The following is a 72,089-nucleotide window of genomic DNA, read 5'->3' as shown; positions in this document are numbered from 1 at the left end:
GCCAGGCCCCTAATCTGCCATGGGCCCCTATACCGCCTCCTCATGCTGCTGCCAAGTCCAGAGTCTCTCATGGGTCCCTGTACGGCCTCCCATTGCTGCTGCCTCCATCGCCACACTCTGCCATGTGCCACTTTCAGGTCTCCTCACACTGCTGGTGTGTTCCATTTTTTGTCATAGGGTGCTGGCAGATTACGGGCCTCCCATAGCTGCTGCCAGGCCCCTAATCTGCCATGGGCCCCTATACCGCCTCCTCATGCTGCTGCCAGGTCCAGAGTCTCTCATGGGTCCCTGTACGGCCTCCCATTGCTGCTGTCTCCATCGCCACACTCTGCCATGTGCCACTTTCAGGTCTCCTCACACTGCTGGTGGGTTCCATTTTTTGTCATAGGGTGCTGGCAGATTACGGGCCTCCCATAGCTGCTGCCAGGCCCGTAATCTGCCATGGGCCCCCGTACCGACTCCTCATGCTGCTGCCAGGCCCGTAATCTGTCATGGGCCACTGTTGTCGCTTGTTGGCATATTCCGCTCGTTCAGATGCTCCTTCTCCTGCTACTCCTCTTCACGGATTCCGTCAGCAGTCTTTCTTGGAATCCGTTTCCAAGAGACAACAGTTTGCGAGCACGCACCCGACGGTGCAGAAGCTGAACGTCCTCCTGTCCAAGTTGCTGCTGCCAGGCTCGTAATCTGTCATGCGCCCCTGTACCGCCTCCTCATGCTGCTGCCAGGTCCAGAGTGTGTCATGGGCCCCCGTACCGACTCCTCATGCTGCTGCCAGGCCCGTAATCTGTCATGGGCCCCTGTACCGCCTCCCCATGCTGCTGCCAGGTCCAGAGTGTGTCATGGGTCCCTGTACGGCCTCCCATTGCTGCTGCCAGGCCCGTAATCTGCCATGGGCCCCTGTACCGACTCCTCATGCTGCTGCCAGGCCCGTAATCTGTCATGGGCCCCTGTACCGCCTCCTCATGCTGCTGCCAGGTCCAGAGTGTGTCATGGGTCCCTGTACGGCCTCCCATTGCTGCTGTCTCTATCGCCACACTCTGCCATGTGCCACTTTCAGGTCTCCTCACACTGCTGGTGGTTTCCATTTTTGTCATAGGGTGCTGTATGGCCTCCCATTGCTGCTGCCTCCACCGCCACACTGTGGCTCCACACTCTGGTTTTGGCCCCGTGACTGCCCAAATGAGTGAAGTGTGCGGTGATTCTAAGATCGACGGCACTCATCTGCATGTCATACTGACTGACAGTATTATTTCTCTTCCCCAGCAGACTCCAAGGGCATTTAAATTAAAGGTACAGTGTTCTGCACTAATATTAAGTCTCTCTGAAGCCTAGAAACACCCTTTTTTAAGTTAAATTCACAGCGAATTTATTCGACTCGAATCGAATATTGTCCACGAATTCGCCGAATCAGTCGAATCGAATTTTTCATTTCTTCGCTCATCTCTAGTAATGACCTACATGGCTATTGAGAATTATTTGGCCATGAGAGGAAAGTCAGCCGCTTACTGAATCTCATTGCACTGAACCACTTGTAACCTATTAGTAGCTCTCTTTGGGGTCAATTCACTAAAGGTTTCCGTAGGCGATAACACTGTCACGGGACTCATTTGCATAAATTATTGAATGCTTTAACAAAATGTCCATTTCACAAAAAATAAATAAATAACAATTCTGCAGTATTTAATGTAAAATTAAAAATGTGTCGGTAAATACCACAAAACAAAAAAACCATGCAGTAAGCTGTTAAGTCCAATTGACGAACAGAACAGAAAGTAAATAAAGATGTGATATTTATCGCCAGGGTATGGATATTAAGGGGAACCCCTCACCAAAATTTAAAGAAACACAGCGTGGGGTCCCCCCTAGATCCATACCAGACCCAAAATTCTTTAGGATTGTGAGGGGACCCGCACGCCATTTTTTTTTTCATTTTGGTGTGGGGTTCCCCCAAAATCCATACCAGACCTAAAGGTCATTTTTTTTTAAATTTTTGTGTGGGTTTTTCCTTAAAATCCATCCCATACCCAAAGGACCTGGTATGGTTGGGGGGGGAGACCCACACTGTTGTTTTCATCATTTGTAATTGCTGCCATGTTTTGTTTACATCAAGCTGACAGCTTATGAGTCATCCATTGTTAAGGACCCTGCGGCTGGCTTCTTTAACAATCAGCTACTGTGGGATAAATTACCACATGAAAATCAACCTCCATAACAATATTTTACCGCAAAATTCTTAGTGAATAGCACATTTTAAAATAATTTACCACATGTGTTATTTTACCCCATTTTTTGAGTCGTTAACTCTTAGTGAATTGACCCCTTTATCACCTATTGCTTACCTGGAAACTGCTGCTTGCCAGAGACCACTTTGCTGCCTGCATTAACCTATTCCCTGGCAAATCCACAAATATATCACAGACAGTTTACTGTCTATTCAGTTAATCTCTTCTTCTCCTTGCACCTACTGCTTATTAAATATTTATAATTCTCTACAGGAATAATGGTGCAAGAGTGTACGTGGACGCTGTGTGTACCCAGAGCTGTAAAATTAGAGATCATAGGTTGGGAGCTCATTGGTGTAATGACTGAACCACACCTTGGGTAACAAGGTGCCCTAAAATGTCCCTGATTCTCATTAAAAAAGTAAAATGGGATTACTGTACAATAAAAGTGTATGCTCAGCCAAAATGTTTTCCTTAGTTTTGGATAATAATAAGAACTCTTGTCTGCTTGTAATACATCAATCCACACTGCACATACATCATATGACCTGTAGGAATGGGTACTTGGCTAAATGGTGACTTTATGCAAATCCAAACTTAGACAAAAGTCAGCACTCTATCTTCCAGGGTGACTGTTTCGTGAGGTCCAATATTAGTAGTAACACCAAAAGTTTCACAGATTAACGGACCCTTTTTCAGGGTGACAAGATAAAGTCTCTGTCTTGTCATGTTTGCCACTGCTCAAGATAAAGAGACTCCCAATCTCTAAGCACAACTTCTCCTGTAGGTGCTATCTCAGCTTGTGTGCTGAGAACAAAGGACGTCCGATTAGCTGCACTCCAAACACTCCACTTTATTTACTTGGTGTCATTCTGGACTCCATCCTATCCTTCCAGCCCCAAGTCCAATCTTTAACAAACTCATGCAGACTCCACCTCTGCAACATCGCCAAAATACACACGTTCCTAACCCCAGAAACCACTAAACAGCTCATCCACTCCCTCATCATATCACGACTTGACTACTGCAACTCCCTCCTCACTGGCCTGCCTCGCCGCTGGCTATCCCCGCTTCAGTCGATCCTGAATACGGCTTCCAGACTCATTCACCTTTCCAACCGCTATGTTTCCGCCACCCTCCTCTGCCAATCCCTCCACTGGCTACCCGATTGCGCAACGGATCAAATTCAAAATCCTAACACTGACGTACAAAGCTGTCCACCATACTGCCCCAAACTACATCACTGACCTAATATCCAAGTACCGCCCAGCACACACACTCCGCTCCTCACAAGACCTCCTTCTCTCTAGTTCCCTGGTCTCCTCCTCCCATGCCCGCCTCCAGGACTTCTCCAGGGTGTCACCCATCCTCTGGAACTCCCTGCCCCAACCCATCAGATTATCACCTACTCTCCTCTCCTTTAGGCGCACCCTGAAAACCCACCTCTTCAGGGAAGCCTACCCCACCCCCTGCTAACTTGCCGACCTCCTCCACTCTTCCTACCACTCCGTCCCCCACAGCTTTCTCCTCCTGTGCCATCCCCTCCCTCCTAGATTGTAAGCTCGAAAGAGCAGGGCCCTCGATCCCCTCATGTTTTGCATTGTATTGTTCTTGTTCTGTCACATGTTCTGTCCCCCTTTGTAATGTACATCGCTGAGCGAACTATTGGCGCTTTATAAATACTGTATAATAATAATAATAATTGAACCAAGATAAAACCAATACAGACAGTGGAAATACAGTGAGGAACTGGCAGCTAAGTGCGTTTCACGCTAAAGACAGTGCTTGTTCATTACCCAGTGGACCCATGTACAAAGTGTTGCTTTTAAGCACCAGCAACAGCTGTTTCTCCTAATCAACACTGGGTCCACCTCCTGCTACACCAAACCGATTTAAAGGTAAAGACAGTTCTGCAACTAACAACAATTTTAACATCTCCAAAGTGCAATGCATAAAATTCAATGCACCAACCACAGGATATGTGCAAGAATTCCCGCATCACACAATGGAGATGGCAAAAATAAACATAAACATGAAAATAAAGCTGTAAAGGATGTATGGCAAGAAGAAAGAAAAAATAACATACCATGAAGAAAACACCACATCGTGTATAAATGTATGTATACTGTATCCATCCCAAATAAGAAGATATACAAATTCTAAAAATAGATATGCCCCATCCTCACCATCCCAGATATAATAAAGACCAAGAAGGCCAATAAGGGAATGGAACGGGCATAAACACCGAAAATAATCAACCCGACAAGGGGGAAAGAAGAAAAGAAAAATGTGGAAAAGGTGGGGATCGCTACTCATTGAGGAAACAGATGTCAAAACAATAGATAACATTTTGAACTTGTCCAAAAGGACTTTGTCCTGTGATGATATATCTTTGCTGTCTAGGAGTCTTCATTTTTGCCCTACACATCATTTCAATCTTTTTTGAAGCTTCTTGATACTATTTTAGATTTGAATAGGTTTGCCCGCTCTTTGACCCTGCATAAACACTTTTTTGGTTAGAGCGTAAATAGAGATGATATTGAAAGGAATTTTGTAAAAGAGGTCCAAACAAATAACTTTTTGGACCAATGTAATATCTGTGATTTGGCTGATATAGCTATGGAATCTCATCTTGAGGAGAAGGATGAACAAGGATCTTTGATCCTTGTTCATATCTTTTTAAGATAGAGGTCAAATTTTTATCCCATTCATGCTAGGGGCAAGGAAATGGATCGCTTTCAAAAAATGGTTGAGCAGGAGTTAACCAGATTGACCATGCATACCACATCTGGTGTCGCTGCCCCGGTGAACAATGTTAGCCCCATTGAGAGACATTCTCTTAGGATGTTTAGTGAGGATGATTCTATTGTTATTAAAAATTTGGATAAAGGGGGCTTGGTTGTTGTCCAGGACGCCAACACATACAAATGTGAGGCTCTTAAACAGCTGTCAGATAAGAGTACTTACCTTAAACTGAGAAGGGATTCTGAATATAAATGTGCCTAGGCAAGAAGAGTGGGAATTTGGCCCCCTCTCTCCCTGCCCGCAACCTACTAGGACATGTCACACGTCCCAGGAAACAATATTTGTAACTGCTAACTTTTATTAAAAAAAAAAAGACCAAAGGTTTTTATATTAAGTTGGATTCATGCATTGAAGAACAGTTGCAGTAAGAACTTTGAGCGGCAGTTTAGTAAATATTGAAAATCAGGTCTCATTTATTAATATTTAATATCAGAGCTGTCAGAGTCTTCACTTTGTTGTTTAACCCAGAGCTAGAGAATGGTTAAGGGGCACCAATGACCATTTTTCACAGACATTTTAGATAATAAGATCAAATGTTCAGTTCTCAAATCTGCAACTCTTCCCTATGATGCATGTGCTAATTTGGCCTTGTCGTGTGTTTGATTGTATTTTGAGTAAGATATGAGGGCAAGTGTCAAGAGTTATTAAAGAGGTAGAAGAAGCAGAATTTTTGGAGTGTTAAAGAATGAGAGAAAAATGACCCAACAGGTCCACTGTGCTCTGAGGCCCCAGTCCAAATGTCCTGGTAGATCCCTAGATTGGTGTCCATCCACTAAGAGTTTTCCAAGAGTTGATACTGGCCTTAAAAATCTCACAGACTGTTATGAAGCAGAATATTTGATCAATACACAATGCCTTATCCAGGGCTACAATCCCAAACCATCAAATTGATTTTTGGTTCAGCAGCCACTTGTGTGGATCACTTTCCTGGTGTCTATATAGCGTCTATCACTCACCTTTGTAAAAAAAAAAAGAAGAATGAAACAAATATGTGCGTGAGCAGTCAAGCATGAGTGTGTTTGACAGGCAAAGCCTTGTTTAGGAACTCAGGTTCCTTATAATGTATTGCTTTAATTTAAATGCTCTTTACAGTGACTGCTCTGGGGAATTATTCAGAAGAAAGCTTAATCTTAAAAGCTGCTCAGTGAAAATGTGCAGCAGACGAGGCCCAGAGGAGATCCGTTAACCCCTTTCTGCAAATTCTGAGCTACTTTATTACTATAATAAAGGCAAGAAATTAGCTCTTCTATTTTAAGCCCATTATAGTTAGGTGGCCATAAGCAGTAGATGATCTTCAAACAAAGAACCCTGCTTTACAGCATTCGTGGCATGGAATGTGCTAAGCATGGTTAGAAAAATGCATCCATCCTTGCATTGCTAATCTGCCAGTTCTTAGTAAAGAACTACAGCCATGATTACCTTTTGGTGACCAGAAGTGCTACTAGTTTTTTTTCAGATCTTATTTGCCAAGAAATTAAACATTTTGATTCATACAAACTTCTACAAATTCAAATTTATTACAGGATATATCCATGCAACACGGGTCACAAAATATTAAAGTAGATGCAAACCTAATCACTAAAATCTCAAATAAGCTTTATGATGTTAATGTAATGTCAAAAATGATTTTTGATCTTTAAAATATGCAGTTTTTATGGAAAGAACACTTTGTGATCCTGCCATGAAAGTCCTTGTCTATTTCTTCCTGTTCAGGGTGATAACTGTATCCTGCCTTGTCACCCTGCCACAGGTACCTTTAGTTGACACTACAAGCAGTTTACTTAGCATATATTTTGCAGTCAAACCGGTCCAAAACAATGACACACAGTCAGGGGCGGACTGACAACTCATGGGGCCCCCGGGCAATAGGGGATCATGGGGCCCCTGTGTCCTCACCCACACTCAAACCACACCCAAAAAAGCCTATGAAAGGTACCAGGGTCATCTCATGGGGCCCTCTACTGATCCTGGGCCCTCGGGCAATGCCTGAGTTCCCAAATGGTCAGTCCGCCCCTGCACAAAGCTAATCTTGAGTGAGTGCATGTAGACAGTAAATGGTTCACAGAAGCTGGAAGAGGAGTCCAATAGCAATGAAAAAAGATGAGACAAAAACACATAGCAATTGTTTATGATACAGTCTTCAGTAAACTAAATTTCACATCATGGTGTAGATCTAATTTAGGGTTTTTAAAACAAAGTATACAGCAAAAGCTCTATACAGTTTGCCTCTCTCTGAGGGATTTTGCATTTCCATAAAAGTCTATGAAAATGCAAAACCTGCTTAAAACAGGTCAAATTGTCAAAAGAATGTCAACTAGAGGTCAAGTGCACTTATCAATGAATTCTACATGATCTCAGAAGCATCTCAAACTGATGCTATTGACAAAAGTCCAGAGGTCATTGACACAGACCCTAAATAAAACCTCCTACAGAGCCAAATCAAACCAGTTGGAGGAAGGGTAGAGTGGACCTAGTGAAAGAGATTCTGACATTTCTGATACATTCACCTACGTTTGTAAATTTGAGCTGAACACTATAAACAGTAGACTTCCTTCAGCAAACAAGTAAACTTATGAAAAGGAGACTATAGCTTCATATGCTGGCTGCATATGAAAACACATAATGTTTGAATCCCATATTTCATATTTACTAATTGTGACCCATCTACAAAGAACTTAGAGCGCTGCTCAAAGCACTACAAAGGCTCCCCCTGCAGTCGAAAGCACAGATGGGTGCTGGCATTCAAACAAGCTCATCCATGCCAGCAGAAGCTAATAGGAAGACAGAAGGTGGAACTATGTGCTTTGGCTGCCATGGGTGGGAGAAAACATGTCAGAAGGGTGTAGTCAGGAGGAGCTTAAGCTGAAGCTGTATCTTTACTTTTCTGTATAGTATCTGGGTTCCAGTGTGCAGCACATCCACCTTCTGTCTTCTAAGCTCCATATTTACTAACTAAAAGTCAAGATGGTGGTCAGTCATGTACTACCAGGGCAAGTCCCCTAATTGTCAGCAACACAGAAGTTTCATTTTTGAAGACCTCCTTTTTATGACTTTTGACCCTTTTGCTTTTACAGTGGTCCCAATATTGGGGTCCTTTTTGTTGCTGTTACAAAAAAATGGAAATGTTATTCTAAGCAATATAAAAGAAAAAGCACTATAAATATAACAACTTACTGTTTACACACAATTCATCTGTAATATGAGATGTCATTTCTCAGTATCATTATCTCTCATGAGAATTCCAATTAGTTGTCATCCAGTAAATCAACATCATAACAGAAGATGCACTATAGATTAATTAGCGTAGCTCCAGGGAAAACAGACTCTTAAGTTCTTCCATTAAACAATAAATGCTAGTGATTCTGTAATAACAATCATTCATTTTATATTGCATATAAATTGTGTACACAGAAAGTTTCAGGTAAACTGCACTAGTAAGAAATACATTCTTTGCTAGAAAAAAAGAGCCCAAAAACAAATAATCTGTTTTTTTTTTTTTATACAAAAATATTATTGTATAGAAAAGGTTTAGGGAGGAAAAGATTGTGCATAGCTTGGGTATGTACTATAATATAAATAAACGGTCATACATAATGTGGAATTACATACAGCATGCTGTGAAACATAATATATTCTTGTTTCCAGCCATATACAATTAGAAAGAAGAGGAATTAGTGTGTATCCTAAGTGAACAGTTATTTATCTGTTCTGTTTTTTGTTATTGGATGCATTGTTTGGATAAAGAAAATAGGACTGGACTTGCACTTTGCATTATTAAAATGCTATAGCCTGCAGCGCTGATCAGAGTATTCTGATGCCAGAGAAGCCTATCTGCTGTCACAATACAATGACATAGATGGAGGATTCCCACATCCACCTTGAATGTGTGAATGGGAGGATTGGGTCAGTTTTTTTCATTCAACCTGCTGGTTGAACGAAAAAAAATGGACTCATCTATGGTCAACTTTAGGATCCTTTTTTACTTTTTCTAAGCTAAATATAAGAAAGGCATTTTATATTTAGAAATATATATACAGTCATGCTCAAAAGTTTGCACACCCTTGGAGAATATGTGCAGTATGTATGATTTTTAAAGAAAACATGAGCGAGCAGGAAAAACACATTTCTTTTCTTTCTTATGGGATTCATATTCAACTGTAGGTCATAACAGTATGGCACAATCAAGAAACAAAACATGGTAACAAGTAAACAAATGAAATGACCCCTGTTCAAAAGTCTGCATATCCTTCGTTCTTAATACTGTGTATTGTCCTCTTTAGCATCAATGACAGCATGTAGTCTTTTGTAATAGTTGTCTATGAAGCCCTGAGTTCCTCCTGGTGTTACAGCTGCCCCAACACATCAGTGAGCCACCACTAAGCTTTACAGTGGGAATGGTATTCTTGTCTCTGTAGGCCTTGTTGACCCCTCTCTAAACATAGCGCTTATGGTTGTGACCATAGAGCTCTATTTTGGTTTCATCACTCCTGATTACAGTGTACTAGAAGCTATGAGGCATGTCAAGGTGTTGTCAGGCATATTGTAATCAGCTTTTTTGTGGTATTGGCGCAGTAAAGGCTAAAGGCAACTCGACCATGCAGCTCATTTTTGTTCAAGTATTGTCATATAGTGCTCCATGAAAAAAACATACTATCTTTTTCCACAGCAGCCTGTATTTGTCCTGAAGTTATCTGTGGGTTTTTTTTATAACATGAACAATTCTTATGACAGTTGTGTCTGTAATCTTTCTTGGACTACTTGACCTTGGCTTGGTATCAAGAGATCCCCAAATTTTCCACTATCTAATAAGTGATTGAACAGTACTAACTGGCATATTCAAAGCTTTTGATATCTTTTTATACTCTTTTCCATCATTATAAAGTTCCATTACCTTGTTGCGCAGGTCTTTTAACAGTTCTTTTCTGCTCCCCATGGCTCAGTATCTATCCTGTTCAATGCATCCACATGAGATCTAACAAACTCATTGACTATTTATATACAGACACCAACTGCAGTTTAAAAAGCCACAGATGTGGGAAATTAACCTATGTCACCCTGCCACACGTGCCCTTAGCTAAGTATGTAAACTTTTGATCAGGGCCATGTGGGTGATTTCTGTTATCACTATGATTTAAGAGCTAAACAACTATGTGATAATAAATGGCTATATATGATCACTATCCTTAAATAAAGACAGTTTTTTGGCATTATTTTCAATATCAACGCCAAAATTTCACAATTTCTGCCAGGGCATGCAAACTTTTCAGCACAAATGTGTATATATATATATATATATATATATATATATATATATATATATCCTAACTATTAACTATAACATTTGTTCTGATCCATAATGTGTAAACAAAAAATTGTCTAAAGTGGTAAAAAAAAGTTATGAATTGAGCGTCTATTAAGTGGATTTTATGGTTGGTAAATGTTAAATATCACGGGAGAGTACAATCATTGGGTGGACATTGTGGAACAAACTACCACATCACTGCTACATATCATATTCAGATTGACTTCCATTTCTAAATCTCCAACGTCACAATCTGGTTGTCCATCATAAAGATTGTTACCTTGTAAGTGTGCCTCTATTTCTGTCCCCAGAATGACTTTTGTCTTACCCTACTTAAATGTCACCTGCCTTGACCTTGCTATTTCCTCTTACTACATATCGCAACTATGATTGCACTTGGCAGTGAACTCCAGCTAGTTTATTGACTATTTGTTTGTAACATCTGGGTCAGTATTGCTGTTTCAACTTGCTTTTGATCTGTCCACTGGTGTACTATACTGAAGGTTATAGATATATGAAGTAAGAGGAAATCTTCAATCTCTCAGCAAATCAATAGGTGAAACACCAACTGGAGCTTAGTCCAAATAGGAAATATTCTTTATTAACACAATATTGTTCTAGGGCTTAATTCCCCTTTGTCAAGTTTACTATAGGTGTCTCTCATGCTGCATTAATAAATGGATATTTCCAATTTGCACTGAGCTGCATTTGGTGTTCATATTACCGTTAATCAATGGCAATAGGGCCACCCTGTCCAAGTTCTATAATTTACAAGTTCCTCAAGCTGCAAGTCAGATTTTCAAAATTTACTTCAGATTATCAAAGCTCTCCCACAGCAGTGCTTCCAGTTTGCTGATCAGAGCCAGTGCCAGTGTTTCCAGTTTGGATCAAACCAGTGCCAGTGTTTCCAGTTTTCTGATCATAACCAGTGCCAATGATTCCAGTTTGCTAATCACAGCCAGTGCCAGTGCTTCCAATTTGATGATCACAGCCAATGTCAATGTATTCAGGTATTTATCACAGCCAGCAGCAGGGTTTCCAGTCTTCAGAACAAAGCAAGTGCCAGTGTTTCTAATTTGCTCGCTAGTACCAGCACTAGTGTTTCCAGTTTGGTGATCACAGCCAGTGCCAGTGTTGATCATCACAGCTAGCATCAGTGTTTTACTTTTGTGCTTGTTTTTGCTTTGCTGCCCCAATGACCAAACAGTACCATAGCAAGCAGGCATATAAAATTCTTAATATGACTGATGAGAGCAGTGGAGAGAATCACAGTTAGATTCAGTCTAGAAAACTGCGATTCAGTGTATGAAGAGTTCTCTGAAAAAAGTCAAGTGATCTGTGTCACCAAGCATGAACATCAAAATGAAATGCACAAGGCAAGCACCAGCAGTGTGGTACACCCCATCAAAGAGCATTAGGCAAGCACTAGCAGTGGGGTGCTACATCATCAGTCAAAAGGAACTAGGGCACCACAATCCCAGAAATCCCATACTAGTGTCTCAGAGGCACCTTTAAATTATTTAAGGTTCCCCTCTAGCACATTAGTGCTTATTATTCCCCCTTTTTACTGCCCAACCAGATAAGAGGGTGAAAATTGAGAATTTTACACCCATACAATTATTTAATTTTTTTCCACCAAAGAACTATTTACTTTAATTGTGGAACAATGTAACCTTTTCACTTGACAGTTCATTGCCAGTAATCCATATTCTAGTTATGCCAGACTATTTCAGTGTAAATATATCACTGTATCAGAATGTAATACAATTATCAGTCTAATGTTATACAGTACATCATGAAAAATGAACTGGAATCATATTGTTCCAGACACCCACATGCCTATCTATTCTTCATTCACACTATATCAAATTATTATACAGGATGATAATCGAGATTTTGCATTTTATTGACAATTCTCTGTGCCCTTCCAGAAGTGACAACACATGCACTACATGGCCAAAAAGTATTGGGACACTCCTCCAAATCATTGGATTCAGATGTTCCAAGCACCTCCATTGCCACAGGTGTATAAAATCAAGCACCTAGGCATGCAGACTGCTTCTACAAAGATTTGTGAAATAATGGGTTGCACTCAGGAGCTCAGTGAATTCAAGCTTGGTACCATGATAGATTGCCACCTGTGCAATAAGTCCATCCGTGAAATGTCCTTACTACTAAATATTCCATGGTCAACTGTTAGTGGCATTATAACAAAGTGGGAACAACAGCAACTCAGCAACAAAGTGGTAGGCCATGTAAAATGACAGTGCGCATAAGTCATCAACTGTCAGCAGAGTCAATAGCTAAAGACCTACAAACTTCATGTGGCCTTCAGATTAGCACAACAACAGTGTGTAGAGAGCTTCATGGAATGGATTTCCATGGCCGAGCAGCTGCATCCAAGCTTTACATCACCAAGTGCAATGAAAAGTGTCGGATGCAGTGGTGCAAAGCACTCCATCACTGGACTCTAGAGCAGTGGAGATGTGTTCTCTGCAGTGATGATTTATGCTTCTCTGTCTGGCAATCTGATGGATGTGTCTGAGTTGGGTAGGTTGCAAGGAGAATGGTACTTGCCTGACTGCATTGTGCCAAGTGTAAAGTTTGGTGGAGGGGAGATTATGATGTGGGGTTGTTTTTCAGGGGTTGCTGTTGGCTCCTTAGTTCCAGTGAAAGGAACTCTTAAGATGTCAGCATATCAAGAAATTTTGGACAATTTCATTCTTCCAACTTTGTAGGAACCTGGGAGTCCTGACTTCAACCCGATAGAACAAATGGGATGAATTAGAGTGGAGACTGCGAGCCAGATCTTCTCAACCGACATCAGTGCCTGACCTCACAAATGCGCTTCTGGAAGAATGGACAAACATTCCCATTGACACACTCCTAAACCTTGTGGACAGCCTTCCCAGAAGAGTTGAAGCTGTTATAGCTACAAAGGGTGGGCCAACTCAGTATATTGAACCCTACAGACTAAGTCTGGGATGCCATTAAAGTTCATGTGTGTGTAAAGGCAGGCGCCCCAAAACTTTTGGCAGTATAGTGTATGATAGGTTCCACAAAATTAGGTAACTCATTACTTTCTTTTCAAAAATGTTTTTAAAAATGTATAAACCCCAGAAGGTCTGTATAAATTAGTTCATTATCCAATTCTTAGACAGACCTAATATACAGGAGAAAGCCCCTGAGAGGCTAATGATGATAGGTATGGGGTAAAGTTGTGCACACTGGTTACAGGGAGATTTCTGCACTTGTGAAGGGAGTTCTTGTCAGTTGGAGTCTCCTGGATGCCTATTTTATATAAGTAGCAATGGAAGACAATGATGTGATTTACTAAAACTGGTGTATACAGAATCTGATGCAGCTGTGCATAGCAACCAATCAGCTTCTAGGTTTTATTTTCAAAGCTTAATTGCTGAAGTTAGAAGCTGATTGGTTACTATGCATAGCTGTACCAGATTCTGTGTGCACCAGTTTTAGTAAATCTCCTTCCTTATGTCACCCATATTTCATCAGGAATGCCACTTAGATGTGGATAAATAATATTCCAGAGTACTACTTTTCACACATCTTTTTCTCAAACAATCCTTTGGGGCAACAGTGGAGCTGCTCATCACATAATTCAACTTCTAGTGTTACTTGTACTTATGTACTTTTCCAATATCAAATCCTACATTCCTCTTTGCTTAGAGTTACTCTTACCTGTATGTTTTTTTGGAACTATTACGGTAGATAAAGAACAAAAAAGGCTCACTATACCTCTTAGCAAATACTTTTGGGTGTCCTTTTTCCAAAGTTTGGCTATTTTGTGGGTGTTTTTTTTACTGACCAGGCATTTTTGGGTCTCTGAAAATGTGATAGACATGCAATAATCAGATACCTAATTTATGCCTTTGAAAGCTTGAAGGTGCTTCTTGGATTTGGGGCCCTTCCCCTGCACTCAGGAAGAGTATAAGAATGTGTTTTGGGGGTGCCAATGCTGTGTGTAAGAAATATGTTATTAAAATCATAATTTTGTGAAAAAAAAGTTTATTTACTTTCTTCATTTTCCAACAAAATGTGGAATAAAATAAAATTACTTACCATGGTTCTTACAAAATACCTTGAGGTGTCTACTTTTCAAAAAGGAGAATATTTTCTAGGTGTTTTTCTCTACTGGAATTTTAGGACCTCAATAAAAGAAACAGGTAATCAGAATGTCAGGGTTTCAAAATTTAAATATAGATACCATAGTTTGTAGAATCACGTAGAATAAACACTATACACCTATTTGCTTTGTTTTTTGAGCAAAGAAATGTAGCAGACTACATTTTGGCCTAAAATTGTGAAGAAAGATTATTTTTCTGATATATTTTATAAAAGATTGTATTCTGGATCGGCCATGATTGTGTGTTAATAAACCTATTTTGAGCAATGAATAGCACTGGCTTTTCTTGTGCCACATAAAACAATAAACATTATCTAACATTTTCCATCCTTCTAGATTACTATACTAAGAAACACTGGCCTTTTATGTGTCATTCTGCAAATGCCATTGACTCAGCTGAAAGGTGGGCTTGCCTATAGTCAACATATGATAATAATGGGTAACATATCAATTCAGTTCATTTCATTTCTAATATAGATTGCTTCTTTGTTTTGATGTGTATAGCATGAAATATTACCACAATGCATTCATTGGTTGTAAAATGACAGTGACATTTATTAAATGACATACTATAATTATGTACCATATACACACAAAGAAGCCTTGTTTCAGCTGTGTCGATAATATTTATTTTAACAACGGATGCACACCATGACAAATCCAAGATAACAATCAGAGGCAATCACAGAACAGTAATCAGGACAGGTGACTCACCAATCAACAAAATAGAACACAACAGGATTTAAAGCATCTTTGAAAAAAAAATCAATGCGGTACAAGATTATAATTGTACCAAAAAAAAACATGCTAAAGCCTCATATCATGGAGCTTTTTACATTTGGCGTTGTTATTTTGGATATGAGAATTTCCGAGCAAAAAAAAAAAAAAAGTCAACACCTAATGGCTTCTACCTGTAAATTGTATGTGTTGTGAGGGTTTAGCACAAAATGATGAGGCTCAGAAAGGTCAGTCCGTTCACCAGCCCACTTTTATTCATTAGGAAAAAAAATGGTTTAATAAAGGTCCTTCCTCGCGGGGTTGCATCCAGCACATACTCAAAATGAGCAATGTGGCTCTCTGGCCTGATCTGTACACAGACTGTTGAAGCTCACACATAGACCCTCTATTAAAGTGCAAAGCTGGGAGCAGAGAAGATACAAAATTCTCTGTATGAAAACTGCAATGTTTCAAGTCACCAAAGAATCTCTTTTTAAAGCAAGTTAAAGATACAAAGAGCCTATTTGGCATCTTGAAATGTTTTAATACAGAGAATTTTGCAAGTTGTTTTTATACTTCCGTCTGTGCACTTTAATAAAGAGCTTTACTAGTCAAATCATTGCAAAAGAAGTCCTCTGTTGGGGTGACTTTTTGTGAAATGGAAATTAGATCTGCCTAATTTGAACCATTAGGGTGTTAATTCCCTACATGAAACAATTTTAAAATAAAAGTAGACTGGAAAGCATCCACATCAGTAAGGGCTCGTTCACACTTGACTGTTTTACCAACGCTTGCCAAACGCCCCTATAGCGTTTGGCAAGCGTTGGTCCGGCGTTTGCGGAGCGTTTTTAACGCTCGGCAAACGCCTCATGCACGGTTTAGCGGCGGTTGCTAGGCTTTTGCCGAGCTTTAAAAACGCCCCACAAACGCCTATAATGAAGTTTGAATGGTGTTACCGCTCCGCAAACGCCCCGCAACCGTGTCGTAACCGCACCGCAAACGCCGGCCGGGCGTTTGTGGAGCGGCACTATAGACTAGAATAGGAGGCTTCAACGCCTCCTGACTCGACCAGAGGCGTCCGTTTTGCCACGACGTGACGCTAACGCTCTCGTTAGAACAGCACCATGTGCTGCAATGTGCAGAATTGTCAGAGGTGTTTGGGAAGTGGTAAAAACGCTTCCCAAATGCCTCTCTGCCGCCTGCACACAACGCTAGTGTGAACGTAGCCTAACTCCATGTCATCAGCACCTTCTGGTTTATCAGAAAAAAAAAATGCCTGTCCATTGCATCCTGGAGTGGTTGCCATGAAGCCCATCCTCATTCTGTATAGTATTAAGAAATTCCTGTTAGCCAGCTGGTTTGGGAATGTGAAAATCTTTGCTCATAATTCTGCACATAGAATCACAGCTAGGCATTCCTGTGTGCAGAAGTGTGCATGTTCATTTATATGCTTCAATGTGACTGGCGCCAGATGGCCTTTTTAACCACTTGCCCTCCCGAGGATTTACCCCCCTTCATGACCAGACCATTTTTTGTGTTACGGCGCTGCGTTACTTTAACTGACAGTTGCGCGGGCATGCAATGCTGCACCCAAATTAAAGTTATGTACTTTTTTTCCCATGAATTGAGCTTTCTTTCAGTGGTATTCGATCGCCTGTGCATTTTTTATTTTTTGCGCTATAAGCAAAAAAAGACCAACAATTTTGAGAAAAACAATATTTTGGACTTCTTGCTATTAAACGTGTCCAGTAAAAAAATTTTAAAAATCAAATTTCATCATAAATTTAGGCCAAAATGTATATGTCTTTGCTAGAAAAAAATCCTAATATGTGTAAATTAATTGGTTTAGATGAAAGTTATAGCGTTTACAAACGGTGGTATAGATAATAGGATTTTTTTTTCTACAAGTAATGGCAGCGATCGGTGACTTTTAGTAGGACTGTGGGACTGCGGCAGACATTCTGACACTGGGGAGGAGCTAACTTGGTGTCACTGACACACCAGTGACACCAATACAGTGATCAGTGCTAAAAAAATAGCACTGACACTGTACTAATGGCACTGGCCAGGAAGGGGTTAATGTGAGAGGGTTATCTGTGTGGTGGGAGTGTTTAACTAGCGGGCGGGGTGTTCTTCACTGTAAGCACACTGCTCAGGATGGCTGTACTGTGCACAGCCATCCCGAGCAGTGTGCTTGAGCTGACAGGGAGGAAGATTGTTTGTAAACAAAAAAATCTTCTTCTTTCCTGTCGGAGATGCTCAGTAATCACCGGGCACTGGCAGGGGATTACCGTCCGGGACCCGGTGATTGACATCCATGGCTCACATGCACCCCCTACCCGGAAATGCAATATGACTCATATATACGTGATTCTGAGCACAGGTGCTGCCCTGTAGTAGTATATCTGCTATAGGGCGGTCCTTAAGCGGTTAAGGGATACACTAATGCAGGCCATAGACGGGCTGTTTATCGGCCGATAAACGAAAAATCGGTCGGTGCCGTTGCCGATGCTGCCGCCAATATTTTCCAGCATGACCGACAAAAATAAATGAGAAGATCCGCAAAAAACGGCTGATGGGCTGGTCCCACTAATGGTGTGAATATCGGCCGATTTTTCATGCGGACGAAAATTCGGCCGATAAACGACCCGTCTATGGCCTGCATTACTCAGTGTCAGTGTTGACTGTCCTTTTCCTTGTTCTTGACCTTTGCCCTGTATATGATTCCTGTTACTGACCTGGCTTTCCCCTGGCTTGATTACAGTTCCTTCTCTGTACTGCTCCCTACTTGGTCATGACTTCAGCTTCATCCATTCACCTTGTTTTAGCTTGAGATTTTGTACTGCCCTTTTTCTGCTGACGCTGGTTTTTCCTGTGACTCCACTACTGTCTCTGATTCTGTTTTACACAATCACCTAGTGTCAGCTATGGACTCCTCTAGAACCAGCTACACTGTACTTCTTGTGGTATCACTCAGGGTGTTGCTGATCCCTCGAAAGACACTTCTGGCTGTATGCTCTGCTGGATCTTTCTGGTTGGCATCTCTAGTCCAAGGTTCTACAATTGAAATCTTTTTCTGGTGTTCCTCTTGTCCCTTGAGACCATCTGTTCCACTTCCAGGGGAGCTTGGGCAGGATATACATGGGAGGTCACCCTTGTCATTTCAGTCTCCTATCAGGTACATGACAGATGGTCCCTAGAGCCAAAACTTCAAGATCATTCAGATTAATAGGAGTAGGTTAGAAATATTTGAAATATAATGTGAAAATGAATATGACTTTACATTCTGACCATAGATACACTTTAATGATGTCACAGTCCCACCATATCAATGCAGATGTATCAGGGCAGAAATGTGAACAAGAATTAAATTCAAACAGTAGATACAATTTTCCTGATCTGGCACTCTACGGTCAGATTGGGGAATGTTTGTACATATAGGTCCACCCATGACCCTGGCTGATCTTTTCCCACATTATCCACCAGGCAGGGGTGGACTGACCATTTGGAAATTTGGGCACTGCCCGAGGGCCTGGGCTCAGTAGGGGGCCCCATGAGATTCCCCTGGTACCTTTTTCATAGGCTTTTTTGAGTTTGGGCAAGGACACAGGGGCCCCAATTGCCCGGGGGCCCCATGAGTTGTCAGTCCTCCCCTGCCGCCAGGTTATCTGTTTGTACACTTATCCAGCTGGTCGTTGGGAGCCTCTCTACAGCTATAACTACCGGTCTCCGAGCCTGACCCCTGAACATGACATCACTATGAACGTCACTATGAAGATCAATGTACTACTGTTTCTCTGCCTTCTGCTGACATGCCCTCTTGTACAACTCTTCACTATGAAGCTCAGTGTACTGCTGTCTCTCTGCCTCCTGCTGACACACCCCCTGCAGCCTTCACTCCAGATCTCATTTGATTAATTATTGAAAAAAAAAAAGTATTTATAGTGTTTTTGTTATATATACTGCATATATAATATATATATATATATATATATATATATATATATATGTATATGGCATTCAAGTCAAACCAGAACTTTTGAGTTTATATAATAAAAGAACAAATTTCAAGGAGTGGAAACTGCATTTATTTTTCAACATACTCCCCTGCTACATTTATACTTTTATCCCAGTGTCTAATGCCCAGAAAGCTTCGGTGTAGAAAGATTTGTCAGTACACCTGAACCATACTAGGACAGCCTGCTTCACTTTATCATCACTGTTGAAATGGCCACAGAAAGATTAATCTCTTATGGTTATGCGGTTATGCATCAATTGTCCAAGATCAGGCGTTCCACATGCTAATGGTTCACAGGAATGACTGCTGTGGGCTGAGAACTACCATGACCGTGATCGTCACTGGCGGACGTACAGCCGTATTTGAAATGCGTACCGTGCTTGAAGTGTACCGTGCTTGAAGTCTTCTGTAGATATCCGCGGATTTTATGCCTTTGTTCACAACAAACTTCATCACCACACACTGCTCCATGCACGCACTAACATTGTTGTCTGCCATTTTGATTAACGTTCTCTGGACAGGCCTGTGACATGTGCGCCACCTATCAGTTATTGGGCACACTTGCTACTACTGCTGTTAGTACCCCCAAGCTAGCATCACTTTTTATACCTGTAAAAAGAAAGTCCTAATTTGACTTAAATGCCCATCATATGTATATACAAATTTTTGCCTTGCATTTCACATATGCTTTTATAAGATATTTAGGTGGGCAGGTTCTGGATACATGACTACCCTGGTCTATTGTTTGTAGGTAGTGCTATACTGTATTTTTAACATTATCATTCTGTACCAATCCTAACTCTCTATTACGTTCTTTATCATTAGGTTTGATTATCTTCAGTGTATCGTTACTGTAGTGATGATTGAAAACCTGCATATTTAGCCAATAATGAATAAAATGAAGGAGCAATGCTCTGTATACAGCAGAACACAAGATTACAACGAGCAGCTTAAATATATTGCGTGATCAATAATCATGACAAGTTTACCCAAGAATGAGAAATGGGAAGAGCCATTTGCTTATTTCTTGGTAAATAGGTCTACAATTGTCTGACAAAATGAAATAAATCGATGCCCTTGAACAAGTATTTATAAACAATAACATTATTTTGCTTCACACAGAAAATGGCCTTGCATTCATAACTTGTATTAGAGGAGAAGCAACAAACAATATAATAATATAATGTTTTTATCTAAAAACAATAAAAATTATTCACGTATGACTTGTTTCTGTCAAGATCGTTGCTTAGTCAAATTTTATTTGTGGAGCAAAGCAATAATTATCTAGTATGACCCTACATAAGTTGTAATTTTATTATGCTGAATGACAGAACATCTGATTTGTTCACTCCATTTTGGGGCAAGTGGATGATTAATATCAATGGGACATGTGTAGATGGTTATATAGTTTAGATGGCGAATACCTTGGGACTTTTTTTATGCTTGTATTCTTTACTAGACTGGTGCTCCTATAGGATATTCAGGTCTGATCCCTTTTTATCACTTTGAAGTTGATGTCAAGTTCTTTTTGAAGTTATCCATAAAATATGAGTACTCTCTGCTGTTGTGGTGGTGATTTCTTGCAATTTTTGACAAAGATTTATATTTGCACATCTCTTGCTGTTGGTAAGTTTAGATTTTTATTATCTTTCATATATACACTTATTTATTCATACACTATATTGTCTAAAGTATTAGGACAAGTATCCAAATCATTGGATTCAGGTGTTCCAATCACTTCCATGGCTACAGGTGTATAAAATCAAGCACCTAGGCATGCAGACTGCTTCTACAAACATTTGTGAAAGAATAGGTCGGTCTCAAGAGCTCATTGATTTCAAGCGTGGTACCGTGATAGGTTGTCACCTGTGCAATAAATCCATCTGTGAAATTTCCTTGCTACTACATATTCCATGGTCAAATGTTAGTGGTATTATAACAAAGAGGAAGCAACTGGGAACAATAGTAAGTCAGCCACGAAGTGGTAGGCCACACAAAATGACAGAGTGGGGTCAGTCATGGTGTGCAGAAGTCGCCAGCTGTCTGCAGAGTCAATAGCTAAAGACTTCCAAACTTCATGTGGCCTTCAAATTAGCACAACAGTGCGTAGAGAGCTTCATGGAATGGGTTTCCATGGCCGAGCAGCTACATCCAAGCCTTACATCACCAAGTACAATGCAAAGCGTCGGATACAGGGGTGTAAAGCATAGCGCACTGGACTAGAGCAGCGGAGACGTGTTCTCTGGAGTGATGCATCACAGTTCTCATTCTGGCAACCTGATGGATGTGTCTGGGTTTGGTGGTTGCCAGGAGAACGGTACTTGCCTGACTGCATTGTGCTAAATGTAAAGTTTGATGGAGGGGTGATTATGGTGTTGGGTTGCTTTTCAGGGGTTGGGCTTGGCCCCTTAGTTAAAGTGAAGGGAACTCTTAATGCGTCAGCATACCAAGACATTTTGGACAATTTCATGCTCTCAACTTTGTGGGAACCTGGAGCCCTGACCTCAACCCAATAGGATACCTTTGGGATGAATTAGAGCGGAGACTGCGAGCCAGGCCTTCCTCATCCGACTTCAGTGCCTGACCTCACAAATGCGCTTCTGGAAGAATGGTCAAACATTCCCATAGACATCGTCCTAAACCTTGTGGACAGCCTTCCCAGAAGAGGTGAAGCTGTTATAGCTGCAAAGGGTGGGCCAACTCCACACTGAACCCTACGGACTAAGACTGGGATGCTATTAAATTTCATGTGCATGTAAAGGCAGGCATCCCAGTACTTTTGTAAATATAGTGTATTTAATTTCATATAAACAAATTAAATATAAATATTTCTATACCCCCTCTTGCATGTCGTATTGCCTGTCGTATTTGGAGCTCCCATGATGAAATAATCTACCTTCAATACTGTTGCATTTTTTGTACATTATTTTGAATTAGTTTTTTGTATTGTATCCTATTCAAAATAAAATCTTTTTAATTATATTGTTTATTAGTTACACAAGCAAACGTGTTAATAACGAAGTGGATCCTGAAGAAGTCTTTTTTGGGGTGAAACATATTGATCTACGTGCACTTATAGATATACATATTTTTTGCTTTTTTGTGTTGTTTGTACCCTTTAAATCCCACATTTTTCCCTGTTCTTTCCTCCCTCCTCTAATGTGGAGGTGAGGTTTCTCACGGTAATTACTACTTTGAACATTCTGAAAACCTGATAGGGTATGATGAACCCCTTGTTGATGGCAGAGATAGCACTACTGCACCTTTAAAATATCCTTATGCTCCAGAAATAATTCATACACATCTATTACTTAAACTGGTTGTAAACCCTTACATGTACCCAATGAAGTGATTGGCCCCAGGTAATACACAGGGATGAAACAAATCCCACCACATAAGTTGTACCTGTTTATCTGAAGCCATATCTTCTCTACCATTGAATGGCCCCCACACTCGCCTGTCCAATCGAACACCTCGATTGGTGTTCGATTGGACAGGCGAGTGTCTCTTGAGCTGTGGCGATATCCAATAGAACACCTCTTCTATTGGAATTGTGTCCCTGCAATTTTACTGTGTGCCATGTGGCCCTAGTGGAAACTACCAATGGCTGTGCTAAAACACACTGAGTAGGCATGGTCAACTGTGGTCATCATGGTCCATTCTCTTATCACTATCAGGAAATTGATTGTGAGCATTGATGTGTGGCCAATTCATTAGGATAAACAAAAAAAAAATGGATTTTCTGAAAAAACAAACCAAGAGAATAATGTATGATATACAGTATACTCACCACTTTATTGGGTACACCTGTTCAATTGCTTGGTAAAACAAATTGATAATCAGCCAATCACATGGCAGCAACTCAGTGCATTTAGGCATGTAGACGTGGTGAAGATGACTTTCTGAAGTTCAAAGTTCATCAGAATGGGGAAGACAGGGGATTTAAGTGATTTTGAACAGGCCAGACGGGCTGGTCCGAGTATTTCAAAAACTGGTATACTGGGATTTTCACGCACAACTATCTCCAGGGTTTACAGAGAATGGTCTGGAAAAGAGAAAACATCCAGTGAACGGCAGTTGTGTGGACGAAAATGCCTTGTTGATGTCAGAGGTCAGAAGAGAATGGGCAGACTGGTTCAAGATGATAAAAAGGCATCAGTAACTCATATCAATATGGATCAAAATATATGAGGAATGTTTCCAACACCTTTTTGAATCTGTGCCATGAAGGATTATGGCAATTCTGAAGGCAAAAGGGGGTCCAACCTGGTGCTAGCAAGGTGGACCTAATAAAGTGACTGTGTACAGTGCTTTAGTCAACAAAATTTTATCCAGTTATAGTTTATATCCACTTCAACTATAAGTTTAATTATATTGCCAAAACTTTTTTTTTTAATAAAGAGTAGAGAATGGTTAGGACTTCTGTTTGTTAGTTTTTGTTTTGTGTTTTTTTTGTTCATGTCCCATTGGGGAGAATTCCCAGAGAAACATAAGGAAGTGAAATGAAATTTGACCAGAAAGAACAATCTCCCAATCTGAAAATGCTCCTAAATCAGTTTTCTCATTGAGAAATTTACCCTGACATCCTCTTTTGTTAACAACTGGAAAACTTTGGATTTCCCTTCACTTTCTGTCCTGTTGACAATGGTCACCAGGAAGAATAGAGTGATGAATCTTCCCAGTGGGGGACACAGTCCAGTCAAATCTCACAGCAGTTCAAACCCTTCCCTACTCTGTCTAAAAAAAGGAAAGTTTTATTTATTGATACATTTTAAGTATACTATGTAGATGTAACATTTTGGCATTTTGCTGGCAGATTAGAGACCACCCAGAGAGGGGTAAAACAGCATTGTACTTTATGCCTAGCAGACTCATAGACGGGGGCAGTTTCTGCCTTTCAATTGCCTCCATTAACATGGGAAAAGGTGCAGTATACGCCTGTACTGTATTGTGTGCTTTATATCATACAAAGAATTAGGCCAGTGGTCTATAAACTGTGACCCTTTATTTGTCTTTATTCCCTCCACTGACATTAAAAATGGGGCATAATTTCCAGCACTGAGAAAAACAGTGGGACACTACTCTTCCCACTGACACCAACGATAGGGAACTACTCCCCTTGCGGACATTAATGATGGGGCATTCTTACCAATGCCAGGATATTTTCTAATCACACCAGCCACAGTCTGACCCCTCTAAAGTCTGAAGGATAGTAAAATGGCCCTTTGTTTAGACAGGTCCTGAAGAAGCTTGTGTCAACCTTGCGAATGAAACGTGTTGACACCCGCCTGCAGCGTCATCCAATCCAGATGCCTTGACTACTCCTTTGGCAGCTGCCGTCAGATAGGGGGCGGCGTGACTGCGTGAGCACCAACATTTTGTCTGAGGGGAGCTGGCGTCTGAAGGAGTAAGAGCAGGACTGCGTGATGGGACTGCTTGGCTCCAAGACCCTGTGAGGATAATGGTGGAGGCAGAGAGAATCAGCATTGAATCTGTAAGATCACTTCATCCTCATTATATATTATTCTGTGGTATGCCGGTGACTCAAGCCTCCTAGTACTCTTGTTTGGAGCCATGCATGCTTATTTCATGCTATTTTAATATGTGACTGTTACTACACCTGTGGAACTTTCTGTTTGACACGGTCAAACACGGCCATCCCTACATGGTCTATATTGAGGCAGATGAAATACTGAAGTCCACATATGAACCACTCTCATGCTCTATTTGTCTATATGCATGTGGTTCTCTACTCACACATGTATATGCAGTCATGATTAAAACATCCATTTGATGGACACAGATTCTCCTTAAGGAATTAGTTACTTATCCAGGTATGCTTGCTGGGACTTTCAGTAGCAAATGCAGAGCATTTTATTCCAACTATTTGACTCCCACACTGACAACAGCCTGCATTTATGCTATCTCTGAACCTGCTGCCTAGCCTGTTTTAGCTTTTTGCTCTGCCTTTGCACTTGCTGTTATGCTTTGCTTGATCTCTATAATTACATGCTACCAGCAAGGCATGGGTGTTTAATATTAGCAATGGTGATGAGATGCTACTGTGGATTCCTTTCTTTGTTTTAATTGGTTTACTTCTGATAACTCCATTTATCGGAGGCTAGGGAACTCATGGTGATCTGCAATATGACAGATATTGCTAAACTGAGCAGTTCTTAGTCTGGACTAATTTGTTTTTATCACTGACAACATTGTCACTACCTCTTATGGAATGCGGTGGAGGTTAGCGTAAGCTAGTTCGCATTGTCTTTTTACTGCATATTGTCCAAATAAAGTAATACTTTTAAGTCAAATTACTTGGATCTACTATAGTATCTCTTCTCTCAGGTCATTTCCCTGTTTAATTATAGTCATATAGAAAAATAAAAAAGTGACGGCAGAAACAGACCGAGTGGTCCATCGAGTCTGCCCGTTTTTTTAGGTACTTGATCCAATGGACTTGATTTTATGCATCATTTTTGGTGCTGCTGTATTGAGCGACACCTTTTTTTATTTATTTATATTTTTTGCTATAGAAACTATCCCACGCACTTGACCTTTGGCAGCCACCTTTTGAAGATGTTCTATACACATATACTGGTGCCCCCTTATGAAGAAGATTATCTACAGTATCTGTAGGCTCAAAGTGGTAGGCTATGGCTAGCAGGTGGACCAGAAATCCAGAGACTTCTGGACAATAGGTTTACAGGAACTGTAATAAACTAGACTAGGTTAAAAACAGCTGGGCATAAATGGAGCTTAAGGAGACAGAAGAACACAGAAGCAAAGTCTATAAAACATTATAAATAAAGTGCAGCGTGATTCAGCCCGGGACAAAGACTGTCCGTGACAAATGTCAAAAATCCTTGAGCGTCCTGGGCAATCCATGACTGTTGGCAACTATGGTCGTAGGCCCCACCCTATGCGTTTCATCAAAGATGATGTCGCTGGGGGACGGGTAAAATCTATGATTGGAAAACGGGTTATGGAAAGAGGTATCCTTAAAAAAAATTGGTCAGACCTATCAGGATCAGTACACCAACACCCCCTAATGAAGTAGTGTGCTTATCTGAACCCCTCTACAGCTTGTCTAATAGCATTAAGGAAATGAATTTGCATGTACCTGAGAACTTGTTAAAGGACCAGAGTAGGCAGCAGAAATAGGGACAGCTGATGGGGCACATTCAGGAACAACAGATAGATGAGCATAAAAAGTAAATGGTGGAGAAGAAGCCAAGAACCTGCTCCAGTAAACCACATCCATCTGCTCAAAGCCTGTCTGAGCCACAGAAAGCTAACTGCAATGTGGGAGGTTGTACAACCACCTGGATGAATGAACATACTGCAGGGAAATAATTGACAGACAGGTCATCTAAAAAAAAGTGGATTGTACTCTTTTAAATTGATCTTATAGTGGTTGTAAGCCTGAGACATGAAATACAGACAAAACATATCTCTCTGTGGTATGTATCAGTGTCATTTCTGTCTTCTGCTTCATTCCTCTCTTATCTGCATGAGTCACTTCTGAGAGGTTTTCCTGATACCAAGAGAAAAATGGTGACAAAGGAAGGATCTCCAGCTGATTGACAGCCTCAGCTCTGTTCCTATGTCCTGTGTGGAGGGGGGTGTCTGTTCTCCCCAATCAGCTCTCAGAACTCTCCTCACTGAGCTCTGCAGTATATGACATCAGATCTCTACCCCCTGACTCTGGAAGCTGAGAAAAGCCATGGAAATTCTGCAATTTAAACAAATGTAGAGAAGAGACAACTGCAGATAAACAGGTATAACATATGTAGGAGGATTTGTTTCATTTCTGTCTTTCACCTGAGATCAGTCACTTCACTGGGTATATGTAAGGGTTTACAGCCACTTTAAAATCATTCAATTAGATCCTCCTGCCTATATAAAAAAAAGTTAGTAGGGGGCGTGGTCTGCCGTAGTCCGGAATGGCCGCTTAAGCCAGGAGCTCCCGCCGGCCGAAGACTTCTCCTCACACTGCACCGAGGATCGGGTGAGGCAGGGGCACATAAACATGGGGAAAACGGACCGGAACACACCCGGTTCCCGTTCCCGTTCCCCACGTGTCCTTACTCAGCCGCAATCGCGGCATATACAGGAGCTGTTCCGCTCCCAGCAGAGGGACAGGTCCCATACAGCTTCCCCCTCTCCCCCCCCTCCTCCCTCCTCAACGGCAGCCTGTGCTCAAAGTAGTGACACTGAGAATGTCACAGATGCAGTCCCGCAGCATGATCTCTCCTCTGACTCCCAGGCAGTGTCTCTCAGAGATCTTCAGGCGGTGGCTGCAGACATTAAAGTCACACTCACCACCGCCCTCAGTGACCTGCGAAATGACCTGCTTTCCTTGGGCACAAGGCTGGAGGGAGTGGAACTTGCTAACCGCACTAATGCAGATGCCATAACAGAAATACAGCAGACGACAGTCTCACACGCATCACATATCCGTGAATTCTACAGACAAATAGAGGATTTGGATAACCGTGGACGCAGACATAACATTCGACTCCGTGGTTTGCCAGAATCTGTGGAACCAAACGACATCTCTACAACGGTTGTGGCGATCTTTAATGACCTACTAGGTCGCCCGCCGGCCACACCTATAGAGTTGGAACGAGCACACAGAGCACTCCGTCCCAGGGGTAGAGATTCTGATCCCCCAAGAGATGTAATATGTTGCCTAGTCAGCTTCCCAATTAAAGAGGACATCCTCAGGCGCGCCAGGGACAGAAGGCGCCTCTTATATCAGGGGTCAGAAATACATTTATTTCAGGATCTCTCCAATCTTACTCTGCAACAAAGACGGGAACTTCGCCCCCTATTGGATGCACTCCGTTCCCATAACATATCATATAGGTGGCGTTTCCCATTTTGTCTTTCCGCACAGGTGCAGGGGCGCACAGCCTACCTGCGAGTTCCGGAGGATCTGCCTAATTTCTGTACTTCCCTAGATATCCCACTAATCGACCTCCCCGATTGGTACAGCAATATGCGTCTCCCAGGTGTTCCGGAATCCGGACCGACGCCAAGTGATATGGAATGGCAGGGCCCTGGCTCTCGACGACGCCGATTGGTTCCCGCAACCTTGCCGAGACTTCCAGCCGATGGCTCTACCAGCATAACCAGCCCGACGGCCTCTCCTGCTCATCGCAGGCCTCGTCATGAAGCTTAGAGACCCTTCTCTAAACTCTGTCCTGATTTCCTTAATTTACTGTACACTACCGCTGGTTTCACTGCTCAGGATCCGTTCAGCCACTCTTCGGACTTTGTCTGCAAAATCCTTGTCCCATTTCGCCTTACCTATGGAGCTTTCTGATCTATCACCCTGGGATCTTCCCTCCACCTGATCTGGACTGGACTCAATGGTACTCTTGCACACAGGCAGCCCTATGCATCTGGGGCCACTGAGATCTCATCCCTACGATTCTTGACCCTTAACGATTGTTTGGCACAGAATATTCCAATAAGTTCCTCCCTTCTACCCGCCCATTTTCTGCACCACCACTGTCGCTCCGCAACGGGAATATTGGGTCTACAACCAATTTAGTGCCCAACCTCCTCCATGACACCTCTGATAGGTCTATTGCCATCTAGAGACACCGGGTGGACTCCGGAGGGCTCCGATCCTCTTACATCTCCTGCACAGCTGACTCCGAGCCTATCCTGGGGACCTCCGAGGATCTCGGGTTCGCCACTGAAGGACTTTATGTCCCCCCACACGCATCGTATTCAACTCGCCTTGCACCGTTTCCAGAAGACCGAGTTAGGAGAGGATGAAGAGAGTTCCTCAGCATCAGTTATCCTTTTTCACGTACGATGAGCGGGTTGCTGAGTTTGGATTGGGAGGGGTGGGGGGGGGGGAACCTTTGCTTATAATTTTTTTTTTTTTTTTTTTTACCATCACATTGTTACTGTGCACCTGTGAACGAGCATCACCTCAATAAGCTCTCCGGATGGAGACTCCTAGCAGAAATCGATCTCTCCCATCCCCCTCTGTATCCTTTTTCACCCTCTGCATACTAATGAGTACCACTGATGAGGCTCCAATGTAGGTACTCTGCCTGTGCCTTCTTCTTCCCTCCCCAGGCATTTCCTCCTATCTGATATGAGGTGCTGCTCGAGTCCAGGGGTACCTTGAGAGTCCAGGCCGGGGGGGGTCGTTCTGTCATTTTAGTTGTTTTCAATTTAGTATATTGTGTTTTTTTGATATGCGATATTTGAGCTGTATGTTTTTTTGCACTTGTCATGCCTTACTGTTCCTCTGCCAATAATTTATGACTTCATGTGTCGTGAGACACTGCCTGTTCTCTCCCTGAGGAGAGGGCGGTCTGACCGTTCTATGAAGCCATACCTTTGAGAACGACACTCCTAGTAGTTCCTCCACGGTATACTCGTGACACCATATTTCCGCTCTAGAATTCCTACGTCGTACTCTATTCATATGTGTATCTCCCAACCATTGATATGGCTTGTTGCCTGTCTCACTTCCCTCACTTCCCTCCTAGCGCAGGCTACCGTTCTGTTCTTGACCCCAATTTCTCGCTAAATCCTGAGCCATACGCCCTACCAGGTGAGGGTTGATACATCTCCCTCGCCGGCTGGGTGTAGTCCCTCTCTGTGCATGCCCTATCCTCGCCCTACCTCTCCATTCCCTGCACTTTTTAAGGTCTTCCGTACGGCGGGCCTCTTTTTTATTTTGGATTTCGACCCACTGCGTTCCCCACACAGTAAGCTCGTAGAGCTTTTACTGACTCTTGCCGGCTGTTTTTACTCCCTCCTTTCTCTTTTCTGTTACCCCTTAACCCCCCCCCCATCTTCTCTTCCTTTCTCTTCTCCCCTCTTCTTATATATCTAGGTGGATTTGCTGGTCTACGCCTCCCGCTGGTAGTTCTGTTTTTTTTTTTCTTACCTGTATCTACTCTCCTCCTTTCCCCTTTCTTATTTTTTCTTTTATTTTATTTTTCTTTCATTTATCTCTTTAATTTTTTTTTTTTTCTCCCCCCCCCCCTCAATCCTATTCCCATCCTTTTAGTACCCCGTGTTCCTTCTTTTTAGGTTGCTTTCACATACCTCTTTGGACATGTCTTCTCCCAAATCGTTGTCAGGACACTTATCACTAAAACTTCTATCTCTTAATGTGAAGGGTTTGAACACACCTGAAAAACGCTCCATTCTGCTCTCCTACTTATATAAACAAAGAGCGGATATCGTTTTCCTTCAGGAAACGCATTTTCGACAGGATGTCATTCCCAAGCTCTTTAACTCACGTTATCCGACAGTCTATCATGCCCCTAACCCTCATGCCAAATCAAAAGGTGTCGCCATCTTGATTGAGAAACATCTCCCTTTAACTGTCACGGAGTCGCTCCCTGACTCAGAAGGTAGGTTCCTGTTTCTAAAAGGCAATTTTGCCAACAGACCCATTACACTGGCAAATTTATATGCGCCCAATACCAAGCAGGTTCCCTTCTTCCGCTCAATCACCACCTCTCTTTCTTCTTTTCAGTCGGGTGCACTGATCTTGGGGGGAGACCTTAATGTCCCTTTATGCCCCTTACTGGATTCCTCCTCGGGCAGTTCATTTTTACCATACAAATCCCTAAGACAGATCCTGGACACACAACTCCAGGATTTACAACTTCACGATTCTTGGCGAATCCTACACCCGAATGTTAAAGATTATACGTTCTTTTCTCCTCCACACAATAAGTACTCCAGAATTGACTACATTTTTCTCTCGCAAGTGGATCTGCCATTTCTTCATGACACCTCCATTGAACCAATGGTCCTATCGGATCACCATCCCATAACCATGACGTTGCGTTTTCCTGAAAAACACTCCCGCTCTAAGATTTGGAGATTGGACGCATCTCTTCTTTCTGACCCAACAAACGAAGCCGAGATCCGCTCCCAATTGGTAGATTACTTCGCGACCAACCAGACTTCAGATACCTCCTCCTTGACGCAATGGGAGGCACATAAATGCGTAATTCGCGGGGTTCTCATAGCTATGGCTACGAAGCGTAAAAGGGAGAGACAAACACATCTGCGACGACTTATGGAGCGCATCCAGTTTTTGGAAAGAGTTCACAAACACAGTCAAGCGGCTTCTACCTTGACTGAACTCACAAACACCCGCACGCAGCTTTTGACCGAACTGGGCAAGGTGGCTAAACGTAGATATGTCTTATCTCAAAAATTATTTTATGAGTTTGCAAACAAAAGCGGGAGATTCCTCGCCAGATCCCTTCAAGCGAAAAAGTCGAGCTTAACAATCCACAAAATCAGGGGTCCAGACGGTTCTTTTGCCACCACTAATGCTGACATTGCTTCTCATTTTGAGCAGTATTATAAGGCATTATATAACCTCCCTCCGGAACGTCCCCCACCTGAAACCAACAAACTCAGAGCCACGGTGATCTCGGACTTTCTTCATCTTTATAGCCCTTCTGCGCTTTCTGAGACGTCCGCCCTGGAACTGGAGCAAAATATCACGGCAGAGGAACTGTCGCGGGCCGTCAAACAAATGAAGTCTGGTAAAAGCCCGGGCCCTGATGGCCTGTCTGCAGTATATTACAAGGAGTTTTAAATGTCTTGTCCAACCCCTTCCTTTCGGCTTTCAACACTTTCTCTTCACTCCCTGTGCCGTGTCATCGCCTTCTAGAAGCGCAGATCACTGTCATACCCAAAGGAGATAAGGATGCAACTTTGGTTTCCAATTATAGGCCCATCTCCCTTCTGAATGTAGACGTGAAACTTTATGCTAAAATTCTGGCCAACCGTCTCCTCCCCTTACTCCCTTCTTTGATTAACCTCGATCAAGTGGGTTTCATCCCTGGCAGGGAAGCGAGAGACAATACTATCAAGGCCCTCAACCTCATCCATTGGCTTCGCACATCAAAGAATCCTGGGTTCCTTCTCTCTTTGGACGCTGAGAAGGCCTTTGACAGAGTGTCCTGGAATTATTTGAGGGCAACCCTTCAGGCGATTGGTTTGAGAGAACACATGCTTAATTTCATCATGACCTTGTATTCTGGACCCACGGCACAGGTTCGGGTGAATGGCCATTTATCAAACCATTTCTCTCTCGGCAATGGCATGCGCCAGGGCTGCCCCCTTTCTCCTCTCCTCTTTGTACTATCATTAGAGCCACTGCTGCGTAAACTCCGTTCCAACCCAGATATTAAGGGCGTCTCCGCACCGGCTCAAGAGTATAAACTCGCCGCCTATGCGGATGACATTTTGCTGTTTCTAACGGAACCTCGGACCACCTTGCCCAATTTGCTTAAAGATTTCTCACTTTTTCAATACATGTCGAATCTTAGAATCAACCATTCAAAGTCATACGCCCTCAATGTCACCCTCCCTTCTGATGTAGTATCATTTTGCCGATCCCAGTTCCCGTTTAGATGGGAATGTGAGACCCTCACTTACCTGGGCATTCAGCTTACGTGCGACCTCTCTGACCTTTACGTCAAAAACTTTATCCCAGCACTTAAATCCATTCAGGATGATCTCACTAAATGGCATCGCCCATGCTTTTCCTGGTTCGGCAAAGCTGCTATACTGAAAATGAACATTCTCCCCCGCCTCCTCTATTTATTTCAAACCTTACCCATCCAATTGCCACCCGCCTTTTTCGCTTCATGTAGAAGAATGTGCTCCTTCTTCCTTTGGAACCACAAGCGCCCGCGCATATCTTTCTGCCAATTGGTTCTCCCCAAATCCAGGGGTGGGATTGGGCTCCCAGACCTCAGGCAATATCATTGGGCCTGCCATCTTTGCAGAATTATAGATTGGAATATTCATTCGACTACCAAAGACTGGGTGCATCTCGAAAACTCCTTCTCCCCTTCTCCTATAGCTTCGATCCCGTGGCTCATGACGAAACATACCCCCCAGGCCCTTCTCACTCATCCACTGATTGGTCCTACCTTGAGCATCTTCCGCTTGACATGCAAGTCGGCCTCCATCTCGGATGCCCCCAACCCTTTAACCTCCCTTTGCTTAAACCCGGACTTCCCTCCGGGTATGCACAAGGCCTTCCTGTTGGAACATTGGCCGCATGGCCAGGTGAAAGCGGAACACTTTTTTCATAAAGGCCAATTGAAATCCTACTCCTCTTTGGCGAGCACCATGAAAGATCGTACCTTCCCCTTTTGGGCCTACCTTCAAATCAGGCATTTTCTCACATCCTCTGCTCACCGCCACAAATGGACTCGTCCTCTCACCCCCTTTGAATCAATTTGTTCTAAGGCTGAACCCCAGCGGCATCTAATCTCATCCATGTACCTCCTTCTCACCGGTGATGGGAATCCTAATTCGCTTGCCGAGCTTGGAGGAGAGACCTTTTTTTTTTTTTTAATTTAAGTATTTATTAAATTTTTCATGTTAATACAAAAACCCAAAAAGGGAAATAATTATCATACAAATAGACATTTATAACATTTCTACCTTTCCCTTACTAAAAACTCTTTTCTTTCCCGTCCCACTACCCCCCTTTCCCGCCCCTCTTCCCCCCTCCTCCCCCTCTGCAGACTCTAGCCCATTCTAATCTCTTGAGGCTTATTCATTTTTTGTTAACATCCTAGTTCATATTTTCCTATATTTCTCTTTCAATCCTGCTCTTTCCCATTTTTCCCATCTCCTGAAATAGACTCTCATCCTATCTTCCTGCATATGATATGATCTTTCCATTTTACCTATCTGGTTTACTCTGTTAATCCAGTCTACCTCCTTCGGTACCTCAGCTTTCCGCCAAAACTTGGGTATCAACCCTTTCGCCGCATTCAAGAAGTACCAAATACCTGAATCTTTATATTTATTTACAGATGTCTCCACATTGTGTAGGAGGCACGTCGTTGGGTCTAACCCTATGTCACTTTCAGTTATTTCTTCAATCAAATTGACTATTGTCTTCCAAAAAGCCTGGATTTTCGGACATTCCCACCATATGTGAAACACCGTGCCTATCTCTCCACATCCTCTCCAACACATATTTGAATTTTCCCCATTCATCTTGTGCTCTACACTCGGTGTAATGTGCCATCGTGTCACACACTTATAACACTGTTCAACAGGTAAAAAGTTTTGGGCATAAAATTAGCTAATCTTACATAATTTTGGGGTGCTGAAAACGAAAATGACCCTAAAAAATGTTGGCTCTAGTTTCCATGATATATTCACCCATCTAATGACGTAAGCCATTCAAAATTATGATGCAACTTCAGCTGCATATTGCGCAATTGATACTGGTGACCAATAGAAAATTGCATGTATACTGAGATGATGCAATATTAGCCTTTAATTGCATCACTTCACTGCATAAAAGCTGCAGTATCTGTAGCTGATTGTAGTTCGACAGCGTCTTTACATTTCGTTTTATGCTTATATAGGCTACTCAGTAATGCCTCGAACTTGTGTGAATAAAGCAGATAATTTCTGCTATATCTGCGGTGAAATAACTTTTATCTCACAAAAAAGGAGGATAACAGGAATGATTAAGAAAGCCTACAACTTGTATTTTGGCTGCAAGATAGGAGACCAGGACAAGAGCCGGGCACCACATATATGCTCCAATTCTTGTGGGACGGCACTGGAGCAATGGTTGAATGGAAAAAAGGCATCTATGCCTTTCGCTGTGCCAATGATTTGGAGAGAGCCAACAGATCATGTTAGTAATTGTTACTTTTGTATGGTGCCTCCAATTGTAAAAGGGCTAAATAAGAAGAAAAAGTTATCTGTGCACTATCCAAATATTCCATCGGCAATACGTCCAGTTCCTCATGGAGAGGGGCTACCAATTCCTAAAGCACCAGAATCCTTCGTGGTTGAGTCAAGTGAGGAAGAACCTGAAGCGTGTAGTCACGTGCAGTTGTAAGAGATAGCCCTTTCCTCGAATACAAGAGAAAAGCCAAGAGAAGCAAAACCGACACAAACTGAAGACAAAACTAGTGAGAATCCGAAGTATTAAAATGATTCAACTTAGCTTATGGCTATAATTTTTCTTGGTAATCCTATGCAATATATTATGCCATTTAGGCTTTGTTATGTAGTCAATATCACTTGCTTTATATTTGTGGAAAGAGATCTATCTATATAATTATTGTGCATTATGTAGTTGTGAGGGACCGCCGAGCGGCACCACTAGCACTCCACTGGTCAGGCGTGCCCAGAGCGCGGAGTCTAAGCCCCAGGGTACTTGTTCACCAGGGCCCCTGATGGTGGGGATGGATTTGTAGTACCCCGAGACCAGGTCGCCTCTACTGGGCACACCTGTCAGTGGTAGGGGTGTTCGCCAGGGGCTCCAACCAGGGAGAGCCAGATGTGAGGAGATCGGGCGACCCCGATGGGATGGATGGATGGCTGAGCAAGTGCGTAGTCAGACAGGCCGAGTCGGTAAGGTAGAGGACGGTAAGGTACAAGGGAGCAGGCAGAGAATCGTCGGGTCACACGCCAGGTCAGCAACAGGAGGTCAGATCTAATGAGGGGCATCCAGGGAGAGAGGTCAGGCAAGCAAGGGTCTGGGCAGGAGAAATCAGCAGGTCAATAAACAATCCGGGTCAAAAACTTACTAGGCACAGGTACAGGATCACAGGAAGCAGGTAAGACCAGAAGGCAAAGAAATGACAGCTCAGGGACCTTTAAATATCCCGCCCTGCGCTGCCATTGGTGCCCAGCGGGCGGCCGCGGCTTCTACTGCGCATGCGCGAACTCGAACACCGCGGCCGGCCCGGACCTAGTGCCCGTGTACAGGGCGGAGCAGTGCGCCTGCGCCGGGACCATCGCGGCAGGGATCGAGGAGATCCCTGACAGTAGTCATTACGCCTATAGTAGAAAACTTTCCGTTTACAGAAAAACTAGAGCCAATTGACAAATTTCATTGTTATATTTGAACTCAGAATGTGAAATTCATTAAGAAATGGATCCTTTTGTTTCCAAAACTGGCAAAAAATAAAAATTTGTTGAACAGTGTAATTAACTTCAACCTCTCTCATACTAACATTATCGTGTATCAATCTAAGCATCTTTCTCTGTCTATCTTCATCAAACCCAACTCCCATATCTCTTTCCCATTTTGTCATTAAAATTAACTTTGTGTTTGTGTCTAATTCTGTGAGTATTCTATACACTTTTGAAATACCGTGCTTCCCATCCCTTCGTGTCTCTAACAACCTTTCAAACATATTCCACTCCTGTTTTATTCTCAAGGGTTTCGGTAGATTTCCAATAAAACTTTTCAATTGATGATATTTCCACTCATCTATTCTAATAAAAATGTCTCCCTTCTTCTCTATTAACTCTTTAAGTGATCTCAATTCCCCCTCCACCAAAACATCTCTCACTTGGGTATCCTCCTTTCTAAACCATCTCCCTGATATCTTATTCTTTCCCGGAGGAAAGTACTCAGTATTTGTGAGAGGCATTAATATTGAATTAAATTCCCATTTCATATTTTTGTGTAAATTGTCCCATACCCTAAAAACATTTAAAGTGTAGATACTTGTGCTTTCTTTAATTCCCCTGAACTGTGGTGGAACCCATATCATCTGACTCAATCTAATGCCACTAAGATCATTTTCAATTGTTACCCAACTTTTACCCTTATGGTTAAATGTCCAGTCATATATTCTTGCTAAAACCACTGCTTTATAGTATCTCTTGACATCTGGTAGACCCAATCCCCCTTTCTCTTTAGACCTACTCAATGTTTCATATGCTATTCTAGGTTTTTTATTCTTCCATATGTATCTTGTTAACATTTTTTTCATTATCTTAAAGAAGGCTTCTGGAATTTTAATTGGTACCATTTGAAATCTATACAGTATTTTAGGCATAATTACCATTTTGACTAAGTTTATACGTCCTATCCAGGATGGATTTCCTTCTTCTAGTCTTTTTAAATCTTCCCTGATCTCATTTATCAAAGAGATATAGTTTAATCTATACAAATGCTTAGATGAGGCAGTGAGTTTTATTCCTAGGTATTTTATCTCTTTTTCTCTCCATATAAAGGGGAATTCTTTTTGTAGTATTTCTTTTTCATTCTTTGATATATTAATATTCAGGATCTCTGTTTTCGTTGGATTAATTTTTAAATTTGATAGTTCACCGTACTCCTTCAGAATCTTCATTATATTTGGGAGAGTTATTCGGGGATTCCCCACGTAGAACAATAAGTCGTCCGCAAAGGCCGCTACTCTATGTTCTATGGATTCTATCTGAATTCCCTTTACCGATTTACTATTTCTTATTGTTGACAACAGAGGTTCTAGTGACAATACATATAGCAGAGGGGACAGCGGACAGCCCTGTCTTGTACCATTAGACATTCCAATGGGTTCTGATCTCTCCCCATTTACCGTGATGATTGCAGTAGGCTCCCTATATAATTTACTTATCCACTCTCGCATTCTATCACCTATCCCCAGCACTTTTAAGTTGTCCATCATAAAGCCCCAGTCCACTCTATCAAATGCCTTCTCCGCATCAATTGACAAGAGCACTACCGGGGCTTTCCCTCTTCTACTTTTCTGAATAAGCATCAGGGTTCTCAAGCCGTTATCTCTACCTTCTCTCCCCGGTACAAAGCCCACCTGGTCTCCGTGGATCCATTCAGGCATCAGATCTCTCAACCTGTTTGCTAACACCTTTGCATACAGTTTAGTGTCTGTGTTCAATAATGAGATAGGTCTATAGCTGGAGCACTGAGATGGGTCTTTTCCCTCCTTGTGAATAAGTACTACATGGGCCTGTAGGGATTCTCTCCTCACTTCCATCCCGCCTCCCAGAGCATTCATATATTTCTCCAGCTTGGGTAACAGTACTTCACTAAATTTCTTATAGTACTTAACTGTATAGCCATCCGGGCCTGGACTTTTTCCCCCTCCTGTGCTTCTTAATGCTATTTTAATTTCTTCCTGGGAAATTTCTGCGTCTAGGGAGTTCAACTGTGCTTCACTTAGTTTTGGTAATCCCGCATTTTTTAAGTATGTCATCTTTTTTTCATTAATTCCCTCTTGGGCTTCTTTTAGAGGGCCTTGGGGGCTAATATTATATAACTTTTTGTAATACTCCGTAAACACTTTAATAATCTCTTTATTTCAGTGGACCAACTCTCCCTTTGAACTTTTTATCTTTTCTATATAGTTCCTATTTTTCTTTTTATTCAAAGCTCTCATTAGATATCTTCCTGGTCTATCTCCCCATCTATATCTCTCGTTCAAAACCCTGTTGTATACTCTTCTCTTCTCCTCATCCATCAACCTCTCTAGCTCATCTTTTTTATCCATTAACTTCTGTCTCGTATCTTTTGTTATTTTCTTCTTATGGATCTGCTCCAAGTCCAATATTTCTTTTAAGAGTCCACTGACCCTCTCTTTTCTTTCCTTTTTCTTCCTTGCTCCTGCCGCAATCAAGATTCCTCTTATGAATACCTTGTGACTTTCCCAGACTGTAGCTATCGATACTTCCTCTGTTTCGTTCTCCTTAAAGTATACCTTAATCTCTTTCTCGATTTTCTGAACTACACCCTCATCCAGAAGAAGAACTTCATTTAACCTCCACCCTAATCCTCCAGTCCACCTTCTTCCCCATCCCAACTTCATCACGACTGGGGCATGATCCGAGAACGTCCTTGTCTCTATGTCAATTTTTACCAGATGATCTATAAGTTGATGGTCTATTAAGATGTAATCTAATCTCGAGTATATCTCGTGTGCATTAGAGAAGAAGGTATAGTCTCTGTCTTTCATATGCGTTATTCTCCAGGTATCCACTAGTTGGTATTCATGCATCACTTTTTTCAGAGCTCTCAGAGACCTACTCCCCTCTCTTTGCACGGAAGAGGTATTATCCTTTTGTGGGTCCATACAGAAATTTAGGTCTCCAGCTACTATCAAGCGCCCTTTTTTAAATTCCATTAATTTTTTCAACAGACCCTTCATATACATCTCTGAGTTTTTATTGGGGCAGTATATATTGGCTAAAGTACACTCGATCCCCTGAAGTCTACCTTTTAAGAATAAAAACCTCCCCTCCGGGTCGGTTCTTCTATCCTCCAGTTCAAATCTCATATTCTTTGCCAAACCTATTGCAAACCCTTTTGCTCTTTTAATTGGAGAATCTGCATAGTACCATGTTGGATAGTATTTGGATTTCAATTTCACGTTTGCCTCTATCTCAAAATGCGTCTCCTGTAAAAATACCACTGACGTAGCCCTATGATGTAACTCATTAAACAACCTGAATCTCTTCCCTGGACAACTCAGCCCGTTCACATTATAGGTTATAAACTGTATTTCTTCCATCATTCCCAATTAACTCCATCTCTCTTCCAGATTGCCTCTTCCTCTTTATCCCTTCTGTCATGCAGAGTATTGACCCAATACCTCCTCCCCTCCCTCCCTCCCACCCAACTTTCGTCCCCCCCCCCCCCCCCCACCACCCCTCTCACCCTCTCTTCTTTTTCCCCTACCCGTTTTTAGGCCTATAAACTGCCTACAAATCATTTGTGGGTCTATTTCCACCATTGATTTAAAATTTGGGGCATCAGCTCCGCCTATGTACGGCTCACCTCTCCTCCAACCCCCCCGATTCCCTCTCTCTATCGTCTAGACTCGACAAGAGTCTTTATTCTTTACCTGCCTCCCTTAACCGGAGCCTCCCAGCGGGTCTCAACATCCGGAGGGGGAAGACCAGGGGCGAGAGGGGGAAGTAAGAGAGAGAAAAAAAAATATATAAAATCATTTTCTACTTAATTCTCCCTCTCCTCCCTCCCCAACCCCGAGGCCTCCCTCACCCCGACCCGCTGCCAGTCCTCTTTTCTTATAACATTTATGTTTCCTTTGTCTTCTTTTTCTTCTTCCCACCCAGCTATCTCCATTCTTTGCAAGTCCAGTCTATCACAGAAATCTCTTAATTCATCCGGAAATCTCAGATACGCTGTGGCCCCATTTTTCCAGCCAATTAGAAATGCTGAGGTACCCCATCTATACTGCACATTCTGTTTTCTCATTTGCTCCAACAGGGGTTTCAGGGATCTCTTTCTCCTTAGGGTCTCTACTGTTAAGTCTGCATAGATTTGGATAGTCAAGTCTCCAAACTTAATTAATGATCTTCCCTTGATCTTCTTCCAAATCTCGTCTTTGACCCCAAAATTTTGGAACTGGACAATTATGTCCCTCGGTCTTTCCTTCTCAGTAGCCCGTTTGAACTTTCCTACCCTAAACACTCCATCCAAACCGATCCCGTCAGATTCCGATTTATCTCTTATGGAGTTTAGGATTTTTTTTAACTAGTTCATATAGTATTTCCCCTTTAGCAGTCTCTGGGATTCCTCGTATTCTAAGATTACACTTTCTTTCTTTATTTTCTTGAACTTCCATCCTAAAGATCATTTTTTTCTGGTTATTTTCTAATTGGCTTATTTTTTCCCTTAAATTATCTATATTCTGGGCCTGGATTTTAACTTTCTCCTCAGTTTCTTCCATTCTTGATAGAAGGTGTCCTAAATCATTTCGAATAGCTATCATTTCATGTTTTATCGTTTTTTCCAGATTTTTAAACATTTCTGCCATCTCCTTCTTATTTGGTATTTGTAGTTCACCTTCAGATTCTTTTTTTCCCGAGCCCTCCACTATTTGTTGGCTACCGCTGCTATTCATGCCCCATGATAATCTAGGGCTATTTCCTGAACTAATGTCCATTTCCCCCTTTGCACCTTGGGCCCTTTCTGGCGTAGTATTTCCATATGATGTAAATTTCTTTATTGTTCCTGTTTGTGCCCCTTTGGGCCCTGCTCCCTTGGGACCTTTGTTCTTCATATCCTCTATATATCTTGATAGCCTTGCAATTTTTCCTATATCCTTTACTCTCCTAGGACACCTGGGCCTCCTTTCTTCTTCTCTTCTAACCCCTGGGAATCCTCCCCTCTTTCACCCCTTGGTCGCCTATGTCACTCAGGGGTTCACCACGCAATAAGCTCCCAACAGCTTTCACTCACCCTTCCCTTCTCAGGACGGTGATTCCAGGCTTGTGTGGAGGGCCTTCACTGCTGCTCAGTCCTGGGGGGGATTCCTCGGGGTATCCGATACTTTATTTCTTTCTTTCCACCTCCTTTCTCTCTCCTTGGGGATCTTCTCAGGGAAGAAGAATGGATCTCCTGATATTTATGGGTCTCCCTGACCCAGGATCAAACAGCCGGCCAGAGGGTACAGGCAGCTATAAGCCGGCAGCACCTTGTCATATCAGAGCGCCAACCAGCCTCCTCTTTCCCTCCAAGGTCCTCCTCAGCTGGGCCCTTTCTCCTACCAGCTTTACTCCTCCACTGGCCGCACGGATTTCCAGTCCTGTAGCGCAGGGGGAGCCGACATGTCACTGCCGCTCTGACAGGGAACCGGCCGGCGTCTTTGCCTCCCAGTAATGCCTTGCGGCGAGCAGCGTGCTCACACCACCCTGCTTCGTCTCCCCGGCAACCCGACAGCTGCACTGGAGTCTCCGCAGCGAGTTCACCTTCCGGAGGTCCGTGCCCGCTCTCCTCTCCCTTCCATGCGCCAGTCTCTCCCCGCTTGGAGCCCTCCTCAGGCAGGTAGGGCTTCACTCCATGAGGGTCTCGGGAGGGTCAGTTTTGGAGGTTATCGGAGAGCACTCACATCGTGCTCTCCGTCGCCGCCATGTTTAGGCTCCACCCCCAGCGCTTCGGAGTAGCTAGTGAGAAGCTGGTGGTGGTGTGGAGGAGAGACCTTGATATAGATTTTTCTTCCTCAGATTGGGAACAAATTTTTACATACTCCCATAAATGTTTGCTGAACGTATCGACCCAAGAAAACGGATACAAGCTAGCTTCCCGTTGGTACATTACCCCTTCCAGAACTCATCGTTTTAACCCTTCTCTACCCAATAACTGTTGGAGATGTGGAGCACCTGATGGGTCCCTTCTCCATATTTGGTGGTCCTGTCCTATCGTCCTGCCCTTCTGGCAGGAAGTCCACCGTATAACCTCGTCAGTGTCCACTTTACCTCTCGATTTCTCCCCGGCCCAATTTCTCCTCCACCATACACCGCTCCCCAAACGTCTATACTTCCAATTGTTAGCTATGCATATGATTAATGCTGCTAGACTCTGTCTTCCTGTGCTTTGGAGATCTACTCAACCCCCCTCAATAAAAGATTGGTTCACTCGTCTGGGAAGAATTGCAGAGATGGAGGAGCTGATTGCTTCCTCCCAAGATAACCCGACTAAATTCTCCCATATTTGGTCGTGTTGGATTCATTTCCGAACGACCCCCGAATACCAATCCCTCATGGGTCTTTCTACCTGACTCTGAGCCAGATCTGTGGCTTTATATTACACTCTGTATTGTATTGACTCCTCGACCCTTGCTAGGCTGTCGCTAACACTTTTCTATTATATCCCTTTCACAGATCAGGAAGTGAGACACTCCTTTTCCCTGGCGCCCGATTGTCTGATTTATGTCTCTATCCCCTTGGGGATGAGCACACCAGCTCTGTCCTTGGAGCTTCCACCCATATGACATGTCTATCCATACCCCCCCCCCCCCTTAGTCTCCTTCCCCTTTGACCCTTACCCCCCTTCTTTTTTTTTTTTCTTCCTTCTTTGGCTTTCCAGCTCCTTATCATTTTTTTTTTTTTTTTTCTCCCGACTCCTTCCTCATTGTGCCCTGTACCTGCCATTTCTGTCTTTGGTGTTTTTCACATCTTCTCCACTTCATTTTTTCTTTCTACACATAAGTTTATTCCTCTGTCCATAGGCAACCTAATCTCACACCCAGACTACACTTGCACATGTGCCTCTCGCATTCCACGGAGTTATTTTCCTATGCGTTGGCTACCTTTGAGTGATACCTTTGTTGCTCCTCATGGATAGCACCGAGCTTTCTATATTTTCGTAACCTCTTCCTTGCACCAGAAGCCCAGCACCTTTAGCTCTTTCCCCTTCCCCCCTACTATGCTACTCTACGATATAAGATATATGGGGGTGCAAATAAATGATCCTGCTCGCTTGGTGATATTTTGTACGCTGTGTGGTGCTTATGATTGGTGTTTGCCTTCTTTCTTTTTTTTTTTTTTTGCTGTGTTCTCGTGTTTTTTTTTTTCCAAGTTCAACTTCATTATTGTTACAGGTGACGCGAGATGGCTTTATTATTTTCTTCGCCTGAGTATTTCTTATTGTTTGGCATATGCGATTGGTGTTTCACCGCGTTTTTCTTTGGCACATTGTTTTACTTTGTACAATTTATACAACTTATATGTTTTGAATTTTTCTCAATAAACTTTGTGGAACAAAAAAAAAAAAAATTTAGTAAAGTTTGATTTCGCTGCATGCAGAATCATATTGATGTCTAGAACCAATATGGCTAAGATGTTCACAAACTGAATTATATACACGATACAGGAACAGTTCTATAGTGAGAAAGCCCACAGCAACCAATCAGCAGTTAGAGTTGATTGGTAATATGCTAGGAAGACAAATGTAAGTAATAAAAACAAGTCTCTAAGTGGTTGCTATGGAATACTCCGTAGTCTCCAAATCTCGAAACGTTTGCTGTGGAATTTCATTTTCTTGTAACTGCTAGTTTTCTTCAGATCTATAATTCTTTGTATTACAAGGAGGGAGGATTGGGCTATTAGAAAGTTAATAGGTACACAGGCACAAACAAACAAAAAAATGTGATTTTCAATAGAATTGTAACCCCTTACATAAATTTATCTTCCCTTTTATACTAAAACTGTGATATTTTACAGCTAATAGCTAATGGCGGCAACAAACCTACATTCACACAGACATGTGCCCACATACATGCACATTAGGAAATAAAGTGAACCTATCAGACAGTTTACAACATATTTAATTATCTTTCAGTTTATCCAATCTGCATGTTAGCTGCTTTTCTATTGCAAAAATAAATAAATACATTTAATAAAAAAAAGACTTAGTAACATAATTGATCTGATCACTTTAAACAATATCCTGCTTTTTAATTACAAATCATAATTATGTAAATGTAATATGTACAGTGGCTATAGCAAGCAGTTTTATCCTAAAATACTTCATAATACTTCAAAATGCTTTGAGTGGCTGTACCTGCTGCAAGCTCATGTACTGGGTCTGGACCAGAATTCTGGGTGCTTTCTGTGGGCGGGTGGCGAATGGTTAACAGGCCAATCCATTGAGAATCACGTCTTTAAGTGACAAATTATTTTTTCTTAATTTTAAAGCTAAATGGGGATCTGGTTTATACAAATGAGATCTAAAATAAATTGTAAAAATATTACATATGCTGTATGTAGCACACTACTTCTATTGTAATCCGAAAAATATATTCCTGAACTTTATTTAGTTCCTCCAAAGGTATATATGGTTTAGTTAATAAGGCCTACAAGATATTGTAGAAATACTACATATGCTGTCTTTTGCATATTACTTCCATTTAAATTACAAATATTTAAACTTTGTTTATTGTCTTTCAGTGCAAAATGAGGATGTGTACATTTCAAAATATGTCCTACTCCAACTGTTTCATTGTTGGCTAGGGTGTCTGGACAATATTTCTGCCCTTTATCTCAAAAATAATCCACTCTAAATTGTATTTCTTGATAAACCCTGCCTTGTCTGTCCCTTTTATATTTCGGTCTTGAAAACCAACTGATGTGCAGCATGTCTGTGCTATATTTCTTCATGTTGTCTCACTCTCCCTTCTCTCCCTCTTCAGTTGTGGCCTAGTCAAAAAAGATTACATGATGTGCAGCGTGTCTGTGACATAATACACTCTAATTTTTATTGCACAATAAAACCTGCCTCGTCTCCCCCTTTTACATTTTGGCCACGTAAAACTGCTTACATAATGTGCAACAAGTCTATACAATATTTCTGACTTTTGTCTCTAAAATAATGCACCCTAATTTTTATCTCTTGATAAAAAAAACTGTCTCTCCTTCTCACACTGCTGCCCAGTCCAGCTGTTTACCTTCTTTCAAGCCATTGTTCTATAGGTCTGGCTATTGTCTCTGAAATATGGAGCTGCACGTTTTATTTTAGCATAACTGGCCCTCCCCCAGCTGAACAGTATTTTTAGAAATATGTATTTATTTATTTTGCATTGGTGCAATACCCAGATCCCAATGACCTTGAAAATTGCCAGAATAAATTTTCAAGGTTCCTCTCTGATTGACTTTAATTGAATTTAGGTTAAAACAGAATTCTAGCTTTCCTGGCACTTAAAAACAAATTAATTTGGACCAGCATGGACCAAACAAATCATTTGCATGGATTGACTGCTGCCAGTCAATTGTACCACATCTCTGCCATTTAGAAGAAGCCTTTTACTTTTTCAATGAATAAAAGGCTTCCTCAGATTGACTGAGGTGGAGATTATGATGTCACCCGCCTGCCTCTCCACTTCGGAGAGTAAGCCTTTTTATGCAATGAAAAAATATAAGGCTTCTTTAAATGGCAGAAATGTGATACAATTGACTCTATATTCAACAGCAGAGGGGAAGTCCATCCTAGTGCTGCAGAACACAGCATCCCTCACTGCACATAGTACAAACTACTACAGCCAGCAGCCAGTATATTCTAGCATGGAAATAATCCACTTAGTCCAAGCTGGTCCAAAGAAGTTATTACAGAAAATTTGGAATTCTTTTTTAAAGTTTTCAGTTTGTGAAATTCACAATTAGTTTGACAAACTGCCCACAAATCAAACCCAAGTACATTAGCTCTTCACTAGATTATATGGGCCAATTGATGGGGTCAGAGTTAAGCTTTCTGACGACAGCACAACATTCTGATCGCAGGAATACCAAACATATCATGACTGCAAATAGCAGGTTCCTTATATCTGTTTAGTCATACCTTATGTGGCTTTATAAGGCCAGGACATGCCATTTTGTATCTGCATGCAGCTCACATTTTGTACTATCAGAAGGAATATCTGTCTTCTCCGAACAATTAACATTTTGCATGATATGTTTCCTTTGATCTTTGGAAAATGAGTATTGAGTGCAGACAGTTTGGTGCCCAGCATTCACAGAATTTGATGATTCTTTTGAAGGCTGCCCTCAGTGAGGTGATAATGACTATACATATTCATAACTACATCCCAATAAAATCTGTTCAGCATCTGAGTAGGCTCTTATTGTTGTCTGGGTTTCATTGGGAGATTTCCCCACACTTTCTATCCAGGTGCTTAATATTTCCAGGACAGGAAGTGATCTCCTCAACAGAGAAAAAGATAACAAAAATATTGCAATAATAAGTTCCATACCATCCTCACACTTACTTTATTTATATTATTATTATTATTATTATTATTATTATTGTCTGTGCTGGAGGGATTATCCCACATATCAAGTCTTGGTGACCACTTGGGCAGGATGTGAAATAATTAGTCCCCAAAAGAGAGACAAAAACAGTAAAAAAAGTTTCAGAATCTTAATACTTCTTCTTGTAAATCAGAACTAAGAAGAAAATGTTTTAGATCGAGTTATTTTTTATAAAAAATTTTAAACTTTATCTTTATTAATTCATGTGTCTGTTGGAGAGATTTTCCACAAATCAAGTCCTGGTGACCACTTGGGCAGGAAGTGAAAGGAATTACCATCAACAGAGTTAAAAACTGTAATAAATACCTTTCAGAATCTTAATCCCTCTTGATGTAATCAAAACTAAAACTAAAATAAAAGTTTTAGTTGAACTTAAATCTTTATATATTATAAAACTGTAAAAATTGTATTGTTATATTTGGTCCAATCAAAAAGTGAAACATTTTGTTATGCTCATTTGTTATTAAACAGACATCTTATTATTTTATATTGACTTTATATTTCTAGTATATTTTCATTGTATATTGTCTTCAGCAGCCCTAAGAATTAACTTTATATATTATGTTACAGGTGAAACTTTCTGAAGTACTTACAGCAGTTTATGTCTTATTAAAAGTTTCAATACACAATTTAAAAGGTGCTGTAAATTCTTTAGTAGAAATATGCATGGCAGGAAGAATGCAGCATCAGCATTTCATGGGTGAATTCATTTCAGACAACAAGCAACAATTTTCCAAAGCTGCCTACCTAGGCAGGGTTTATATCTCACATTAAGTCTGAGCTGACGCCAATGTGCTTCCCTGGTGTTCAGTTATACATTGATTCAATCATATGACTACATATAGTACAACAGACTATTTGCTGTGACCTGAGATACTACTGTTCAGTCAGAGATCTAAGAATAGCTCATGTTAGGGAGAGGTGGGGAATTGCCTTAGGAACAATAGCTAAATATTTCATTTTAGCGTTCTTTTCTTTGTAAGCTGCCAGACTGTATTAAATCATTTACTTAATAAAAGTCAAATCCACACACATAAGGGGAATTTCCACTTTGTTGTTATTTAGTAGATATTTTCATATTCTATAAAATGGAAAAAATGGAAAAGAGAGCTATCCAGCTCTGGACAACAGAGATCCTGCTGTGACTATATCATGTTACCAAAGGCAGCAAAACATTTGATCTTTCACAAATAAGTAATAGATTGGGGCATACACTCCTAGACTTTTGGAGATGGTTTGAACCTGGTGGACCGCCTGCTACCTGGTTTGATCATTCTGTCAGAGAACTGCTTCCTCGCCACTGGGACACAGGACCAAGGTATTATAGCTGGGCATCGCAAGACTAAGCGACACTAGTAGAGATGAGCGAAGAAATGAAAAATTCGATTCGACTGATTCGGCGAATTCGTGGACAATATTCGATTCGAGTCGAATAAATTCGCTGTGAATTTAACTTAAAAAAGGGTGTTTCTAGGCTTCAGAGAGACTTAATATTAGTGCAGAACACTGTACCTTTAATTTAAATGCCCTTGGAGTCTGCTGGGGAAGAGAAATAATACTGTCAGTCAGTATGACATGCAGATGAGTGCCGTCGATCTTAGAATCACCGCACACTTCACTCATTTGGGCAGTCACGGGGCCAAAACCAGAGTGTGGAGCCACAGTGTGGCGGTGGAGGCAGCAGCAATGGGAGGCCATACAGCACCCTATGACAAAAATGGAAACCACCAGCAGTGTGAGGAGACCTGAAAGTGGCACATGGCAGAGTGTGGCGATAGAGACAGCAGCAATGGGAGGCCGTACAGGGACCCATGACACACTCTGGACCTGGCAGCAGCATGAGGAGGCGGTACAGGGGCCCATGACAGATTACGGGCCTGGCAGCAGCATGAGGAGTCGGTACAGGGGCCCATGGCAGATTACGGGCCTGGCAGCAGCAATGGGAGGCCGTACAGGGACCCATGACACACTCTGGACCTGGCAGCAGCATGGGGAGGCGGTACAGGGGCCCATGACAGATTACGGGCCTGGCAGCAGCATGAGGAGTCGGTACGGGGGCCCATGACACACTCTGGACCTGGCAGCAGCATGAGGAGGCGGTACAGGGGCGCATGACAGATTACGAGCCTGGCAGCAGCAACTTGGACAGGAGGACGTTCAGCTTCTGCACCGTCGGGTGCGTGCTCGCAAACTGTTGTCTCTTGGAAACGGATTCCAAGAAAGACTGCTGACGGAATCCGTGAAGAGGAGTAGCAGGAGAAGGAGCATCTGAACGAGCGGAATATGCCAACAAGCGACAACAGTGGCCCATGACAGATTACGGGCCTGGCAGCAGCATGAGGAGTCGGTACGGGGGCCCATGGCAGATTACGGGCCTGGCAGCAGCTATGGGAGGCCCGTAATCTGCCAGCACCCTATGACAAAAAATGGAACCCACCAGCAGTGTGAGGAGACCTGAAAGTGGCACATGGCAGAGTGTGGCGATGGAGACAGCAGCAATGGGAGGCCGTACAGGGACCCATGAGAGACTCTGGACCTGGCAGCAGCATGAGGAGGCGGTATAGGGGCCCATGGCAGATTAGGGGCCTGGCAGCAGCTATGGGAGGCCCGTAATCTGCCAGCACCCTATGACAAAAAATGGAACACACCAGCAGTGTGAGGAGACCTGAAAGTGGCACATGGCAGAGTGTGGCGATGGAGGCAGCAGCAATGGGAGGCCGTACAGGGACCCATGAGAGACTCTGGACTTGGCAGCAGCATGAGGAGGCGGTATAGGGGCCCATGGCAGATTAGGGGCCTGGCAGCAGCTATGGGAGGCCCGTAATCTGCCAGCACCCTATGACAAAAAATGGAACACACCAGCAGTGTGAGGAGACCTGAAAGTGGCACATGTTTGGGGCATGATTCATGGCGGATTTAGTCAGTTGTGTCAGGAACTGGTGGTTTGAAATCCAGACTAATCCACGCCTGATTCATTTTCACAAACGTGAGTCTCTCCACACTTTGGGTGGACAGTCGTGTCCTCCGCGGAGTTGCAATACCTCCTGCCGCACTAAACACGCGCTCCGATGCCACGCTACTGGCCGGGCATGACAGCCTTTCAAGGGCAAATTCAGCTAGTTGGGGCCAAAGGTCAAGTTTCGTTGCCCAGTAGTCAAGGGGATTGTCTACCTCGGTTGGCAGGGTGCTGTCCAAGTAGGCCTAAGCCTGTTGTTTGAGGTCCTGCTCCAGGTCCACCTGATGCTGCTGCTGCTGCTGCGGCTGGTTAGTAGTTTCCTCACTGCGCTGGTGAAGAAAGCTACTCATCATCGACTGCAGACTGAGGCAGCCGCTGCTGGTGGAGCTGCCACTGCTCCTACCACCCCACCCCTCCCCTGCTGCCATGGCAGCGGAACACGAGCGCACAGGGCCCACAGTGTCTGAGGATGGACGTTGGCGCAGACAGGCAGAGACCAGCTGACTACATAGGTGTTTTTTATAGTACGTTATTTTGGCCTCCCTCTCAGCAGGTGTGAAAAAGGCCACCATTTTTGAACGGTAGCGAGGGTCCAACAAGGTGGACAGCCAAAAGTCATCCCTCTGTCTGATGGTTATTATTCGGCTGTCGCTACGCAAGCAACCGAGCATGCTATGGGCCATTTGTGCCAAGGAATGCGAGGGACTCCCTGCCTCCATCTCCACAGCATACTGCCACGGTGCGTCTAGGTCCTCTGTCTCCTCTTCCTCCTCCTCTACCAGATGCTCCTGCTCCTCCACTCCTGTCCGCTGAGTGGAAAAACCACCCATTTCACTCAATAATTCCTGAGCACCAATGTCCTCCTCTACCTCCTCCTCTTCTTCCAGTCCTGCCCCCACAGGGGCCATGTGGCGTTGAGATCTGTGCGCCACGTCTACCGCACCCTGACCAGCCATTGTTAACAGCATTTGTTCCAGGACGTGCAACAGAGGAATGACGTCGTTCATCCCATAGTCCTGCCGACTCACGAATAGCGTGGCCTCCTCAAAGGGCCTGAGCAAGCGCAGGTGTCACGCATGAGCTGCCAATGGCTGACATCTAAGTTACACAGGGAGTACCTTTATCTGCTTTTAACATCAGGAAATCTGTGATGGCCTTTTGCTGTTCGTAAAGGCGGTCTAACATATGTAGGGTTGAATTCCACCTTGTTGCAACGTCACAGCATGAGGAGTCGGTATAGGGGCCCATGGCAGATTAGGGGCCTGGCAGCAGTTATGGGAGGCCCATAATCTGCCAGCACCCTATGACAAAAAATGGAACACACCAGCAGTGTGAGGAGACCTGAAAGTGGCACATGGCAGAGTGTGGCGATGGAGACAGCAGCAATGGGAGGCCGTACAGGGACCCATGAGAGACTCTGGACCTGGCAGCAGCATGAGGAGGCGGTATATAGGGGCCTACGGCAGATTAGGGGCCTGGCAGCAGCTATAGGAGGCCCGTAATCTGCCAGCACCCTATGTCAAAAAATTCAACACACCAGCAGTGTGTGAGGAGACCTGAAAGTGGCACATGGCAGAGTGTGGCGATGGAGACAGCAGCAATGGGAGGCCGTACAGGGACCCATGACAGACTCTGGACTTGGCAGCAGCATGAGGAGGCGGTATATAGGGGCTTATGGCAGATTAGGGGCCTGGCAGCAGCTATAGGAGGCCCGTAATCTGCCAGCACCCTATGTCAAAAAATTCAACACACCAGCAGTGTGAGGAGACCTGAAAGTGGCACATGGCAGAGTGTGGCGATGGAGACAGCAGCAATGGGAGGCCGTACAGGGACCCATGACAGACTCTGAACTTGGCAGCAGCATGAGGAGGCGGTATATAGGGGCCCATGGCAGATTAGGGGCCTGGCAGCAGCTATAGGAGGCCCGTAATCTGCCAGCACCCTATGTCAAAAAATTCAACACACCAGCAGTGTGAGGAGACCTGAAAGTGGCACATGGCAGAGTGTGGCGATGGAGACAGCAGCAATGGGAGGCCGTACAGGGACCCATGACAGACTCTGGACTTGGCAGCAGCATGAGGAGGCGGTATATAGGGGCCCATGGCAGATTAGGGGCCTGGCAGCAGCTATGGGAGGCCCGTAATCTGCCAGCACCCTATGTCAAAAAATTCTACACACCAGCAGTGTGTGAGGAGACCTGAAAGTGGCACATGGCAGAGTGTGGCGATGGAGACAGCAGCAATGGGAGGCCGTACAGGGACCCATGACAGACTCTGGACTTGGCAGCAGCATGAGGAGGCGGTATATAGGGGCCCATGGCAGATTAGGGGCCTGGCAGCAGCTATGGGAGGCCCGTAATCTGCCAGCACCCTATGTCAAAAAATTCAACACACCAGCAGTGTGTGAGGAGACCTGAAAGTGGCACATGGCAGAGTGTGGCGATGGAGAAAGCAGCAATGGGAGGCCGTACAGGGACCCATGAGAGACTCTGGACCTGGCAGCAGCATGAGGAGGCGGTATATAGGGGCCCATGGCAGATTAGGGGCCTGGCAGCAGCTATGTGAGGCCCGTAATCTGCCTGCACCCTATGTCAAAAAATTAAACACACCAGCAGTGTGAAGAGACCTGAAAGTGGCACATGGCATGAGAGACTCTGGACCTGGCAGCAGCAGGAGGAGGCGGTATAGGGGCCCATGGCTGATTAGGGGCCTGGCAGCAGCTATGTGAGGCCCGTTATCTTGCAGCACCCTATGTCAAAAAATTTAACACACCAGCAGTGTGAAGAGACCTGAAAGTGGCACATGGCAGCAGAGTGTGGCGATGGAGACAGCAGCAATGGGAGGCCGTACAGGGACCCATGAGAGACTCTGGACCTGGCAGCAGCAGGAGGAGGTGGTATATAGGGGCCCATGGCAGATTAGGGGCCTGGCAGCAGCTATGTGAGGCCCGTAATCTGCCTGCACCCTATGTCAAAAAATTTAACACACCAGCAGTGTGAAGAGACCTGAAAGTGGCACATGGCAGCAGAGTGTGGCGATGGAGACAGCAGCAATGGGAGGCCGTACAGGGACCATGACAGACTCTGGACTTGGCAGCAGCATGAGGAGGCGGTATATAGGGGCCTATGGCAGATTAGGGGCCTGGCAGCAGCTATGTGAGGCCCGTAATCTGCCTGCACCCTATGTCAAAAAATTTAACACACCAGCAGTGTGAAGAGACCTGAAAGTGGCACATGGCAGCAGAGTGTGGCGATGGAGACAGCAGCAATGGGAGGCCGTACAGGGACCATGACAGACTCTGGACTTGGCAGCAGCATGAGGAGGCGGTATATAGGGGCCCATGGCAGATTAGGGGCCTGGCAGCAGCTATGTGAGGCCCGTAATCTGCCTGCACCCTATGTCAAAAAATTAAACACACCAGCAGTGTGAAGAGACCTGAAAGTGGCACATGGCATGAGAGACTCTGGACCTGGCAGCAGCAGGAGGAGGCGGTATAGGGGCCCATGGCTGATTAGGGGCCTGGCAGCAGCTATGTGAGGCCCGTTATCTTGCAGCACCCTATGTCAAAAAATTTAACACACCAGCAGTGTGAAGAGACCTGAAAGTGGCACATGGCAGCAGAGTGTGGCGATGGAGACAGCAGCAATGGGAGGCCGTACAGGGACCCATGAGAGACTCTGGACCTGGCAGCAGCAGGAGGAGGTGGTATATAGGGGCCCATGGCAGATTAGGGGCCTGGCAGCAGCTATGTGAGGCCCGTAATCTGCCTGCACCCTATGTCAAAAAATTTAACACACCAGCAGTGTGAAGAGACCTGAAAGTGGCACATGGCAGCAGAGTGTGGCGATGGAGACAGCAGCAATGGGAGGCCGTACAGGGACCATGACAGACTCTGGACTTGGCAGCAGCATGAGGAGGCGGTATATAGGGGCCCATGGCAGATTAGGGGCCTGGCAGCAGCTATGTGAGGCCCGTAATCTGCCTGCACCCTATGTCAAAAAATTTAACACACCAGCAGTGTGAAGAGACCTGAAAGTGGCACATGGCAGCAGAGTGTGGCGATGGAGACAGCAGCAATGGGAGGCCGTACAGGGACCATGACAGACTCTGGACTTGGCAGCAGCATGAGGAGGCGGTATATAGGGGCCCATGGCAGATTAGGGGCCTGGCAGCAGCTATGTGAGGCCCGTAATCTGCCTGCACCCTATGTCAAAAAATTAAACACACCAGCAGTGTGAAGAGACCTGAAAGTGGCACATGGCATGAGAGACTCTGGACCTGGCAGCAGCAGGAGGAGGCGGTATAGGGGCCCATGGCTGATTAGGGGCCTGGCAGCAGCTATGTGAGGCCCGTTATCTTGCAGCACCCTATGTCAAAAAATTTAACACACCAGCAGTGTGAAGAGACCTGAAAGTGGCACATGGCAGCAGAGTGTGGCGATGGAGACAGCAGCAATGGGAGGCCGTACAGGGACCCATGAGAGACTCTGGACCTGGCAGCAGCAGGAGGAGGTGGTATATAGGGGCCCATGGCAGATTAGGGGCCTGGCAGCAGCTATGTGAGGCCCGTAATCTGCCTGCACCCTATGTCAAAAAATTTAACACACCAGCAGTGTGAAGAGACCTGAAAGTGGCACATGGCAGCAGAGTGTGGCGATGGAGACAGCAGCAATGGGAGGCCGTACAGGGACCATGACAGACTCTGGACTTGGCAGCAGCATGAGGAGGCGGTATATAGGGGCCCATGGCAGATTAGGGGCCTGGCAGCAGCTATGTGAGGCCCGTAATCTGCCTGCACCCTATGTCAAAAAATTTAACACACCAGCAGTGTGAAGAGACCTGAAAGTGGCACATGGCAGCAGAGTGTGGCGATGGAGACAGCAGCAATGGGAGGCCGTACAGGGACCATGACAGACTCTGGACTTGGCAGCAGCATGAGGAGGCGGTATATAGGGGCCCATGGCAGATTAGGGGCCTGGCAGCAGCTATGTGAGGCCCGTAATCTGCCTGCACCCTATGTCAAAAAATTTAACACACCAGCAGTGTGAAGAGACCTGAAAGTGGCACATGGCAGCAGAGTGTGGCGATGGAGACAGCAGCAATGGGAGGCCGTACAGGGACCATGACAGACTATGGACTTGGCAGCAGCATGAGGAGGCGGTATATAGGGGCCCATGGCAGATTAGGGGCCTGGCAGCAGCTATGTGAGGCCCGTAATCTGCCTGCACCCTATGTCAAAAAATTAAACACACCAGCAGTGTGAAGAGACCTGAAAGTGGCACATGGCATGAGAGACTCTGGACCTGGCAGCAGCAGGAGGAGGCGGTATAGGGGCCCATGGCTGATTAGGGGCCTGGCAGCAGCTATGTGAGGCCCGTTATCTTGCAGCACCCTATGTCAAAAAATTTAACACACCAGCAGTGTGAAGAGACCTGAAAGTGGCACATGGCAGCAGAGTGTGGCGATGGAGACAGCAGCAATGGGAGGCCGTACAGGGACCCATGAGAGACTCTGGACCTGGCAGCAGCAGGAGGAGGTGGTATATAGGGGCCCATGGCAGATTAGGGGCCTGGCAGCAGCTATGTGAGGCCCGTAATCTGCCTGCACCCTATGTCAAAAAATTTAACACACCAGCAGTGTGAAGAGACCTGAAAGTGGCACATGACAGCAGAGTGTGGCGATGGAGACAGCAGCAATGGGAGGCCGTACAGGGACCATGACAGACTCTGGACTTGGCAGCAGCATGAGGAGGCGGTATATAGGGGCCTATGGCAGATTAGGGGCCTGGCAGCAGCTATGTGAGGCCCGTAATCTGCCTGCACCCTATGTCAAAAAATTTAACACACCAGCAGTGTGAAGAGACCTGAAAGTGGCACATGGCAGCAGAGTGTGGCGATGGAGACAGCAGCAATGGGAGGCCGTACAGGGACCATGACAGACTCTGGACTTGGCAGCAGCATGAGGAGGCGGTATATAGGGGCCCATGGCAGATTAGGGGCCTGGCAGCAGCTATGTGAGGCCCGTAATCTGCCTGCACCCTATGTCAAAAAATTAAACACACCAGCAGTGTGAAGAGACCTGAAAGTGGCACATGGCATGAGAGACTCTGGACCTGGCAGCAGCAGGAGGAGGCGGTATAGGGGCCCATGGCTGATTAGGGGCCTGGCAGCAGCTATGTGAGGCCCGTTATCTTGCAGCACCCTATGTCAAAAAATTTAACACACCAGCAGTGTGAAGAGACCTGAAAGTGGCACATGGCAGCAGAGTGTGGCGATGGAGACAGCAGCAATGGGAGGCCGTACAGGGACCCATGAGAGACTCTGGACCTGGCAGCAGCAGGAGGAGGTGGTATATAGGGGCCCATGGCAGATTAGGGGCCTGGCAGCAGCTATGTGAGGCCCGTAATCTGCCTGCACCCTATGTCAAAAAATTTAACACACCAGCAGTGTGAAGAGACCTGAAAGTGGCACATGGCAGCAGAGTGTGGCGATGGAGACAGCAGCAATGGGAGGCCGTACAGGGACCATGACAGACTCTGGACTTGGCAGCAGCATGAGGAGGCGGTATATAGGGGCCTATGGCAGATTAGGGGCCTGGCAGCAGCTATGTGAGGCCCGTAATCTGCCTGCACCCTATGTCAAAAAATTTAACACACCAGCAGTGTGAAGAGACCTGAAAGTGGCACATGGCAGCAGAGTGTGGCGATGGAGACAGCAGCAATGGGAGGCCGTACAGGGACCATGACAGACTCTGGACTTGGCAGCAGCATGAGGAGGCGGTATATAGGGGCCCATGGCAGATTAGGGGCCTGGCAGCAGCTATGTGAGGCCCGTAATCTGCCTGCACCCTATGTCAAAAAATTAAACACACCAGCAGTGTGAAGAGACCTGAAAGTGGCACATGGCATGAGAGACTCTGGACCTGGCAGCAGCAGGAGGAGGCGGTATAGGGGCCCATGGCTGATTAGGGGCCTGGCAGCAGCTATGTGAGGCCCGTTATCTTGCAGCACCCTATGTCAAAAAATTTAACACACCAGCAGTGTGAAGAGACCTGAAAGTGGCACATGGCAGCAGAGTGTGGCGATGGAGACAGCAGCAATGGGAGGCCGTACAGGGACCCATGAGAGACTCTGGACCTGGCAGCAGCAGGAGGAGGTGGTATATAGGGGCCCATGGCAGATTAGGGGCCTGGCAGCAGCTATGTGAGGCCCGTAATCTGCCTGCACCCTATGTCAAAAAATTTAACACACCAGCAGTGTGAAGAGACCTGAAAGTGGCACATGGCAGCAGAGTGTGGCGATGGAGACAGCAGCAATGGGAGGCCGTACAGGGACCATGACAGACTATGGACTTGGCAGCAGCATGAGGAGGCGGTATATAGGGGCCCATGGCAGATTAGGGGCCTGGCAGCAGCTATGTGAGGCCCGTTATCTTGCAGCACCCTATGTCAAAAAATTAAACACACCAGCAGTGTGAAGAGACCTGAAAGTGGCACATGGCAGCAGAGTGTGGCGATGGAGACAGCAGCAATGGGAGGCCGTACAGGGACCCATGAGAGACTCTGGACTTGGCAGCAGCATGAGGAGGCGGTATATAGGGGCCCATGGCAGATTAGGGGCCTGGCAGCAGCTATGTGAGGCCCGTTATCTTGCAGCACCCTATGTCAAAAAATTAAACACACCAGCAGTGTGAAGAGACCTGAAAGTGGCACATGGCAGCAGAGTGTGGCGATGGAGACAGCAGCAATGGGAGGCCGTACAGGGACCCATGAGAGACTCTAGACTTGGCAGCAGCATGAGGAGGCGGTTTATAGGGGCCCATGGCAGATTAGGGGCCTGGCAGCAGCTATGTGAGGCCCGTAATCTGCCTGCACCCTATGTCAAAAAATTTAACACACCAGCAGTGTGAAGAGACCTGAAAGTGGCACATGGCAGCAGAGTGTGGCGATGGAGACAGCAGCAATGGGAGGCCGTACAGGGACCCATGAGAGACTCTAGACTTGGCAGCAGCATGAGGAGGCGGTATATAGGGGCCCATGGCAGATTAGGGGCCTGGCAGCAGCTATGTGAGGCCCGTTATCTTGCAGCACCCTATGTCAAAAAATTAAACACACCAGCAGTGTGAAGAGACCTGAAAGTGGCACATGGCAGCAGAGTGTGGCGATGGAGACAGCAGCAATGGGAGGCCGTACAGGGACCCATGAGAGACTCTAGACTTGGCAGCAGCATGAGGAGGCGGTTTATAGGGGCCCATGGCAGATTAGGGGCCTGGCAGCAGCTATGTGAGGCCCGTAATCTGCCTGCACCCTATGTCAAAAAATTTAACACACCAGCAGTGTGAAGAGACCTGAAAGTGGCACATGGCAGCAGAGTGTGGCGATGGAGACAGCAGCAATGGGAGGCCGTACAGGGACCCATGAGAGACTCTAGACTTGGCAGCAGCATGAGGAGGCGGTATATAGGGGCCCATGGCAGATTAGGGGCCTGGCAGCAGCTATGTGAGGCCCGTAATCTGCCTGCACCCTATGTCAAAAAATTTAACACACCAGCAGTGTGAAGAGACCTGAAAGTGGCACATGGCAGCAGAGTGTGGCGATGGAGACAGCAGCAATGGGAGGCCGTACAGGGACCCATGAGAGACTCTGGACTTGGCAGCAGCATGAGGAGGCGGTATATAGGGGCCTATGGCAGATTAGGGGCCTGGCAGCAGCTATAGGAGGCCCGTAATCTGCCAGCACCCTATGTCAAAAAATTAAACACACCAGCAGTGTGAGGAGACCTGAAAGTGGCACATGTTTGAGGCATGATTCATGGCGGATTTAGTCAGTTGTGTCAGGAACTGGTGGTTTGAAATCCAGACTAATCCACGCCTGATTCATTTTCACAAACGTGAGTCTCTCCACACTTTGGGTGGACAGTCGTGTCCTCCGCTGAGTTACAATACCTCCTGCCGCACTAAACACGCGCTCCGATGCCACGCTACTGGCCGGGCATGACAGCCTTTCAAGGGCAAATTCAGCTAGTTGGGGCCAAAGGTCAAGTTTCGTTGCCCAGTAGTCAAGGGGATTGTCTACCTCGGTTGGCAGGGTGCTGTCCAAGTAGGCCCAAGCCTGTTGTTTGAGCTCCTGCTCCAGGTCCACCTGATGCTGCTGCTGCTGCTGCGGCTGGTTAGTAGTTTCCTCACTGCGCTGGTGAAGAAAGCTACTCATCATCGACTGCAGACTGAGGCAGCCACTGCTGGTGGAGCTGCCACTGCTCCTACCACCCCACCCCTCCCCTGCTGCCATGCCAGCGGAACGCGAGCGCACAGGGCCCACAGTGTCTGAGGATGGACGTTGGCGCACAAAGGCAGAGACCAACTGACTACATAGGTGGTTTTTATAGTACGTAATTTTGGCCTCCCTCTCAGCAGGTGTGAAAAAGGCCACCATTTTGGACCGGTAGCGAGGGTCCAACAAGGTGGACAGCCAAAAGTCATCCCTCTGTCTGATGGTTATTATTCGGCTGTCGCTACGCAAGCAACCGAGCATGCTATGGGCCATTTGTGCCAAGGAATGCGAGGGACTCCCTGCCTCCATCTCCACAGCATACTGCCACGGTGCGTCTGGGTCCTCTGTCTCCTCCTCCTCCTCCTCTACCAGATGCTCCTGCTCCTCCACTCCTGTCCGCTGAGTGGAAAAACCACCCATTTCACTCAATAATTCCTGAGCACAAATGTCCTCCTCTACCTCCTCCTCTTCTTCCTGTCCTGCCCCCACAGGGGTCATGTGGCGTTGAGATCTGTGCGCCACGTCTACCGCACCCTGACCAGCCATTGTTAACAGCATTTGTTCCAGGACGTGCAACAGAGGAATGACGTCGTTCATCCCATAGTCCTGCCGACTCACGAATAGCGTGGCCTCCTCAAAGGGCCTGAGCAAGCGGCAGGTGTCACGCATGAGCTGCCAATGGCTGACATCGAAGTTACACAGGGGAGTACCTTTATCCGCTTGTAACATCAGGAAATCGGTGATGGCCTTTCGCTGCTCGTAAAGGCGGTCTAACATGTGTAGGGTTGAATTCCACCTTGTTGCAACGTCGCAGATCAGGCGATGCTGTGGAATTCCGTTCTGCCGCTGCAGCTCAATGAGGGTGTTCTTTGCGGTGTAGGAATGGCTGAAATGCATGCACAGTTTACGTGACATTTTAAGGATGTCTTGCAGTGGGATGGTGGATTTTAGGAACCGCTTGACAACCAGATTGAACACGTGAGCCATGCATGGCGCATGGCACAACCTTCCTTGACGCAGAGCAGACACCATGTTCTTTCCGTTGTCAGTCAACATGGTTCCGATTTTTAGTTTGCGCGGAGACAGCCATCTGTCGATTTCTCTGTTCATTACACTCAGCAGTTCCTCCCCTGTGTGACTACGTTCGCCAAGGCATACCAGGTGCAGCACAGCGTGACACCGTTGCGCCCTGCACATGTGATATGCCGGTCGGGTAATGGGACTTGGCACGGGGGTGGCGGCTGAGGACACGGCGGAAAAAGAGGTGGTAGAGGCGGACATGCTTGCTGGACCAAGGACGTGCAAACGTGGAGGCAAAAGCGTCGTGACCTGTCCAAGTTGCTGGTGCGGCTGTGCCGGCACCACGTTCACCCAGTGGGCCGTAAATGACATGTACTGTCCCTGACCGTAGTTACAGCTCCACACGTCGGCGCTGCCGTGCACTTTGGCAGAGACCGACATGCTCAAAGACTGGCCCACCATCTCTTCTACATGTGAATGCAGGGCTGGCACTGCCTTTTGGGCAAAGAAATGACGGCTTGGCACTCTCCACCGCGGCGCGGCACAAGCCATCATTTCTCGGAAAGGTGCTGAGTCCACCAGTTGGAAAGGGAGGGACTGCAGCACCAGCAACTTGGACAGGAGGACGTTCAGCTTTTGCACCGTCGGGTGCGTGCTCGCAAACTGTTGTCTCTTGGATACGGATTCCAAGAAAGACTGTTGACGGAATCCGAGAAGAGGAGTAGCAGGAGAAGGAGCATCTGAACGAGCGGAAGATGCCAACGAGCGACAACTCCCCTCAGCAGAGGTGTTGGAGCCTTGACTGGCTGATAGAGGGCGATTGACGACGTCGGGTGACGGAGCAAGTAACGGAGCGGGTGATGGAGCGGGGGCTGGGGCAGGCAGAACCGCCGTATGTTTATCACGGTTTTCCCAGGCCACCGAATGGTGACGCTGCATATGCTGACGCAACGCTGTAGTCCCAACATGGGCCCCCTGGCCACGCTTGCATTTCTGGCCACATAGTCGACATACGGCTACGTTTACTTCCTCGGGCGGCTTGAGGAAAAATTGCCACACCACCGAGTAGGAAACTTTGCCCCCGCTACTCTTCACTGGCTGACTGCTACTTCCTCCGTGCGCACCGGCACCACTACTGGCCGTGGTGGTAGGCTGCAGTGGAGCTGGTGCTCTACTCCGTGGACGTTTGGCTCCACTGACACTGATGCGACCCTGCTGCTGTCTCCTGGGCAACCCACCGACTGTTTTGCTCGCTGCCAAGCTGCCACCCTCTTCTCCTGATGATGCGGAAGAAATTGCCTGATGACGACGAGGCTGCCAAGTGCGATCAACCTCCTCATCATCAAGTAGGGTCTCCGCCTCACTACTAGCCCCCTCGGCTGCGTCTGGGTCAGGAGACAGACCTGTCTCTAGACCGGCTACCGAGCCACTCTCCTCGCCAGTACTTGTTCGCTTGGCTGCTGAAAAGGCCGATGTCTCCCCCCGTTCCTGACCGCCCTCTGTTAGCTCTTCCTCACTGTACAGTGGGGCTGAGCCCACAGCATGCGATACTTCGCTTGGTGAGGGAACAGCAAAGGACAGGGGCAGGTAGAGGACACGTGATTTCAGTGGGCTTGGTCCCGGGCCATGCCAACTAACGGTTGTGTCTGACGTACCCACCGACCGTTGGCTGTAGGTGTCAGAGGTGACCTGGGAAGAGGAAGACGACCGAGCCAACCAATCAATGACGGCAGGGTTGTCGGTGGAGACACGACCGCTGGATGACACCGGGAGCACTGGCCTCTGGCTGCGAATACTGCTGCCTCGACCCCTTCCTCTGCTGCCACGTCTGCTCGCTCCTAAAACATTGCCTCCTCTGCCACTCCTCTGCATGTTGTCTGACATACTATTTAATTCAACGATTAGGTGTCCCTGAGTAACAATTCTCTGGCACTCAGTAACAATTCTGTCTGTCCCTGAGTATGAATTCTGTGGCCCTGAGTAACAATTCTGTGTCTGTGCGAGTAACAATTCTGTGTCTGTGCGAGTAACAATTCTGTGTCTGTGCAAGTAACAATTTTGTGTCTGTGCGAGTAACAATTCTCTGGCACTCAGTAACAATTCTGTCTGTCCCTGAGTAACAATTCTCTGGCACTCAGTAACAATTCTGTCTGTCCCTGAGTAACAATTCTCTGGCACTCAGTAACAATTCTGTCTGTCCCTGAGTAACAATTCTCTGGCACTCAGTAACAATTCTGTCTGTCCCTGAGTATGAATTCTGTGGCCCTGAGTAACAATTCTGTGTCTGCGCGAGTAACAATTCTGTGTCTGTGCAAGTAACAATTTTGTGTCTGTGCAAGTAACAATTTTGTGTCTGTGCGAGTAACAATTCTCTGGCACTCAGTAACAATTCTGTCTGTCCCTGAGTAACAATTCTCTGGCACTCAGTAACAATTCTGACTGTCCCTGAGTAACAATTCTCTGGCACTCAGTAACAATTCTGTCTGTCCCTGAGTAACAATTCTCTGGCACTCAGTAACAATTGTGTGTCTGTGCAAGTAACAATTCTGTGTCTGTGCAAGTAACAATTTTGTGTCTGTGAGAGTAACAATTCTCTGGCACTCAGTAACAATTCTGTCTGTCCCTGAGTAACAATTCTCTGGCACTCAGTAACAATTCTGTCTGTCCCTGAGTATGAATTCTGTGGCCCTGAGTAACAATTCTGTCTCTGTGCGAGTAACAATTCTGTGTCTGTGCAAGTAACAATTTTGTGTCTGTGAGAGTAACAATTCCCTGGCACTCAGTAACAATTCTGTCTGTCCCTGAGTAACAATTCTCTGGCACTCAGTAACAATTCTGTCTTCCCTGAGTAACAATTCTCTGGCACTCAGTAACAATTCTGTCTGTCCCTGAGTATGAATTCTGTGGCCCTGAGTAACAATTCTGTCTCTGTGCGAGTAACAATTCTGTGTCTGTGCAAGTAACAATTTTGTGTCTGTGAGAGTAACAATTCTCTGGCACTCAGTAACAATTCTGTCTGTCCCTGAGTAACAATTCTCTGGCACTCAGTAACAATTCTGTCTGTCCCTGAGTATGAATTCTGTGGCCCTGAGTAACAATTGTGTGTCTGTGCAAGTAACAATTCTGTGTCTGTGCAAGTAACAATTTTGTGTCTGTGAGAGTAACAATTCTCTGGCACTCAGTAACAATTCTGTCTGTCCCTGAGTAACAATTCTCTGGCACTCAGTAACAATTCTGTCTGTCCCTGAGTAACAATTCTGTCTGTCCCTGAGTATGAATTCTGTGGCCCTGAGTAAGAATTCTCTGGCACTCAGTAACAATTCTGTCTGTCCCTGAGTATGAATTCTGTGGCCCTGAGTAACAATTGTGTGTCTGTGCAAGTAACAATTCTGTGTCTGTGCAAGTAACAATTTTGTGTCTGTGAGAGTAACAATTCTCTGGCACTCAGTAACAATTCTGTCTGTCCCTGAGTAACAATTCTCTGGCACTCAGTAACAATTCTGTCTGTCCCTGAGTATGAATTCTGTGGCCCTGAGTAACAATTCTGTCTCTGTGCGAGTAACAATTCTGTCTCTGTGCGAGTAACAATTCTGTGTCTGTGCAAGTAACAATTTTGTGTCTGTGAGAGTAACAATTCTCTGGCACTCAGTAACAATTCTGTCTGTCCCTGAGTAAGAATTCTCTGGCACTCAGTAACAATTCTGTCTGTCCCTGAGTAACAATTCTCTGGCACTCAGTAACAATTCTGTCTGTCCCTGAGTAACAATTCTGTCTGTCCCTGAGTATGAATTCTGTGGCCCTGAGTAAGAATTCTCTGGCACTCAGTAACAATTCTGTCTGTCCCTGAGTATGAATTCTGTGGCCCTGAGTAACAATTGTGTGTCTGTGCAAGTAACAATTCTGTGTCTGTGCAAGTAACAATTTTGTGTCTGTGAGAGTAACAATTCTCTGGCACTCAGTAACAATTCTGTCTGTCCCTGAGTAACAATTCTCTGGCACTCAGTAACAATTCTGTCTGTCCCTGAGTAACAATTCTCTGGCACTCAGTAACAATTCTGTCTGTCCCTGAGTAACAATTCTCTGGCACTCAGTAACAATTCTGTCTGTCCCTGAGTAACAATTCTGTCTGTCCCTGAGAATGAATTCTGTGGCCCTGAGTAAGAATTCTCTGGCACTCAGTAACAATTCTGTCTGTCCCTGAGTAACAATTCTCTGGCACTCAGTAACAATTCTGTCTGTCCCTGAGTATGAATTCTGTGGCCCTGAGTAACAATTGTGTGTCTGTGCAAGTAACAATTCTGTGTCTGTGCAAGTAACAATTTTGTGTCTGTGAGAGTAACAATTCTCTGGCACTCAGTAACAATTCTGTCTGTCCCTGAGTAACAATTCTCTGGCACTCAGTAACAATTCTGTCTGTCCCTGAGTAACAATTCTGTCTGTCCCTGAGTATGAATTCTGTGGCCCTGAGTAAGAATTCTCTGGCACTCAGTAACAATTCTGTCTGTCCCTGAGTATGAATTCTGTGGCCCTGAGTAACAATTGTGTGTCTGTGCAAGTAACAATTCTGTGTCTGTGCAAGTAACAATTTTGTGTCTGTGAGAGTAACAATTCTCTGGCACTCAGTAACAATTCTGTCTGTCCCTGAGTAACAATTCTCTGGCACTCAGTAACAATTCTGTCTGTCCCTGAGTATGAATTCTGTGGCCCTGAGTAACAATTCTGTCTCTGTGCGAGTAACAATTCTGTGTCTGTGCAAGTAACAATTTTGTGTCTGTGAGAGTAACAATTCTCTGGCACTCAGTAACAATTCTGTCTGTCCCTGAGTAAGAATTCTCTGGCACTCAGTAACAATTCTGTCTGTCCCTGAGTAACAATTCTCTGGCACTCAGTAACAATTCTGTCTGTCCCTGAGTAACAATTCTGTCTGTCCCTGAGTATGAATTCTGTGGCCCTGAGTAAGAATTCTCTGGCACTCAGTAACAATTCTGTCTGTCCCTGAGTATGAATTCTGTGGCCCTGAGTAACAATTGTGTGTCTGTGCAAGTAACAATTCTGTGTCTGTGCAAGTAACAATTTTGTGTCTGTGAGAGTAACAATTCTCTGGCACTCAGTAACAATTCTGTCTGTCCCTGAGTAACAATTCTCTGGCACTCAGTAACAATTCTGTCTGTCCCTGAGTAACAATTCTCTGGCACTCAGTAACAATTCTGTCTGTCCCTGAGTAACAATTCTCTGGCACTCAGTAACAATTCTGTCTGTCCCTGAGTAACAATTCTGTCTGTCCCTGAGAATGAATTCTGTGGCCCTGAGTAAGAATTCTCTGGCACTCAGTAACAATTCTGTCTGTCCCTGAGTAACAATTCTCTGGCACTCAGTAACAATTCTGTCTGTCCCTGAGTAAAAATTCTGTGGCCCTAATAACGTTTCTGTGGCCCTAAGTAACAATTCTCTGGCACTGAGTAACAATTCTGTCTGTCCCTGAGTATGAATTCTGTGGCCCTAACTAGCGTTTCTTTGTCCCTAAATAACGATTCTGTGGCCCTCATTAACAAGTCTGTGTCCCTGAGTAATGGTTCTCTGTCCCTAAGTAACTTCTCTCTGTCCCCAATTCTCGTTTCTGTGGCCCTAACTCTGTCCCTGTCCCTAGTACAGAGCGGTCTGCCTCTGTTCAATGACTGCAGGCAAATGAAGATTTCCAAAATGGCCGCTATATATACCTCGACCATTACACAGTGCTGGCTGGCTGGCTGCTGATTGGCTGATGCGATCACATGTCGTTGAGGAATGCATTATGGGGCAGCGCGCCTTGTCTGCGCGCCTTCCCCGACATCCCCGCTCCGTCGCCGCACATGTCAGCCGCCATTTTCGGAAAAATTTCGATTCGCGCGTCCGAATTAGGCTGTTTTTCGGATTCGGCACGAATCGAAATTTTTCCGATATTCGACTCGAATTCCACTTCGGATACTTCGATTCGCTCATCTCTAGACACTAGCTTAGGTGCAAAAACTGGAACTACTTTATTGAGCAGAAATAGATATTTTTATAGGTTTTTTTACATTTCAGAAATAGGGGAAGTCCCCACTTGAACGATAAAAACAAATATTACACATTGGGATAAACATCCCACACTGATTAGATAAGAGCTTGATCACATTATCCTAAACAGCGTAAACGGTAAACAGTTTTGCCAACAACAAACAGTGATCTAATTAACAATAAGGTAATCAACAGCCAGGCACCCAGACAAGCCAGGGAGCCCCTCCCCCAGACAGTCCGGCAACTCCAACCCTGAATACACCAGGTCCATTACACATGCTGTCTTTCAGGTGTTTGCTTTCATTTGTACAATCTGTCCATCATAAGACAAAATTCATACAATATTCCAACAGTCTGAAAAAATGCAATTATTTTATCTTCATAGATTTTTTGAGGGAGATTGTTGATAAATATTTCTGTCCCAAGTTGAGTCTGCAAGAGAGCCCCATATTCCCTATGACCATTAACCTGTACTAGGTTAATATTACTCCTTTCAATCCACTCCAGATGGGAAACTGTATTGTCTTTATTCGGAGAATTAATCCAAACCTTGCTCACAACATCATTATGTTGTTGTCCATCATTAGAGAATTATTTGCTCTCTCCATGGGCAATAATCAGTGGGTAGAAGGCTAGCCCCTAATCCCCTCCAAAAGCCCCTGTCCTGGTTGTGTCTGTCACAGAACCCTTTAACTTCTTATTCAAGGCGATTAAGCCCATCCTCCATTCAGAACCACTGACAGATGTGTGTGCATCCACGTTGGTGTTATCACAGAGGTTTTGCATTCAGATCCATGCACCCACTCCTGACCACATATCATACTCTGATATGTGATTGTGTCCGTGCAGCTGATGCATGTGCATCCACTTCTATGGGTTGCCTGCACGTAGTTCCAAGGTGGATGCACAAGCACGTGCTTAAAGTGTTTCTAAAGTCTGAACAAACATGTTATACTCACCTGCTCTGTATAGTGGTATTACAAAGAACAGCCCCAATCTTCCTCTTCTCGGGTCCCTTGCCAGCTATCTCAGCTCCTCCTCTTCTTTGTGTGTCCCCATAGCAAGCAATTTGCTATAGGGGCACATGCTGCCTGCTCACTCCCAACCTGTGTGTTTACAGAGCCACGCTCCATCGATACACACAGCGGGACTTAGATCTACCCTCCCACTTTCTCTTCATTACATTTGATTAATAGCAGCAAGAGCCAATGGCTCCTGCTGCTGTTTGAGTCCCTGAGATCTCTTCTCTCCTCTCTCCACTTCACACAGGGAAGGGGAGCACAGGGATAATGTAAACATTTTTAACCTTAATACAATCAATGGATTAAGATAAAAAACATTTTTAGTTTTAGTATCTGAATGAGCCCTTAAACTCACCTAATCTGAAAACAAAAGTATTCTTGCTTACTTCAGGTCCTTCTCATGGTATTTTCCTGCTGTATAAACTACTCCAAGCAAGGGTACTTTCAAACCCTGTGGTCTAACTGGCTTACTGAGAGCAATATACTGAGAGCCTCCAGCAGGGAAATTCAGCCTGCAATATTACATTTGGCCACTAGATGGCTCCCACAATAAATTGACTGTTGTACAGAAACTAGAGACTGTTTAGATAAGAGCTAAGAGTTAATAAAAGTCCCCATCATTCTGAATAAAATAAACAGATGCATCTTGGAAACTCAGACTATATCTTAAGAACTGAGAGAAAGGAACCAGCCAAAATTCTCTGCAGCACATGTCATGGACTGAACTCACATCCCTTACAGGCAACATTGCTTGTGAGCATGGACTTACTACCATCTACAGCCAATTTTTTCATTTGAATGTTTCATATATGTACTTCTTATCTGTTTTTCCTAATAGTTTCACCTTTGGATCCTATTTCACAATATAATGATGTCTGCTCCCACATATAAGAAAAAAGTGATACCACACTTTCTGAATGTGGCCAGAAACTGGATCCCCAAGTATTCAGAAACCACCACTAGTTGTGAAATGGATATTACCAATTGATTGGATACATTTGATCTAAGAGATTACTATTCTTAAAAGGGCTGATTGTGGCTCATATTACAAAAATATAAAATCTATTTACAGTAGAACATCACTGTAGATGTGAGAAGACCTGCTGAATATAGGTCATAACTCAACAGGTGACTTCCTTAAATGCATGGAACTTCTGCTCTCCCTTCCTTTGTGCCCTCACCTTCTTTGTGTATGAATGTACCTGGGTTCACTTCAAGACATGTTCGCAGAGCATGAGAATAGTTGGGGAGTGAATCTGAACCCTACTGAAGTCACTGGGAGCCAAATGTAAAAGAAAAAACAGTAATTGCCAATTTCTAGTTAATAAGCAAGGGATTGTGAAGGGGGCATGGGACTGGGCAGAGCAGTTCCCTGGGAGACATATACAAAAGCAAGAAAAAAAAATAGGAGGGGAGCAGTGATTTAAATTATGCAAAAAACAATGAAAAATTAATTTGAATAATATGCTTGGGGATGCCCTTAACCTTCCTGTAAAGCAACTGCAGCAAAAAAAAAAAATATGTTGCTTAAATTACTGAGAAATGATAGCATCAACCATTTTATTTCAGTTTGTAAAACAATGGCCGGGGTTTCTCCTAGTCTATACCAAACATGCCAAACAATATGGTAGTGTGACAAGGGCACTCCTACCTGAAAAAAGAAGGTTACTAAATGATCCACGCGGAGTAATATGGATTCAAAAAATCCAGGCAATACTTTATTTGATCACATAGATCATAAGGAGGTTAAACATGAGCACGGTGAACATGTCAAACAAAATAAAATCATGTTAAAAAGCACTTGGCGTCTTCATTATAGGGTCATCTTAGCAAGTAGAGCACCATATAAGGCAATATAGAGTAATGGTGAGGTAGTTTCGCCTAGATTTCCATGGATTTCCAGCTTATATATGAGTAAGCCGTGTATTCAGCAGATATGTTCCCAATATATGTCAGGAGCCTCCTGGTATATGGAAGCTGGAATACAAAAATACACAATGTGTATAAGAAAATGTAGGAGCTGAATCGCATCCAAGCCTCACCAAGCCTCCCTCTACAGTAATTCGTGGACACTTCTATTACCTTCTCAGTTATGAGACTGTCATACCGACTTCTCAAATGTAGGGACTTCCTGGGTAGCCACCCCAAGTGAAACAAAGTCCACAGTACCAGATGATTCTGAGGATATATATAAAAAGATAAGTGTATATATCACAGGCATCAAGTAACCCCTGAAAATAAGAACCACAACATGAGTATATTACCATTAATAAAGATCAAGAAGACTCCCGTCGACTTGAAATAAGATCAGGTCCTTGATGCTTGTTTAGAGATGTATAGGGGGGTGGGAAGCCAGGTAGTCACAATACGTAAATTCCAGACACATATAGTGTATATATAGCAGGCCGTGTGTACCTGAGTCTATATACCCAATGAAGGGTTTCCAAAAATTACTCAATCTGAGAAAATTGAAGCGGTTTCATTAGGATATGGCTATGTCACAGCATACAGTGCCAAAAAATAGGATAGCGTGTATATATATATATATATATATATTATCCTCCAAAGAGGGTTTCCAAAAAATTCCCCGAGTATGCAGGGTAAATTAGGCCCGTATAACATGCCTTCTTAACTCCATAGATGCTCTATAAATCTAAACAGCTGTAAGCTTAAATAACTTGCCACCGGTGGAAGATATATTCCCCTGAGGGATTGCCGTTTGCGAGCTGCTGTGATAGTAGCCTTATGGTAGTTTTTCAGACTAACTACCATAAGGCTACTATGGTAGTTCCTTCCTAGCAAGGAGCTGTGACACCGCCGTTCCTTCCCACCTCGTGGGCGCCGCACCCTGTGAAGATACCTCTATACCAAACATACCTGACCCTTTACCTTGATAAGGGTCTGGTATGGATGTTAAGAAAAAAATGATGTGGGGACCATCTAAATTCCATGCCAGACCGTTAGAGTCTGCTATGAATTACAAAGGAAAACCCCCACAAGAAAACATTTCTATATTAGACCCTTATCCAAACATGCAGCTTGACAGGCCAGGAAATGGTGGAGGGGGATTGGTCCACCCTCCTTAACCATACCAGGCCACATGCCCTCAACATGAGTGGTACCATGGCAAAACATCTTGTCTCTAGGTTGATTATTTAACAGTTCAAGGGCCCCCAGATACGGCTCCCCATGTGAATGAGTAAGGAGCACATAGTAACCCTACTCATTTGCACAAAAAATTGCAAAGCAAATAAAACAAATAAAAAACAGTTCAACCTTGTGAATGTGAGGTTGCAGCTTGGAGCAAATATTGGGTCCCCACCTCCTATGATCCTCTTTCAAATTCCATTTCAAATGGAAGCAAGACCACCAGCCCTGCTGCCCTAATGCGGTGGGGAAGTTGAAGACATCTGAAATTGGAAAACAATTGCAATTTGACCTGAAAAATTGGTTCCAACTGATGCAGGGAAGGAAGTTGGGCATCGCTGGGGAACACAAACAAAATGCAGGATACAAGATAAGACTTGAAATTTAATTGATGAAAGAAAATTAGCCAAATGCCAATGAGACAAAGCTAATCAGAAAAAGAGAAGGAACCTGCAACAGCAAATACCGAGATTGTGAAAGTGACGGCAAGTTTTGCATTGAAAGCGGAAGTGATGTAACATGCTTTTGCTTCATCTGTGTGATGAGACACCTAGCTAACAGGTGGGAAGCCTCACTTTCATCATTCAATGCATGCACTGCTGGTAATATGGTGTCATGTCAGAGCTTACTGAGCTTCAAAGAGGGCAAATTGTTGGTGCCCACTTAGCTGGTGCATCTGTGACTGAAGTTGCCAATTTATTTGCTGTGTCGTGAGGTACAGTATCAAAGGTTATGGCATATACAGTTTCCGGGAAAACACCATCTGCTAAGCTTATGCACAGTAAACATGGTTAACTGACCAAAATAGATAAAAGGACATTGTGCAGGATTGTGACCCAGAATAAGAAAACAGCTGCTGCAAAAGTGACTGCAAAGCTAATTTTCAGTTTTGTGGCACATCACTTCTGCTTTCAATGCAAAACATGTAGTCACTTTCACACCTACAAATCATGTAGTGTCTCCATTTTTTTGTATAACCCCTGTACATGTAATTGTAAGACCGGATGAAGATGAGTGAAATTGAGAGTTTTAATTTTCCCAAAATTTTAGTGAAAATTGTCTAAATGCGTTTGAGTCAATAGAGAAGGTAAAATTGGGATGGTTTATAAGGGTGAAATTGCAGTATAAGATTCTTTTCAACCATACTGGACCTGTTTTAACATCAAAAATATGTATCTTAGCTTTTGGTCATCTCCAATAGCTTAACAAATGTTGTTAGCTCTCTGGCTCATATTTTGATGCCCTTTTTTATGGGTAGATGTGTTCACTTTCCACTAACTGCTGGTCACCTCTTGTTGTTGTTTATGTGACTGGTATGCACACATAATGTAACTTGCTTTTTATCCAATCTACCTTTTCTTGTTATTTTTTCCACTGATTAGCTCTCTTTGGGTTGTTTGGTATCTCTGACAGTATTTTTCATGTGCACTTCTACTACTATTATTAGTATTAGTCACTGTGTACACCCAGCCACTTTCCAAACTTTTTAGTTTCTGTTATGTTTCTGGTTATTTTTGTTCTTTTTTTCACTCATTTTGTCCTGTGAGTATAACTTTTTTATTTTCTTATTTTTGCCCTTAGTTCTTACCATCTTACGGTTTCCCTCTGAATCTCCTGCTTTCTGGCCCTGGTGGGCTGATCTGTCCCTCTTTACAGCTCTTGGCCAGGATGGCTATTGCTGGGGGGTTGTCCTCTAGTCACCATTTATATTCCATGGCGGATCTCCAGTCCATCATTTGACTTATATAATTTTATGACACGTATTGACATCGTGGTAAGCATTTTTTACCTTCTCCCTTTTTTTGTATTAATGACTTTGTCTCTCTTTAGATATCACCCATCTGTATATTTATAAGCTTTGTTGTCTTCCAAAGAAGTGAACACTGCTTCACAGGACACGTCGAGATCTCATGCAAGCGCATGTTTCATATAACGTATTCAATATGCAGATTGTGTATGTGCTATCATCTTTACGTTTAAATATATTTTGAGCCTAATGTGTGTGTCATGATTTGTATATTGATTGTTTGAAAGTTTTTAACATCTTTTTTTTCAATAAAATATGACTTTTG

Source organism: Staurois parvus, unplaced genomic scaffold (genome assembly GCF_062004578.1).
Source record: "Staurois parvus isolate SC_StPar_1 unplaced genomic scaffold, SC_StPar_1.0 ptg000543l, whole genome shotgun sequence".
NCBI lineage: Eukaryota > Metazoa > Chordata > Amphibia > Anura > Ranidae > Staurois > Staurois parvus.
Note: the sequence above shows the minus strand (reverse complement) of the source record.